At 48.2% G+C, this 67,895-nt stretch overlaps 5 protein-coding genes, 2 long non-coding RNA genes and 1 other non-coding gene across 9 annotated transcripts in view; 3 read left to right on the top strand and 5 right to left on the bottom strand.

Annotated features, from left to right (window-relative positions):
* Window positions 1-5,339, top strand: part of Vamp1 (vesicle associated membrane protein 1) — a 5,680-nt gene extending 341 nt beyond the window's left edge. Inside the window, exons 2-6 of the mRNA XM_075982724.1 lie at window positions 2,804-2,930; window positions 3,129-3,287; window positions 3,742-3,793; window positions 4,206-5,165; window positions 5,220-5,339. Coding sequence (XP_075838839.1) covers window positions 2,804-2,930; window positions 3,129-3,287; window positions 3,742-3,793; window positions 4,206-4,222 — 355 coding nt within the window. The 3' untranslated portion in view covers window positions 4,223-5,165; window positions 5,220-5,339. The remainder of the gene's footprint in view (window positions 1-2,803; window positions 2,931-3,128; window positions 3,288-3,741; window positions 3,794-4,205; window positions 5,166-5,219) is intronic.
* LOC142855307 (uncharacterized) lies at window positions 5,005-6,025 on the top strand. The gene is made up of 4 exons (XM_075981854.1): window positions 5,005-5,025; window positions 5,156-5,435; window positions 5,517-5,651; window positions 5,733-6,025. The coding sequence occupies exons 1-4, from the start codon at window positions 5,005-5,007 to the stop codon at window positions 6,023-6,025; spliced, it is 729 nt and encodes a 242-aa protein (XP_075837969.1).
* A 3,367-nt stretch (window positions 6,026-9,392) lies between these two features.
* On the bottom strand, window positions 9,393-17,770 carry Tapbpl (TAP binding protein like). Its single transcript, XM_075982720.1, has 7 exons — window positions 17,272-17,770; window positions 16,335-16,565; window positions 15,929-16,201; window positions 13,151-13,489; window positions 11,397-11,702; window positions 9,908-9,991; window positions 9,393-9,739 (listed from the first exon to the last, which is right to left on the bottom strand). The coding sequence occupies exons 1-7, from the start codon at window positions 17,333-17,335 to the stop codon at window positions 9,729-9,731; spliced, it is 1,308 nt and encodes a 435-aa protein (XP_075838835.1). The 5' UTR covers window positions 17,336-17,770; the 3' UTR covers window positions 9,393-9,728.
* Window positions 17,771-18,327: 557 nt separating this feature from the next.
* On the bottom strand, window positions 18,328-26,655 carry Cd27 (CD27 molecule). Of its 2 annotated transcripts, none has more exons than XM_075982722.1 (6): window positions 26,250-26,655; window positions 25,966-26,097; window positions 20,245-20,424; window positions 19,944-20,021; window positions 19,319-19,383; window positions 18,328-19,129 (listed from the first exon to the last, which is right to left on the bottom strand). In XM_075982722.1, the coding sequence occupies exons 1-6, from the start codon at window positions 26,383-26,385 to the stop codon at window positions 18,893-18,895; spliced, it is 828 nt and encodes a 275-aa protein (XP_075838837.1). In that variant the 5' UTR covers window positions 26,386-26,655; the 3' UTR covers window positions 18,328-18,892. The 2 variants fall into 2 exon arrangements, with proteins under 2 accessions (XP_075838837.1, XP_075838838.1); XM_075982723.1 differs by having other exon boundaries at window positions 19,319-19,438; window positions 26,250-26,654.
* Window positions 26,656-29,112: 2,457 nt separating this feature from the next.
* On the bottom strand, window positions 29,113-35,052 carry LOC142855467 (uncharacterized). Its single transcript, XR_012911517.1, has 3 exons — window positions 34,975-35,052; window positions 34,526-34,701; window positions 29,113-29,309 (listed from the first exon to the last, which is right to left on the bottom strand). It is a non-coding gene; the product is annotated as an uncharacterized LOC142855467 (long non-coding RNA).
* Window positions 35,053-46,396: 11,344 nt separating this feature from the next.
* On the bottom strand, window positions 46,397-46,533 carry LOC142856668 (small nucleolar RNA SNORA70). The gene has a single exon (XR_012911708.1). It is a non-coding gene; the product is annotated as a small nucleolar RNA SNORA70 (small nucleolar RNA).
* Window positions 46,534-47,847: 1,314 nt separating this feature from the next.
* On the top strand, window positions 47,848-53,784 carry LOC142855466 (uncharacterized). Its single transcript, XR_012911516.1, has 4 exons — window positions 47,848-48,040; window positions 48,452-48,698; window positions 51,730-51,887; window positions 53,743-53,784. It is a non-coding gene; the product is annotated as an uncharacterized LOC142855466 (long non-coding RNA).
* Window positions 53,785-63,154: 9,370 nt separating this feature from the next.
* LOC142855465 (tubulin alpha-3 chain) lies at window positions 63,155-67,656 on the bottom strand. The gene is made up of 4 exons (XM_075981964.1): window positions 67,497-67,656; window positions 67,093-67,241; window positions 65,524-66,204; window positions 63,155-63,537 (listed from the first exon to the last, which is right to left on the bottom strand). Exons 1-4 carry the CDS (start codon window positions 67,615-67,617, stop codon window positions 63,241-63,243), a joined length of 1,248 nt encoding a protein of 415 aa, XP_075838079.1. The 5' UTR covers window positions 67,618-67,656; the 3' UTR covers window positions 63,155-63,240.
* Window positions 67,657-67,895: the final 239 nt, after the last annotated feature.

The following is a 67,895-nucleotide window of genomic DNA, read 5'->3' as shown; positions in this document are numbered from 1 at the left end:
GCACCAACTGCAGTCGGCACTCCTCTGCAGGGCAGGGGCGCGGGGGTCCCACGTTCATTGCATCCTCTCCTCTCGTCTTTGTATCGTGGAAGCCCAAAGGGGAAGAATTGGGGGAGGTATAGATAATGGGCAGGGAACTGGGAGACCCTTCTTGTTTGACAGAATCTGCCTCTGAGAAGACTTATTGGTGCACCCATCCTTAGTAACTCGGGTTGCCTGCAGTCTCTGGGTTTCTGCATGCCCCTCACCCAAAAAAGTGTGATGTACCTGCTCCATGGCTGCGAGCAAAGCTGCAGAAACTTACTTGCTAGTTCTGTGGCGCCTTGTGAGCCGCTCAGAAAGTCTCAGGGGACAGTGGCAAGAGATGCAGCCGTTTATGCTAAGGTGCTTTCCAGTGATCAAGCCCTAGCCAAGTACTGGAGGAGAATTAGGGAGGCCAGTGAATTCTTCATTTCATCCAAAACACATAGTTCATCTCCAGTTGTGTTCAGCATCACCGTCTTCTGAAGATCTGTGGCTAGATAAATTAAGAACTCCCTTCATGATCACATACACATAATGAAGGATTTCCTTTCTATTCATTGCCTGGATCGCTTGCCTGGTGCTAGATGTATTTGTGTGTGTGTGTGTGTGTGTGTGTGTGTGTGCTTACATTTTCCCTCTCTCCCTCCCTCTCTCTCCCTCTCCCTTTCTCCATCCCTCCCTTGTTTGGCTTTTCCAGACCAGGTTTCTCTGTGTAACCCTGGCTGTCCCAGAACTCCCTCTATAGACCAGGCTAGCCTTGAACTCAGAGATCTGCCTGCCCCTGCCTCCCAAGTGCTGGGATTAAAGGTGTGCGCCACTCGGTTTGTGTTGCTTCTTTTGATGATAAAAAAAAAAAGGATTGACTTGTATTACATAAGGATTATAACTCCCTGGGTAGGTTAATGTGGAGTGTTTCCAGCTCCTAACAAGTAGTAAGTGAAGTGAGCCCTTTAAAAGCTCACAGTCATCCCATTCTTTCTTTTTGGGTTTTGTGGTTTTAACATTTTGTGCATTTTTGACAAGCTACTTTATTTGGGGAGGGGCCCTTTGTAGCCGACTTGCTCCAGGTGGTTTCGTGTGTGAGGCTGGAGGAGGAAGGGAAAACATGACGGCTACCAGGAATCACGAGGTCTCTGACCTTAGTCTTGTCATTGGTGCCACCATCCTGGACTCCTTCCAACACTAGCTGCTACCAACTCATTGGAATCCCTGCCCTCAGTCTAGAACTAGATTGCTTAGCTCGCTCAATAGCAGCGCAAGCCTTGTGGCTCCCGCGGCTCTGCATCTTCCTTTCCTTCCTCAGTGTCTAGGGAGGACATGGGAAAGTGACTCTTTAAGTGGAAGAAGCCAATGTAATCTGAATATGGCCTCTCTAGGGGTGAGAGCATCTTGTCTAGAAGAAAGTTACTTACTTATGGAAAAGGAGATTCAAGGTATTAATTCTATTGTGATTAATCAAGGAATTTACTTTTTTGGCAACTTCATGATGGCTTAACTTCTACCTTATTTATTCTTGGACTTCTCTGGCAAGGATGTTTTATGGAGTTTAGGAAATTTCTATTCTCCATCAAATTTTAGATATCTCTCTTTACCTTGCTTGTGAAGCCTCCACATGGCAGGGAAAAAAAATCTCCTTTTGTAGGTTTGATTTTGGGAACTTGTTAGCTGGTGAGTGTCAGAGACAAGCTTATCTTAAAGACCTCGCACTTACTACACATGTGGACGCACTCCTTTAACCCTGGCACTCGGGAGGCAGAGGCAGAGGCAGGTGGATCTCGGTTTTAGGCTAGGCTGGTCTACAGAGAGAGTTCTGGGACAGCTAGGGAACAGGAAATACCTGCCTCTAAATTTGTTTAAATAATAAATACATAAGAAAAGAAAAAAATCCAATCAACCAAAAACCAAAACCAAAGACAAGACCAAGCCCACTCAGAACCATTCCCTCCAAGGCCATGAGTGCTCTTGGCCGTCAGTGCGGGAAGAGGGGCTCGTCCTCACATGCTGCGCAGTAGTGCACTTCAAGCTTTCTCTCCAGACCCGGGCCCAAGGCAGCACCCTGAGACTCTGCTGAGTCTGAAGAAGGACGGGATGACAGTGCTGCATGTGCAGGGAAGAGTATTTCTAGCGTTTTTACTTTGGGTCTGTGCTCTTGGAACAATTAATGTAATTGCTTTAAACCCCAGATTCAATTTAAATGAAACCCCTGTCTTCTCTCTGCCAAAAATAACGCAAATATCCCTGACTCACTCCGTCTATGCAGACATTGCCTTTGGTGAGTCTCCAGATTGTTTTTACAGCAGCTGGCATGCACCAATTATAGTAGAAAACCTAACTGTGGCCGACCCCCCACAAGCTTGCCCCTGTCACACTCCAACCAGAGCACAGCTGTCCTCACAGTTTAGTCTTTTCTACAAATCTTTTCTCTTCTGGCTTGGGTTTTCCTGTTTTATTTCATGGGAAGAACTTCTAATGGCCAGGCAAATTCCATTTAGGTCAAGGCTGGCGTGTTTGTCCCTATGGCCATTTGCCAGAGGATGTGCCTGAGTTTACATCACAGGGTAGCCCCAATCAAGATCTCTTAATGGCACTGTGACCCTCATCCGAATGGCAGGAGATCTTTCGTCCTCTGCCCCGTGTCTCTAGGCTGTATCTCAGCTCTTGGGATTGCAGAGGAGCTAAACAGTTCTCTGTTTGCATTCACGCTTTGCTTGGCGGTACGTGCCGATGCCTGTGAGTCTCTCCTTGTCTCAGTCACTGTACTGTTTGCTTCTCTCCACAGGTCTGCTCCAGCTCAGCCACCCGCTGAAGGAACAGAAGGGGCTGCCCCAGGTGGAGGTCCTCCTGGTCCTCCTCCTAATTTGACCAGTAATAGACGACTACAGCAAACCCAGGCACAAGTGGAGGAGGTAGGTACCTGGCCAATCCTTGAGAGTTTCTAAACCGGGAATCTCGGGAACAGAAAGCATCGTCTCATCTGTTCTCTTCTATACAGGGCCAAACAGTCCTTGGACTCACAGGCCTTGGCTTGTGATCTCCCGGGCATTGCTCATTTCCTCTGTCTCTAGTAGGGAAATCTCAGAAGCTCTGTTCCTGCACCCCCTCAGGTGGTGGACATCATGCGTGTGAATGTGGACAAGGTCCTAGAGAGGGACCAGAAGCTGTCAGAGTTGGATGACCGAGCTGACGCCTTGCAGGCCGGAGCGTCACAGTTTGAGAGCAGTGCTGCCAAGCTGAAAAGGAAGTACTGGTGGAAAAACTGCAAGGTGCGCCTCCCTGCCCTCTCCTGCTTTTCCCTCTGAGGTCTGCACACCTCCTTGATATGCATTGCCTGTATTGGCCACCAGGGTAGGCTAGAGTATTCAGAACCACAGAGAAAGCCCTGTGTAGAGGAATTTAGAATTAGGCTAGTGAAGTAGCTTTTTTTCCAGAAATTCTCGCCTGGCTCTTCTTCAGACCCCCAACAGCAACACCCTGGCTCAGTACATGTATTACAATGTCTGTAGACGTAGCCAACACTTCACAAAATTTGCCTTTCCATTGGAATTCCAAGAAAGAATGAACAGGCATCGGGAGCTAAGCAGAAACAAGGCTGAGTGTCTGTGCTCTGTCTTTATGAGCCTGGGAGAAGCAGAAGCCTGTGGATGTCTTCTCGTCTCCAGTCCTGTTCCCTTCTTCCTTCCTGAGTCCAAGGGCTCATGCTCTGTCATGTCTCCTCAGATGATGATCATGCTGGGAGCTATCTGTGCCATCATCGTGGTCGTTATTGTAAGTAAGTATCCCTGAGGTTGCCATGGGGTGAAGAGGTGGGAAGGTCCTGGAGTCTTCTCCCAGCCCTGCCTGTGTCTGCCTGCCTGCCTGCTGGGGAGTGGGGCTGCTCTGACTGAGGTATGGAGACCGCTGCTGTGGGATCATCGCCTGGTTGGTGGGGGGAGGGAGGGCAAAGACAAGGAGATTCCTTGACGGACAAGCCTCCCCCTTCAAAGAATTGTGGGAAGATGGCCCCTTCTGCTGAGAAGTGTGGCTGTGCTGTTTGTCTCTGCCTGTGTCCCAGGGAGACCTTGGGACTGGGTTGCCTGTAACTGAGAGATCTGGTTGTCTAGTAACGTGATGTAACTTGCCCTCTTGTTTTCTCCTGTCTCTTTTTTCTTCTTCGTCTGGGACTTCCTGATTCCTGTGTCCAGTCTACTTTTTTACTTGAGAATGTGCCATCCCGTCCCTGTTCTCCATTGCCATCCAAGTTCATGTCTTTTTCTTCCTGTCTGCTCTCTCAGCCAACTCCTTCATCTGCCTGTCTCCATTCTAGCCCAGGCTTCTCCGTCACCCATGCCTCCTTTTCTGTTGCAACCGTTTGCACTCTTCCTTCACACCAGAAATGCTGCGCGTGGCCGGTCATGACGTCACTACCCAAAGAGCAACAGCTGGCACCCCCTCCTCACCCCAGAGCTTAAAAGTGCTGTGGCCAGGGTGTCTGAGAAGCTGGCATGGTTGAGGGAAGGAGAAGGGTGTTTGTCTCCAGCTAGGCTGGCCTTCAGCACGAGGGACCCAGACTACTTGGGAAGTAATGACTTGCTGCCTGTTTTATATAATAGTTGGTAACCACTACCCTGGAATCTTTCCTTCATACCAGGCCGGTCTCGGGTCCCAGAGGTCTGTGTAAAGACAGAAGTCAAACTGGAATTTTGTAGTTACTGCTTGTCTGTCAGTGTAAGATGTTCTGTGTCTTTGGGGAACTTTACAGCCTTAGACATTGTTCTCTGTGGGCTTAGAAAACAAGTACTCACTGATTATAAAAACAGCAGGAGACTCTTACATCTTCCTAGAAGCCATCCCACATGCTTCTGTCTAGGAGGAGCCGCTGTCTCTTCATCTTTTCTGAACTGTTCTGTGTTGCTCATGAGGGCACCAAATGATTCCAATCAGCTTTGAGAACATGCTTCTTGCCATCTCATTATTGAAGTTCAGCCTCCCTTGCTGTTGATAATGGGAACTGGGTGTGAAATGGTGAGACTCCCAGGCTCCCACAGAACCCCTTTCTCCACACCTTTCTCTCATTTTTGCCTGACATAGGGATGTGGCAGGAAGGCCTTTCCAGCAAAGCCCGCAGCTCAGTCTTGGATGGGAGGGGTGCTAGCCTGTGACAGGTGTGCTGTGCACTGAGCCCGTGACGGGTGTGCTGTGCACTGAGCCTGTGACAGGTGTGCTGTGCACTGTGCCCGTGACAGGTGTGCTGCGCACTGCGCCCGTGACAAGTGTGCTGTGCACTGAGCCTGTGACAGGTGTGCTGTGCACTGAGCCTGTGACAAGTGTGCTGTGCACTGAGCCTGTGACAGGCGTGCTGTGCACTGAGCCTGTGACAAGTGTGCTGTGCACTGAGCCTGTGACAGGTGTGCTGTGCACTGAGCCCGTGACAGGTGTGCTGCGCACTGTGCCTGTGACAGGTGTGCTGTGCACTGAGCCCGTGACAGGTGTGCTGCGCACTGTGCCCGTGACAGGTGTGCTGCGCACTGTGCCCGTGACGGGTGTGCTGTGCACTGAGCCCGTGACGGGTGTGCTGTGCACTGAGCCCGTGACAGGTGTGCTGTGCACTGAGCCTGTGACAGGTGTGCTGTGCACTGCGCCCGTGACAGGTGTGCTGTGCACTGAGCCTGTGACAGGTGTGCTGTGCACTGTGCCCGTGACAGGTGTGCTGTGCACTGCGCCTGTGACAGGTGTGCTGTGCACTGTGCCCGTGACAGGTGTGCTGTGCACTGCGCCTGTGACAGGTGTGCTGTGCACTGAGCCTGTGACAGGTGTGCTGTGCACTGAGCCTGTGACAGGTGTGCTGTGCACTGTGCCCGTGACAGGCGTGCTGTGCACTGCTGTGCCAGCATGGGGCCTCGCATCTGGAGCTGTCTGCTTCTCCTCCTTCAGTATCTTCTCTGGAACCATCCTCCCCCGTCTGAATTCTGCATTGCCTCCTCTCCTCCACTCCCCTTGCATGCCCTGTGCGAATAGAGGCTGAAACCTGAGGATGGGAGCTGCTGCTGAGCCTCACAGAGGATGCGCATGCCATAAACCCAGGTGCTAGGGGGGAGTGCAGGAGGGGGTGCTCTCAGGACTTTATTACTTCTGTCCTCTGGGCCACAAGCAGGAGGAGGCTGGGGCCGTGCCAGCCCGCGTGCCCCCTTTCCACGCAGCAGCATTTCACTCTGCAAAACCATCCTTCTTTCCCTTTGCCCATTTCCCACATTTCCTTCGTCCTGCCTCAGGGCGGGACTGAAGAGCTGAAGAAAGCAGTCAGTGTACTCTCCCAACGTCCCCCCGAAGCTCTCCACTATCCTCTGGGCTTCTCTTTGCCTAGTGCAGGGGGGGTCATCGCTGGAGAAGAACCGACACTGTCCTCGATGTACTCCGAGCCTGGAGCAAATTTACCCGGTTGGCCCACCCAGTCCTAGCACGGGAATTCATTCCTGGGTTTCTGTCCCGCTAAGGCTTACCAGGTGTAGCTGGTTTTGTTCTTTTGGGGTATTAGCCTTTTACTTTCTTTCTCACCCCACCCCGAGCCCTCTTCTGTGTCTTTGCAGTCTCTTTGCTCCCACCACCCGTGTGCATGAGCAATTATGCCTCTAACCCTGGGACTTTGCAGCCAGTGAAGCCAAGCTTCCCACATCCCCTTCTTTGGTTTGTCATGAGACGATGTGGGGTTTCTTTCCATTGTGTCTGTCATTGCCTCTGTCTTTTTCCTAACCCAGTCTCATAGTTTATGTATAGAGTAGTAAGAGTTGTATTTCCACCAAAGGCATGTGACATATCTACCAATTTCATGTATTCTCAATGACGGCGAAAAATACAAATTCCTTCCACAACATCATTTTGGTTGTTGTTTGGGTTGTTGTGCCTGGGAGGGGAGAAGAGGGTGTCATCCTAGGTTGGCTGTAGGCCAGAAGGGCTGCCTGGTGTGTGTTCTTCGGTCTTCCTGGAAATTAAAGTCTCTGTGTTGGCAGAGGAAGTGGTCTGTGTTCTTAGCCTTCGTACATGAAGCAGCCCAGCCTGTGCAGGTGCTGGTGAGAGGAAGTGATGACAGGAAGCGGAGTGGGCACTCACACTGGCAAACAACTGCAGGCTTTCTCAGGCCTCCCCCGGCTGCCTCCACCTGCTTATCGTCTTTTACGGGTTGTGCCTAGATGAGGCTTCCAGCCCTTACCTCCTTTTTCTCGTCCTCATGCATAGTTTGCTCCTCCCTTCTAATTAATTTTTATTTATTTATTTTTAGTGTTTCAGGACAGGGGTTTCCAGTGTGCACCACTGTGCTTGTCTCTTAAATGCATTCTCCAGACTAAGGTCTTCTGAAATAGCAAGCTCGCCTTAGGACCGATTCCTGTTTATTGTAAGCATGTGCGCGTTTGCCTGCATGCATCTATTTATTTACACCACGTGTGCCTGGCACCCAGAAGAGGGCATTGGATCCCATGGATTTACACATGATTGCGAGCCACCATGTAGGTGCTGGGAAGCAAACCTCTCCAAGAGCAGCCAGTGCTCTGTGAAGTAGTAGTCTCTCCAGCCCCTCCAGCACCTTAAGACATTGCTCTGTGGCTCTAAGCCCAGGAATTTTTTTTCTTTTTCTTTTTTCTCTTCTTTTCTCTTCGTTTTTTTCTTTTTGAAGCAGGGTTTCTCTGTATCACAACTCTGGCTATTCTGGAACTCACTCTGTAGAGCAAGCTGGTCTCAAACTCACAGAGCTCTGCCTACTTCTACCCCTCCAGTGCTGGGATTAAAGGCACATTGCCTGTCAGCCCAGGGAATTTTTATTGTTTTTTTCAAGACAAGATTTCTCTGTGTAGCCGTGGCTGTCTTGAAAAATCACTCTGTAGACCAGGCTGGCTTTAAACTCAGATCTGCCTGATGTGCTGGGATTAAATGCATATACTACCACCCCTGTTTTTTTTTTTTTTTTTTTTCCAAGACAGAGTTTCTCTGTGGTTTTGGAGCCTGTCCTGGAACTAGCTCTTGTAGACCAGGCTGGTCTCGAACTCATAGAGATCCGCCTGCCTCTGCCTCCCGAGTGCTGGGATTAAAGGCGTGCACCACCACCGCCCAGCCCTGTTTTGTTTTTTAAATTCTGTTTAGGGCAGGAGAGTTGGCTTGGGGTTAAGAACACTTGTTCCTCTTGCAGAGAACCCACGTTTGATTCTCAGCACCCGCACCCGCATGATGGTTTACAACCACCTGTAACTCCAGCCCCCGGTGAGCTGATGCTCTTCTGGTACCAGGCATGCAGGTGGTGCACACACATACATGCAGACAAAATGATTATACACATAAAACAATAAAGTAGATGCATCTGAAGAGGACTTCCAGAGGACCTGGCTTCTCTCTCCAGCATCCACATGGCAGCTGGCAACCGTGGATGACTCCAGCGACTCTTCTAACCTCTGCAGGCTTCTTCATGCATGTGGTGCACAGACACACACCCAGGCACGCACAAACACAGATTTTTTTTTTTTGATTTTCGAGACAGGGTTTCTCCATAGCTTTTTGGTTCCTGTCCTGGAACTAGCTCTTGTAGACCAGGCTGTCCTCGAACTCACAGAGATCCACCTGCCTCTGCCTCCCGAGTGCTGGGATTAAAGGCGTGCGCCACCACCGCCTGGCTCACAGATTTTTTTTAAAAGATATATTTGTTTTTATTTTGTGTGCATTCTTGCTTTTCTTGCATGTTTGTCTGTGTACCACATGCATGCGCCTGATGCCCAAGGAGGTCAGAAGAGGGTATTGGGATAAGCTATAGATGGTTATGAGCTGCCAAGTGGGTGCCAAGAGCCAAGTCCAGGTCCTTTGGAAGAGCAATCTTAGCTACTGAGCCATCTCTCCAGCATCCCTGTTTTGTATTTTTTTTTTTTTTTTTTTTTTTTTTTTGGTTTTTCGAGACAGGGTTTCTCTGTGGCTTTGGAGCCTGTCCTGGAACTAGCTCTTGTAGACCAGGCTGGTCTCGAACTCACAGAGATCCGCCTGCCTCTGCCTCCCGAGTGCTGGGATTAAAGGCGTGCGCCACCATCGCCTGGCCTGTATTTTTGATAGTAGACTTCATAATCCACAATTTTTATATGCTGAGTTGTGTGTATCCATAACATACCTCATAGAAACGAACACAGGAAACGTCTCCTACAGCTGAGGGAGTGTTACCTAAGAATCACAAACCCCTGGCAACTGTCTGAAGGGTCCAAACCTTAATTTCTGATTATACCACAGTGGGGTGTAGCCCTGGCAGGCCTCTGAGGGCCCCTGCTTCACACCTTGAAGTTGCAAGTTGGAGCAGTAAGAAATGAGGGTGCAGGGATCTGTTGGGACAATGGAGAAAGACAACAAAGTAGAAAAGCTTGGCTGTGTAGACACAAAGTGCATTTATTTGGACAGTGTCAGGAGTTTGTGAGCAGTGGCCGGCCCTGCCCTCTTCCCCTCTCCCTTCACTTGCTCCCTTTGACTGTGGTGTTAGCCTCCACTCAGACAAGTCTGCCCTCCTGTTGTTGCCTCCCTTTTGATCAGCCCAGGGTCTTCTCGACAGGGAAGGAAGGCAGAGACCAGCACCTCACTCCCACACATGGTGCCTCCTTCAGGCCTTTTTCAGTCCCACAGCTCAGCACAGAGTCCTCACAGTAGCTAGAACACTGGTACTCTGCTTTTTCCTTGGAAGCAAGAGAGCAGCTACCTGGAGTGCCTCATAGTCATGGCAGATCTTGACACAGAAACAGAGAAAACAGAAGAAGATTGGTTTCAAATGGGGTACTTCCAAAAGCAGGAATTGGGGACACAGTGGAAATACCTGGAACCCGGCACTTTGGGCTTCAACTCTGGTGCGGGGGGAGGGCAGGTACTTCGGAGTGGGGTTCATATACAGACTCACCTTGCTGTCTCCAGAGTTTCAGAAACAACAGCGCAAGAACGAAGAGAACGGTGGCAAAGAAGCCTCCAAAGACTGTTGTTGGCTCTGTGGGTGAGAAGGAGCACCCTCCCCTTAGGAAGCGAGCACTGCTGTGGGTGCTTGTGCATCTTCACGGGAGCCCTGGGCCCACGCACGCTGCAGGCCTGCATTGTTCAAGACTCAGATTTGTGTTGTTTTCTGCCTCTTTTCACATCAGGATTTGTTCTAAGACAGGGTCTCCCTGACATCCAAACTGGCTTTGAACTTAGGCTCCTGCTGCAGGCTTCTAGTCTGATTATGGGCACACACACACCACTAATCCCCCATTCCACCTCAGACATTTGAAAATGTTTTACAAAAGAGATTGAGTGACTAACAGCAAATAGCTGGGAATAATGTGAACTCTTAACAAAATCTGAGCTCTGGGAAAGCTCATAGTCTGGTGAGAAACCAAATGATGTCTTGGGCTCTCAAATACTTTCATTTTGAGGTTCATATCCTTTTCTGCTTAAAACTGCAACATTCTGTGGCTTTTGGGATGAAGTTCTAGCATGTGGTCCATTGAGATTATAGGGCGTAAGCTTGTAAGGGCATTCAGCTTGCCTGCTGGTCACATTTTCTCTTTCACTATTTACTGGTGGAGAACCTTGGGCAAACTGCTCAGTGTTGCAAATACCAGCTTATCATCTGTAAGTGTTGGATGTGGCGATGGTATCTGTAGTCCCAGTTATTTGGGAGGCTGAGTAGGAGGATTGCTTGGGCAGAGGAGTTTGAGGCCAGCCTGAATAACAGTAAGATCCATTTCCAAAACTAAATAGGTGTAATGTGTGATATCATACTTAAAAGTTGAGAATATTGGGAGTGGAGAGTTGGCTAAGCAGTTAAGAGCACTTGTTGCTCTTGCAGAGGACTGGGGGTTCCATTCCCAGCCCCACATGGTAGCTGACAACCATCTGTAGCTCCAGTCCGAGGGGATCTGATGCCCCCTTCTGGCCTCCATGAGCGTCACATGCACATGGTGCACTTCTATGCAGGAAAAACGCTCAAACTCATGGAATATTAAAAACAGTCTAGAGAGTTGAGTTTCCAATGTCTGGTCACGTAAATGTGCAGATGTAACTACCTTGAAGTATCATTGTCTCTTGCTCCTTTTCTCATATGCCCTCGGCTATAGCCATGCTCCCTAAGTTCTGTAGGCTATTGTACAATCTGGTGTTCACATGGGCTGTGCTCTGGTCATAAGGGCTCCCTTCTTGCTGAACTAGCTCCTAGTGGGAAGGAGCAGCACGCGCCCCTCCAGCCCAAGCTTATTATTTGGAGACTGGGGATTCGCAGCGATAGTGGCTGCCACTCTGGGAGAGGTAAGTCAAGAGTGTGAGGGTGGAAAGAGCATGGGCATCTGCACGAGACTGAAGATGACCCAGAAGTAGGGGAGTCTCAAGTGGAGGAAGAGATAGGACACTCCCAATACCTGTGTTGGGTAAAACCCTCATGCTGACTCTCAGCGGCTCCTCCAGGGAGATGTGGGTAACTTGGCAGATGTAAGTGGCGCCTGCCAGGCCGGGCTCAGCTGTCACGGTGGAAGAGATGCTGTAGGTCCCCATCATGCTTTGCCTGATGCTGGAGAAGGAGGCCCCAGAGACTTGGGCTGGAATTCCACCCTGCTCCTCCCGAATCCATGTCACCACCACATCCAGAGGGTAATAGCCAGCGGCACTGCAGATCAGGGAGGGGGGCAGATCCTTGTTTGCCAAGTTCAGTTGTACTTTGGGGGGAGCTGGAGAAAGATTGTAGAGGTGGCTGATCAGGGCCCACGGAGGAGCCTGCAGCCTCTGAGAGTGAAGGTAGGTTGTGGAGACAGAAACATCTCCATCTTCCAGGGGCTCAACCTGGATGTGGGTCATGAGTGAAATCGTTTCTGGAACTTTAAAGTCAATGACAGGCCAGCATGATTCCTTCCACCCCCACCTCCCAGACAGGGTTTCTCTAGCTTTAGAGCCTGTCCTGGAACTCATTCTGTAGACCAGGCTGGCCTCGAACTCAGAGAGATCACCTCACCTGTCTCTGCATCCCAAGCACTGGAATTAAAGGCATGCACCACCACTGCCCAGCACCCCCCCCTTTTTTAAATAGAGCTGGGAATTCCACCTAGGGTCTTGTACAAGCAAGTGCTGTACCACTGAGCCACAACAGGCAACCTCCTTGGTTTGCTCCTTATTACCCCTGCAAGCAGTGATTGCTCATTGTGATGAGAACTGTTCCCTCTGCCTGCCCTTGACTGACTACCGCCCCCTCAGGAAGTATTGGGAGCAAAGCATGGAGTTCCTTGAGCCCACAGATCTCCAGAGAAGCCAGGAATGTTAAGCACACAGGATTGTCTTTCCAATGGGAAAGATGGAAATCCTGTTCTGACATCCAGAAAGCTGAGAATTAGGAGTGACAGCCTGGTGATCTGTGTCAACTGTTGGTCCAGGCCATATCAAGTTCTTACAACCAAGACTAGTAGTCTAAATGACTCTTATGGCCAGAGGCTCCACCAAGCTCCCACAACCAGCTCCAGAGATACCTAATAGTCTAAATGGCCCTTACAGTTTCTGTATAGCCAGAGCTATACAACTCCAAGCTCCTGCAACCAGGTCGAGGTGGCTAATAGCCCAAATGACTTTTACATTTCCTGTACGACAGACCAGGCCAGAGCCTTCTCTAGGCCTTTAAGCTAGTACAGGTAGCCTATCTCTAGAACCCATCTTCTTGGGAGAAGTGACAGTTCTGATGTAATTACGGGGGATTGTATCACACCAGGAAACTCTTCCCAGATGACACCGTGTTTAAATTTGTTGATGTCACCCTCTGCAAGTCTGACCCAAATTGACAAAGTCAGTGTGAACTGAGTTTTCATTCTTACCTCTTCATGATTCGCTTCCCTGCCTAGACACCCGCAGGGTCCCCTCCAGAAGTGGTCTAGGGACTGAAATTACAGCCGGCCAGCCAGGGCTGCAAGATTCAGGACTAGTTATTTCTTGGGGGAGTTAGCTTGGCATTCAGTGGGGACTCCTTATCAGATGCCATCTGTACCTCCAGGATGAAGACTGTGTTTGAGCTGTGGGAATGGCATTCTTTTTCTCAGGAGATTCCCTCTGGGTTTGGATTTTAGTCTGGGAAAGACTCCCCATAGGCACCCCTCTTTCCCCTCTCCCCAGAATAACCCAGGCCAGCAGGCCTTACCTAGGATGTCAAGGGGGATGATTTGCTGAGCTTGGTACAGAGAGGTAGTGATCTGGCAGATGTAGGTCCCCTCATCCTTCAGAGTGAGGTTGGCTAAGGTGAGCGAGGCATCCCCAGCCGCATGCAGCTGCTCAGGCTCCAGCGTTGCGCCCTTGCGCATAGCCTGCACCTGCCCTGCCTTCCAGCTGTACACCAGCTGCCCGCTGCCTTTGTGCTGCAGCCGCCACTCCACCCCAGTGAGGTCCAGGCTGGGTGCCCTGGAGAAACTGCAGTGCAAGGTCACAGGGGACCCCAGCAGGCGATTCAGGGCTTGGGTCTCTGACGTCACCTGGAACTCCACTGTGGAGAGAATAAAAGGTGACTTGTGGACTGTTTCCTCCCCAGGTCACATGGCCTCTGAGCGGTGGGCAGACAGCTTCTCCAGCTCCCTGCCTCGAACAGTGGCACCTATTGAGTTCATTTCCTGTCCAATGGAGCTGCAAATAAATGGGGCTCTGACAGGGCAGCATGGCACCCGTGGGAGCCTGAACTCTGGGTCCTCCTGCTTAGGTCCCCAGTGCTAGGACTGCAGGTGTACACAGCCCCACCAGCTTTACTACTTAATTCTTCAGTGACTAAAATACGGTTAAGTTCTATGTGTACCGGATCCCTCGTTACTATGAGTAGCGCACTGCCCAGCCTTGATACGCTTCTGGGATCCTTGTTTGGTGGCTATGACTCTCAGCTCTAAGCTATAGCTGTGCATGGGAAGGAACATCTGGGGGTGAAGTGCTGTGGTCCCTATGGTCTAGTCAGTTCAAGGGGAGAATGTCTATTTTAGCAGAGGCAGAGAGGAAGTGGGACAAGATTAATATCTGGTGAGACTGGTCAAGGCCGTGTGGGTCTATGCTATTTCACTTATTGGTCGGTTTTGTTTTTTTTTTTGTTGTTGTTGTTTTTGTTTTTATTTTGGAGACAGAGTTTCTCTGTGTAACTCTAGTTGTCCTGGAACTCGCTCTGTAGACCAGGCTGACCTCAAAGATCCACCTGCCTCTGCCTCCTGAGTGCTGGGATTAGGGATTACAGTCACGCACCACCACAGTGTGGCTTTATTTTTAGGTTTAAATCATCTCAAAAAGGGAGAAGCACTGAGCCACACAAGACCTGTGGTCAATGCTGGACATCTTTTCTGATGTGTCAAGGTTCATTTAGATAGGGCTGTAGAGGCAGTGGAAATGGTAGTGCCTACTTGGACTGTCAGTGACTCAGGAGGCATAACAGGATCATAAGTTCAAGGCCTGCCTGGGCACTTTGGTGAGAGTTCCCATTTCACAATAAAACTGAAAAAGGAGTCGCAGCTGTAGGCCAGCGCAGAGTAGCTGTTTAGCATGCACAAGGCTCTAGGCTCAATCTTCAGCACAGACAAAGTAATTATAAAGGTTAATGTCTTATGGCTTTCCAGGGATCGGAGAGGAGCTCCCCCACATCTCCATCCTTTGTGGATTTGGATGTCTCCCTTTAGAGGCAAAATATTGAACTGGACTCTTCAGATACCTGCTACCATGTTCCTAACTTCTTTGCGCCTCGTAGGTGGCGCTAAATTGGAGAGGACAAGAACTGGTTATTATCATTATTAATTAAATTTTTTCAACTATTTTACATCCCGTCCAGCTTCTCCTCCCTCCTCTCCTTCCGCTCCCTCCCCCATCCCTTTACCCACCTCCATCCACTCCCCATCTGTCTAGTCTCCCTTGGGTGTCAACAAAGCATGGCCCAGCAAGTTGAAGCAGGACCAAGCTCCTCCCTTAGAGCTGGGCTTTGTTTTTTTTGATTTTTCGAGACAGGGTTTCTCTGTAGCTTTTGGTTCCTGTCCTGGAACTAGCTCTTGTAGACCAGGCTGGCCTCGAACTCACAGAGATCCGCCTGCCTCTGCCTCCCGAGTGCTGGGATTAAAGGCGTGTGCCACCACCGCCCGGCTGGGCTTTGTTAATAAGAGGTAGGGAACAAATTCTGTCTCCCTGTGCTCTGTTGAAAGTGCTGTGAGAAACCAGAGCAGTGTGGCTTTTCAGTGAGAGAAAACAGGTGTTTGGCTAAAGAAGAGAGCGGTGGCCACAGGTGTAGACAGAAGAACCTCATTTCCCCATGACAGCCCAGTGAGAGAAAAGTCATCTCCATTTTGGAGAAAATACCTGATGGTTTTTATATTTTGACCCTTAATCAAGTAGGAATCTCCCAGGGTCCCCTGTTTTGGGACTCAGGATATTTTTTTTTTTTTTTTTTTGGTTTTTCGAGATAGGGTTTCTCTGTGGCTTTGGAGCCTGTCCTGGAACTAGCTCTGTAGACCAGGCTGGTCTCGAACTCACAGAGATCCGCCTGCCTCTGCCTCCCAAGTGCTGGGATTAAAGGCGTGCGCCACCATCACCCGGCCTGACTCAGGATATTTTAGAAGGAAAAGATGAAAGTCTATATTGTGGTACCCCAAGAGGACCTATGTGATAGATTATAGACTTTGTTTCTTCCTTCTATCCCAGCTCTCACAACTAAAAGAAAGAAACTTGGGGCCACTGAGATGGCACAGTGGGTAAAGGGGCTTGCTGCCAAGGCTAGTGAACAGAGTTCAGTCCCTGAACCCGCACGGTGGAAGGGGAGAACCAACTCCCACAAGTTGTTCTCTGACCTCTACCTATGGGCTGTGGCATGTGCACGCATGCACGCACGCGCGCGCACACATACACACACACGCAAAGTGTAATAAAAACATAAAAGGAGATCTCGTGCCGCTGCTTTTGATTTTCTCACCTGCAACCTTGACCGTACCCTGGGGACTCAGGGGTAGGTTCTGTGTAGGGTGCCAGACAGCTCCAGTTTCAGCATCTTCTAGAGTCTTCATCACCATGGAGACACTGGGTCCCCCTCTAGATACCTGCACGTTGCTCATGAACCAAGCTGCTCTCTCTGAAGTGGCCTCTGGTCTAGCATGGAGGAAGTACTGGGAGATCTCACAGGTTACCACCTTCCCGCTGCAGTCTGCATGGAGCAAGGCCTCCGCCTGAGGGATCTGTACCAAGTCCACTGGGGAGAAGGGTGGTCACAGAAGTGATATTAGACAGACACCTCTAGGCGGGTGGGAAGCAGGGGTGGGTAGATATGACAGGGACCTGAGCTGTCCCCACGGAGGAATCCTAGGAAGGAAGAAGGCTTTTACCTGAAGCCTCGAAGATAACAGGCTGGTCGTCTTTGTCCACTGTGCTGGCTTGGAAATCAGTGATGTCGTCTAGGGAGCCATCATCCGGCACTGGCACCTGCTTCAGCACAAGCAGGGCCCTCTCCCTGTCCCCTTTGCTGGCAAAAGCCCCTCGATGCCTGTCTTCTGTCACCAAGAAGCAGTCCAAGACTATGTCAGTGGGCTGCCACGGTCTCTCTGCTGTGGGGGGCTCTGCAGGAACAGTGAGATGAACACCTTCTTCCTCCATATTTGCCGCCCACCCCTTTCCAAACCATGGGCTGATCCCCAGGTAAGGACCTCTGGGTCCTGCTGTCTTGGTGCCATTTCATCCAAAACCCAACTTCTAGGGAGGCACCTGCCACTCAGGCAGCTACTCAGGGAATTATTTAAGTTCGGGATCTGTCCTGCTCAGAGTCGGGGATTTATGCTTTTAAATTTTTACAGTCCAACTGTGGAATACAAGGAAAAATTTTTTGAAAGGTGTTCCCAGTAAAACAAAACAAAAACAAAAAGGAACAAATCCTGCCACGGGGGAGAGGAGCTGGCTGGGCTCTTGCTGTTCCTAGGGACGCTGACAGCCATTTTCCCAACCTGCCCAGAGTCCTCTGCATTCTGCCATTGCTGTGACCTCTAGCCTCCTGCTCCAGAGTCACCTCCCCAGTGATTCTTTAGTCTGGGAAGCCCCTTCTCCTTCTAGGGTGCAGTGCTGTCTCCGATGAAATGGTGGCACCCTGCCTTTTCCACAGAGAAAGCCCCTCTACTCCTTCTGGGAGTTCTCAGCTGTACCCCTCTCCAAATTGGCTCCTCATGTGGTCTTGTTAAGCCACACTCATCTGCTGGGCTAGGAAGCTGTTGTTCTGACTCCCTTAGCTCAAGGCTTCCTTCCCCCACCACGGAGCCAGACCTCCGCACTCACCAGTCCCAGCTGCCCCAGAGAGAGCCAGACAGAGCAGCAGACACCAGCTGGGCTCCGAGCCCATGGAGGCTGCTCTCAGGCTCTTCCTCGCTGGCTGCCTTCTCCACGGTTCCTTTGCTACAGATCCGGGGCTGAAGAGAGGATTCTTTGGAGCTCCCCTCTCTTGGCTAGCCGCTTGTGCTCTCTTCCCCTGCTAGATCTCAGTCCGCTTCTCTTTCGCTTTCACTTCGACTGTCTTTGTCGCCTGAAACCATTAGCAGCAGCGGCCAGAACCCTCCTCCCTGTCCTGTCCACCCTGCACCCAAGAAATCCCCAGGTGATTTCAAAACCTGTTTTGTTTCCCCGTCAACTCTAAGTCAAGGCAGGAGAGGGGGTGGAGTCAGAAGAGATCTGCAGGACTGGGACCCTTCATTCTTTTAGGTCCATGTGCAGTCCTGTTGGTCTGCCCAGGTGACAACTCGCTGTTCAGATCCTTGACTCCACGGGTGAGATGGGGTGTGGCCTGGCTGTGGGATTGCCGTCCCAGGAAGCTGGAGAGCTACAGTGTGTGGAGTTTCACTTTCAATTGTATTAGTGTGTGTGGTGTATTCATGTGTGGGGTGAGGGTGCGCAGTCACGCCTGTGTGTGGAGGGTCAGTGTGACCTGTGCACCTTCTCCACGACTCCTCCTTATTCTCTTGAGATAGGGTCTCTCTCTGAACCTGGAATTGTTTGGTGGCCAACAAGTGCCAGTGATGTCCTGTCTCCACTCCAACCCCTGCCCTGCCCTCCTGGCACCCCTTGAATTACAAGCACACAGGGCCACATAGAGTTTTTGTTTGTTTTCCCTTATTTTCTTATGTAAGGACTGGCTTTTTCTTTTTTTCTGGTGAAGGGTGCTAGAACTCTCCCTTCATACCTTCTTCCCCTGTCATCCCTTCCTCCTCTCCCCCCCCCCCTTTTTTGTAGGAAGGGAAATGACTTGTAGAACGTTCACAGTTGTTACTGGAGCCCCTGGCCATGAGGCCTGGCTCTGGGTTCCAATGCCTGTCTACACTGAGAGAAAAGGACAGTGGATACAGAAATAGAAAATGAATTTATTTACAGCTTGGGCTTAAACGGAGAGAACGTCTCAGTCTCTGCTTTGCCCACGACAGTGTCACAACTTCCCGAGAAGACGGAACCAAAGCAGGAAGTATGTGTGTCTGCAGATAGTGTCCTTTGTGGCAGGTGAGACCTTCCGGCCCCAGGGCTTCTGCGGGTCTTCTGCTGGTGGCCTAGTCAAAAAGTTTTTATTATTATTATTATTTTATTTTTAATCTTGTGTCTGTGTGTCTGAATGTTCTGTGCTTGTAGGTGGCAGAGGAGGTCGAAGGTGTCGGATTCCCTGAAGCTGGAGTTACAGGTGGTCTTGAGCCACCTGCTGGTTCTGGGAATCAAACTTTGGTCCTCGGGAAGGACAATATGTGCTCTTCACCGCTGAGCCATCTCTCCAGTCCTTCGTGGGCCATTTTCACCCTTAGCATGTAATTTTGCCAGCCAGAGGGCTTCATTTATATGAAGTGTGTTTTCCAGCTAGAGCCTGGGCCTCCCCAAGATTGCTGACCACACATTGGGGATCCTGTTCTCGTCACTCTCAGTCTCAGAAGGGCGGTGTGTCACGTGTACACAGGAAAGGGTTCTGATGACGATGGTAGATGGTAGGGGAGATCCCCCTGGATGGTGCCTCAGTGGAAAGGACCCCACCCCGTGCTGGCTCAGGGGTAGGAAGCAGGTTCAGGTTTCCGGTAGTCTTCTTGGATGGGGATGGCACTGCCCTCCTCCTCCCTGGGGCAGCTGTAAGGACAGGTCTCTTCAGGTTCCGCCTGGTCATCTCCATCTGTGGAAAGACAACGGGCCAAGGCATGGTCAGCAGTAGGGAGGGTGGGGATGAAGCTGAGAAGAGAAAAGCGGGGTGGAAGGTAGGGACCGTGAAGGGGAGAGTAGGGTGGAGTTGGGATGGGGCCTCAGGTGAGGCTAGCAGGGCTGAGATGGTGGGCTGGGGAAGGAGGGGCGGCTGATCTCTTACTTGATCCGTGATTCCTTCTTTGATGGAAGAACAAGATTCCTCCCAGGATGAAGACAAGAAACATGCTGGAGAAGGTCACGAAGATTCGGATACAGTCTGAACTGCACAGGGGTCTTCGGGCTGTGATAGGCATGGGTGCCCAGAGGCTTTGCGGGAGGGTCTAACCTCGGACTCCCTCAGTCCAATCTTTTTTTCCCTCCATTATCAGCCTTCTGCTCGACCAGTCCCCCATCTCCTAATCCCTGGCTAGATCACGCTTTCCCCTCCTTTCCTCCCACTCTGTCTTTCTGTCTGTCTGCCCCCCCCTTCTCCTTTGTGTGTAGTGAGTACTCGTGTGTGCATTCAGAGTCCAGCATGCTCCCTTGAGGCAGGGTTCCTCTCTGAACTGGAAATGTGGCTGTTTCAGCAAAGGTGGCTCGGTCTCTGCCTCTGAATGCTGAGGTTACACACATATTACTCTGGTCCTTAACTCATGCTCAGCAAGCACCCGTATCCACGGAACTTTCCTGCAGCTCTGTACCCCTATTCTTCACCCCATACTTAGGGGTTTCCCAGTCGCTGCTCCCTTGGCCTCTTTCATCTTCCCTTTCTCTGAGGAATGGGGATTAGCAGGGAGGAAACTCACATGGCCAGTGGGTGTAGAGAGCTGAGTCAGGAGGCTGACTGGTGTGTGCAGGCCAGATCGTCCTGGGCTCCGGCATCACTGGAAGAAACAGACAGAATCTATCACAGCAGAAAGCCTGCCCTCCTTCCCCTCCAACCCCCGGAGGATGCACTGGACCAAAAGCCTATGATTCTGCAGGAGGGAGACAGAAGGAAGACAAGCCGGCCCAGAGCCTAGTTCGGTGTAAGTGCCGATCGGGCAGTGCTAGGTGGGCTGCCCCACTGCCCCCAGCGAACTGGACAACAGGCAGCTTGCTACATACCTTGGGCATAAGGTAGGTGGGTAGGTGGAGGGTGTGAGCCTGAGGCCTCCGACGGCTGTGTGGTCAGCGCAGGCTTTAGAGGAGGGTCACACTCCATACATTCCTTGTCCCTGCACTCCAGGCCCTTGGAGCAGGCGCACTCGGCGTTGGCTGTGACTGTGCAGTTGCGAACGAGAGGACCTTGGGAGAGGGGAGGGCCAGGAGAAACAGGGTACAGCAGGCCTTCAGGGACCTGAACCTGTTCAAAGGATGTGAATGTTTCCCCATTTCCATCACCTCCTCCTTGCCCACCCCGCCCCTCCCTCACTGCCACCTGCTACCTTGCTATTGTTTTTGAAGAAGAATGGTTGACAGACAATTCACGGGCTCAGAAACAGGAACTGAAAGTCGGAGATTGTATGATTTCCTTTCCTACTCTCCTCTACTTTACAGCTTTTGATTGGCATGTCATATACTTCTGTAGAGGTATATGGAGCGTCCAAGAATAAGAACACAGAAATGGAGGTCCCAGAAATAAGAATGGAGAAATAACGAAATATAAAGTTGTAAGCCTAGGAGAATGAGAGCAGGCTGTCAGCAGCTGTCTCAGTAGCGTAAGGATCAACTATTAACTGTGGGTTACTTTGCTTTACACCGGCAGCTCTGTCTACAAGACTCAGGGTCCTCTGCAGCCCCCCCACTCCCCGGCTACTCATGACCAGCAACTGACTAGAGCTGAGTTAACTTTTTTTTTTTTTTGGATTTTTCGAGACAGGGTTTCTCTGTAGCTTTTTGGTTCCTGTCCTGGAACTAGCTCTTGTAGACCAGGCTGGCCTCGAACTCACAGAGATCCACCTGCCTCTGCCTCCCGAGTGCTGGGATTAAAGGCTTGCGCCACCACTGCCCGGCCTGAGTTAACTTTTAAATGACGGGACGTATGTGACTTTCTGGTTGTGCATTGTCCCGTACCCTTCCCGGCTATGTGAAACTGGCAATATCAGGGGAGTGTGGAGCTTTGGTAAACACCATCAGAAAGTGCCAGAAAGAAACAAATACAAACACTAGTTTAACTGAAAAACCCTGTTAACGGAATTTGTATCTGAGTTTTACCTTGAGATTGTAAAAATTCTTTTGTTCATGCCTAACGCTTGCTTCTTTTTTTTTTTTTTTTTTCGAGATAGGGTTTCTCTGTGGTTTTGGAGCCTGTCCTGGAACTAGCTCTTGTAGACCAGGCTGTTCTCGAACTCACAGAGATCTGCCTGCCTCTGCCTCCCAAGTGCTGGGATTAAAGGCGTGCGCCACCACCGCCCGGCATGCTTGCTTCTTATTATAAAAAGGGAATTTGAAAACTGCCCATGACCACAGCTACAGAAGCCCAGACTCTGGCTGTGCTCACAGGTATAGCTGAGAAGTTTTTAGTGCCCCATGGAGATATTTTCTTCTTTTTCTAGAATTTGCTTCTAGTTTAATAGATTTTGGTGGTCTGTCTCCTATCTTTGTGTGATGTGAGAACCCAACAATATTCACATCATAAGTGCAAAGCTTAATTAAGATTCAGGACAAGAGCAGAGCGATGGCTCAGCAGGTGCCCAGTGCCAAGCCTGACAACCTAGGTTCAGTCCTTGGGGCCCACGTGTTGGAAGAAGAGAACCGACTCCTGCAAGTTGTCCTCTGACTTCCACCAGAGAACCGTGGCTGGCATGCCCTCCTTCCACACAAGCAGACAAACAGATGTAATTTAAAAGTTAAAAACCCTGCCAGGCGTCGGGGAGCACACCTTTAATCCCAGCTCTCAGGAGGTAGGAGTAGGAGGAACTCTATGAGTTCGGGGCCAGCTGGGTGTGAGTTTTAGGACAGCCAGGGCTACATAGTGATCTCTTTAAAAAAAAATAATTCTAAAAGTACAAATTAGACGCACGGGTACAACCAGCAGCACGGTAAAGACAGCGACGCAGCCGGGCGATGGTGGTGCACGCCTTTAATCCCAGCACTCGGGAGGCAGAGGCAGGCGGATCTCTGTGAGTTCGAGACCAGCCTGGTCTACAGAGCTAGTTCCAGGACAGGAACCAAAAGCTATGGAGAAACCCTGTCTCGAAAAACCAAAAAAAAAAAAACCAAAAAAAAAAAATACAAGTAACAATTTTCCAAAAAAAAAAAAAAAAAGACAGCGACGCAGTCCTCTTTTGTCTTCTTACCACAAAGCCCTTACAAAGCAGCCATTACTATGACTTCTGCCACCACAGGACAACTGTGCTCGCCTCTGAGCCTTCTGTGTGGTATGAATGGAATCAGGCCATGTGACCTCATTTCTGTCTGGCTTCTTTTACTTAACCCTTTGTGAACTTCACCTATGCTCTTGGCTCTAACTACAGATCACTCTTTCTCGAGGCTGCGTAGTACTCCATTGTGTGGCTATACCACCATCCAATCTGCTGCCAGTGCACATTTGAGGAGTCGCTCGTTCTTAGCCATTAGGGACAGCGTCCCTATGATTCCCATTCGTTTTTTTTAGCTTTATCAGAGACTAGCTTGATTGTAGGCCTCCATTGCTCTTAAAATAGAAAGTTTAGTCTAATGTAGGACCAGTGCCGGTTAGACCTGGGGTGGGGGTGGGGTGACTCCCTGGAAGGCAGCAACATCTGGATGTGGGACAGCACTCTGGGAATTCCTGCAGGTAGAAGAGGGATGTAGAAGCAGTGGATGGCAAAGGCCTACATCAACTCTGACAATTTTCTTCTGCTTTTGGCTTATCAGGACAGAAAGAAGGACAATTCCTCTATGGTCCTATGGCCTCTCTTCTGAATTCTGATCAAGTTGCTATGAAACCTTAGTTCCTCTGTGGCCTGTTAGGAATTGTGAGTCAGCCTGGACCAGGATCTGCTTAGGGAGAGTGGGAGAAGCCTGGGAAGTGGTGGGGGACGAATGTGGAGGGGGATGGTTCGGGACACCGCTGGGTGGGCTGCTGACACTGGACGGAAGTGCTCTTGTCTTCAGTTGGGAGTACTGGAGACTTTGGAGTCCGGACTGTACCTGAACTGACCACAGACTTCCCCTAGGGAAGGCCAGACCCAGTGGACCTGCTCTCTGTTGCCTCCCCTGGCTGCCTGATCTCTTGGATTAGGTTGAGATGGGCAGACAAAGGTGCTGGAGCCAACCTGGGACACAGCGAGGGGTTGAGGGCAGACAGCAGAAGGCCTTTTGACTAGGCTACAGAGTGAGCCAGGAGCTTTGTTTGATTAAGGAATTCCCAACCCCGAGGAGGCTGCTGCCAGGGAGAGAGAGAATCTTATTTCTAAGTTTCTTTAGGAATATTTCTGTTGCTTTGCTGGGCATGGTGGCACATGCCTTTAATCCCAGAATTTAGAGACAGATGGATCCTGGAAGAGGCCAGTTTGGTCTGTGCAGTACTCCAGGCCAACCTAGGCTACATAGAGAAAACCTGTCGCAAAAACAAAAAACAAAACCAACCAACCAACCAACAACAACAAAACCATGTTGCTTTTATTATGATTTTGTTCTTGTTGGTGTATAAGAAGATGGAATGTTTCATGAATCTGTGGTGCACAGGGCCGTGTTAATCTTTGTATCTTTTCAGTTTTAGCAATATGCTGCTGAAGAGAACCCTTGACTATGACCTATGACTAACAAACACCCTTTAAGGCTGCGCTGGGGATCGAGCCCAACTGCTGAGTTGTGGAAAACAAAAAAATTTTTTGACAGGGTTTCTCTGGGTATCTCTGGCTATTCTGGAACTAGCTATGTAGACCATGTTACTCTATTTCACAAAGATCCACCTGCCTCTGGGTTTAAAGGTATACACTACCAAACCTGGCTCAAGGTTTTGCTTTTTTAAAAGAGTATAATATTAAGTCGGGAGGTATTGGAACACACCTTTAGTTCCAGCACTTGGAGGGCAGAGGCAGGTGGATCTTTGTGAGTTCCGGGTCAGCCTGGCCTACAGGGAAAGCTCCAGGACAGCTAGGGCTACTCAGAGACCTCTGTCTTGAAAAAAATAATTAAAAGACAATTTAGTGAAGTCACACGTTTAAGTCACAACTAAGACTTGCTGGGATATAGGACAAACTACTTATATAAAATGTTACCACTTGGACACATAACTCTCTTTGATTTAGACACAGTGTAATATATTTGTAGGAATTATCTGAAATCCCCACAGACAAGGTTTCGTTATTATATTTGCTGTAGTGTAGCCTTCTGGGATGCTCCTCTTAAATTGTTGTTAGAGCCACAGGGCAGTGGTGGCTCACGCCTTTAATCCCAGCACTTGGGAGGCAGAGGCAGGCAAATCTCTCTGAGTTCAAGGACAGCCTGGTCTACAGAGCGAGTTCCAGGACAGGCTCCAAAGCTACACAGAGAAACCTGTCTTGAAAAACAAAAAACAAAACAAAACAAACAAATTGCCGTTAGAATTTACTCTCTAGTTGCCTCCGCTTCCAGAACACATTGTCTTCTGACGTTACTAAAACCAATTTATACTTCCTACAGAGGTTTTTTTTCAATAGCAATTAAATTTTTTATGCATGTGAAAAAGTGTCTCGCTAGCAACCGTTATTTCAAAGGGGCCTCTTTAAAGTGCGCCCCGTCTAGTGTACGCTAACACAGACTTCCTGGATCCCCAGCAGAGGTGGGGAAATGACAGCGGAGTCTGAAAAGAGAGCTACAGATACCCTACCTCTTCATTTGTAGAGAGCAGACATTTATAAATCAAAAAGGACAGGTCTATCTGCCTTTTCCCCAAAATGCCTTTTGTGCAAAAAAGCCAGGGGGAACCTGGCTTCTGATGTTATTTCCTAACTGCAAGTTCTGAACAGCTGTCCTGCAAGTGTTGTGGGAATACAGGAACATGGGTGGTTCATTGGCTAGAAGTTGCTTTTTTGAGACCTTGGTTTCTGAAACTATCCCTCCTTACATTATGTATTTTCTTCTTCTTCTTCTTCTTCTTCTTCTTCTTCTTCTTCTTCTTCTTCTTCTTCTTCTTCTTCTCCTTCTCCTTCTCCTTCTCCTTCTCCTTCTCCTTCCTCCTCCTCCTCCTCCTCCTCTTCTTCCTCCTCCTCCTCTTCCTCCTCCTCCTTTTCCTCCTTTTCAAGACAGGGTTTCTCTGTGTAACAGTCATGACTGTCCTGAAACTCACAGAGATCTGCCCGCCTCTGCCTCCCAAGTGCTGGGATTAAAGGCGTGCGCCACCACACTGGGGAAAATTGTACTTTTTCATTTCTGTGTGTGCTCATGCATATATATGAACTCAGAGGACAGCTTACAAGTTGATTCTTTCCTTCTACCATATGGTCCAGGGAATGAAGTCAGGTCGCCATGTTTGGTGCCAAGTATCTTTGCCTACTGAGCCATCTCATTTGCCTTTTTGTTTGTTTGTTTTGTTTTTTGAGACAGGGTCAGGCTGGCCTTGAACTCCTGTGATCAAGTTATCCTCCCGCAACCATCAGCCTTGTAGTTGGGATTGTGGGCATGTGACACTACGCCATTTTATTGTCTCAGTCCTATCTACAGAGTCCTTCTCTCCAACCCTTCAAAACTGCACGTCTTCCATGAACCGCTGTCTCCCCACCCACCCTGCCCAAGGCACACACACCCTGTTTCAGCCTTAATTCCATTTCCCATGAGCCTCAAAGCAGCTGAAGCTCTCTGACTCCCGCACACTAGCTACACCAGCATCGCAGCCCCGATGTGCTCAGTGCCACCTTTTGCACTCCGCGCCCCTCTTACCAGAGTTACAATGCCTGCAGCTCTCGCAGTGGCGCCGGGCATGGTAGTCTGCAGAGAAGGAGACACCCGGTAGGCACGAGTCACACTGAGACGCTGTTCTGTTCTGGCTGCAGTCTTTCACAAGGAAAGTACCTGTGAGCAGAGGGGCCAGAATCAAGGTCCAGGCAAGGTGATTCCTCCAGGCTCCGCAGGCTGCCTGACTTTGCTTGAGCTCAGTCTTACCCTGTACACCCCCCTTCATCTTAAACAGCATCTCAACAGCCCTGCTGAGCCCCAACTCTTACCGGGCTTGCACATCTGGCAGCAGAGTCCTCCCGGAGTCCGGTAATGTCTGGCTGGGCAGCTCTTGGAAGCTGAGGTAGCCGAGAGCCCTACCAAGGTCCCCAACAGGCAGAGCCAGTAGGGAGGTGGCCAAGCCATGGCTACTGCCTAGAGAGACCTTTCCTGAGCCCCAGCCGCTGGTGCCTCCTGTGAGCTCTGGGCAGCAGCCACAGTACTTCCACTCAGGTGGTGGAAGTAATCTCTAATAGCAGTTGTGGCTGGGTTTTGTTTTTTCTTTTTTTTTTTCCCTTCTCACAGCAGCCTCCACCCCCTCTTCTTTTCCGCAATCTGGAGAGGCTGTGAAGGGGCAAACCCAACGCTGCTGTTCTTCACAGACACGTGCCCTCCTTGGCTTCCACCACCCGAGCTCAGTGGCTAGCCCATCTGCATACGCTGCTTTTACAGGAGAGGGTGCTGCACACACGTGCAGCCGCCTGTCCTGTACACAGGGCTGGACACTAGCTGCCCTCATCCGTCCCGGGCGTGTCTCCTCGCTCACACACGTCCCTTTCAGAGATGACCAGCTGAAAGGAGTAAAGGAGACTGCAGGCTATTTCTGAAGATTAGGGGGGGTCAGATCAGGTTTAGAATCATGACACTTTCGGATTCTGCTCTGCACAAAACTGGTGCCACAAAACACTCCATTAGAGGTGGGGCGACACAGTGGTCTTGTATGTCCCAAGGTAGCCTCAAATTTGTGTTATAGCTGAGGATGACTTTGAACTTCTGATCTTTCTGCCCCCATCTCCTGAGTGCTGCTGGTGTTACAGGGGTGCACACCATATCACTGCTGCTGGTGTTACAGGGGTGCATTATCATGTTACTGCTGCTGGTGTTACAGGGGTGCACACCATATCACTGCTGCTGGTGTTACAGGGGTACATTACCATGTCACCGCTGCTGATGTTACAGGGGTGCACCACGATGTCACTGCTGCTGGTGTTACAGGGGTGCACACCATATCACTGCTGCTGGTGTTACAGGGGTGTATTACCATGTCACTGCTGCTGATGTTACAGGGGTACATTACCATGTCACTGCTGCTGGTGTTACAGGGGTACATTACCATGTCACTGCTGCTGGTGTTACAGGGGTGCATTACCATGTCACTGCTGCTGATGTTACAGGGGTGCATTACCATGTCACTGCTGCTGGTGTTACAGGGGTGCATTACCATATCACTGCTGCTGGTGTTACAGGGGTGCACACCACACCAGGTTTATGTGGTGCTAAGGAGAGACCCAAAGACTTTTTCATCCTGGGCAAACATTACCATCTGAACTATATCCCCCTCCCTGAACACAACACACATGCAGCAAAGCTGTTGCATGTACAGAGGGGAGGAGTCATAATGACAACCAGCCTTGCATACCTTGCATCACTGAGGTTTGGTTTTATGACCACACAGGTTCTTCCAGCATTGCTTGTAATTAAAGGTCAAGGGTTAGCCCAGTGTCTCCCGTGTCCCCTTCTGTGCTGGAAGATCACCCTGTAGCCCTTGGGTGTATGCGTGTGTGTGTACAGGTGCTTGTGTCTATGTGGATGCACATACGTGTGCATGTGTGTGTACAGGTGCTTGTGTCTATGTGGATGCACATACGTGTGCGTGTGTGTACAGGTGCTTGTGTCTATGTGGATGTACATACGTGTGTGTGTGTGTAGAGGTCAGGAGACAGCCTTGTTTTCGTTCCTCAGGCACATCTATTATTATTATTATTATTATTTTGAGGTAGGATTTCTCACTGGCCCATAGAGGAGGCTGGCTGACCAGCAAACCATCAAACCTTGGCTTTTCATTTTTCCACTCCTCTCGCACTGAGACGAGATGAGTACATGCCACCGTACACAGTTGTCTTTAAAAACATGGGATTTGGGATCAAACTCAGGCCCTTATGCTTTCCTGCTGCCGCTCCACCCAGATTTCCTTTCCTTTTCATGCCAGCCCCTGACCCAGATGTGACCCACTGGCCGTGGGACCTTCGCCAACCATCCTCCTTGATCTAATCCCACTTTTATCCTTTTAGCCCGTGACATAGATACGACCCGCTGCCTGCCAAGACCCTTGCCAACTCTCCTGCTTGACTTAATCCCATTTTTATCCTTCCTTCCTGCTTCTGGCTGGGTTGGTCACTGGTGTTCTCAGGCACCCGAACCATATCCCCTCATGGCCTAGGGCACCTGGGGTTGAAGGTGGGCTCCTATGTGGGCCTCTGGGTAATCTTATTTGAGACTCTTGGAGTCTCTGCTCTTGAGTTGTTTGAACCTTTGAACTCCCCCACTCTTTCCTCAGTGACTTATCTCAAGCTTCTCATTTGGGGGCTTCACAGTTGTTTCCAAGCTGCTGGTGAAATGTCACTGTCATGTGGTCGCACCTGGGGGACGTTAGATCTGTTCTCTCTATCTTGCGCTTCAGTTTCCTGTCTCTTCATTTTTTCCACCCTCCTTCTTCCCCCTCCACCCCCCGCCAAGCCCTTCAAGGGTCCACTCAAGCCAGGAGCCACAGGGTGTTATGATTTATACAGTTGCTCCAGGGAAGCCACCCTCTACCACGTGCCCGTCATAGACCGTGACAGCTTTGGGACTGGAGGAATTCGGTTCCTGGTTCCCAGGCTCCGACATCATCCCCATTAACATAAACCTTAAGGCAGATGTGGTGGGGGTGGGTAGCTAATAGTTGGCCCTGCAGGAAGAGGTGCAACCCTGGCACTGAGGGACTTCAGAGAGAACGTTGCGGAAAGGGGGCTTGGAGCGCATGGAGAACAGCATCCTGACGGGACCGACAGTAAACTGCAAACTGTGTACTCACCTAAGGCTTCCATTCCTGGAGTCAAAGGCTGCCTTCCTCTTCCATGTCTTCCTCCACAAGGGTCAGGACAAGAACAGGGCCTGCCTGGTTCTCCTGCAGTATCTCGGGTGTTATGCTTTGATGTGAAGTGTCCCCCCAAGGGTCATTCATCGAAGACTTTAGCCCAAGCATGCTATTAGGAGTTTATCTATGGAGTTCTCCTTTGAAGAGTTCATGACTAAATAGGAAGTAGACCAAGTCAGAGTTAGTGGCTCACTGGGATCAAGCCTTTGAAGGCTGTGTCTTGTCCAAGGCTTCCTCCGTCCCTCCCACCCTAACTCCCTCCCTCCCTCCCTCCCTTCCTCCCCCTCCCCTCTCTCTCCTCTGTGTGTCTCTTTCTAGCTGCCGTGAAGTAAGTAGCTTTGGTCTGCCACACCCTTTCACCATAAAGTACCGCTTTACCACAGGTCCAGAAACAATGGCACTGGCAACCATAGTTGACATCTCTGAGACTGTGAGCCCAAAACAAGTAAGTCTTTTCTCCACTGAAGTCGTTTGCTCAAGTATTTTGCCATAACCCTGAGAACCAACATACCTTCATCTCCATATTCTTTTTATCATAAAACTGGAACTCTGAAGCTGGACATGATCATGCATATCCATGTAGAGCCCTAGGTCCTCAGAAGACTGAGTCGGAGGACCATTTGAGTCCGGGAGTTCTAGACCATCCTGACCAAAATAGTGAGACCCTGTCTCCCTCTCTCCTATACCCATATGTAAACCAAAACTCCATACCTATTAAACGATAACATTCTAATTTTCCCTCTCCTTAGCTCTTCATATACTTACTGATATTTGTGTTTCTTCTTTGGAGAAATGTTTATTAAGTTTTTTGTTTGTGGTTTAATCATTTTTATTTTAGTTATTATTTTAGATACCAATATTTTATTGGAAAATGTTTTTGAAAATTTTTTAATAATTAAAAATTTTAATTAGTAATTTATTTAATGTGTATGGATGCCTTTTTCCTTCCCCTGGCAGGAATGAAGATATTCTTTGTTTACACAAATAATTGCAAGACTGGTCCTCAAGAAACTGGAATTTCCCCAGGAATCGCATGCTGGAAGAAGGAAAAGCCTGAAGCTTGTGTCAGCCAGAGGAGGGTCTAGCTTCCCAGTGTTACTCACATCTAGAGAACTAAATGTGTCAGATGGAAAAGGTCAGTTAAAATCACTGTGGAGTCTGGGTTGCTAATCACGTGTCCCTGAGATGCGATGTTTATCTCGAATCATCAGGTGAACCCAATGTCATCGTGTGGGTTTCTCTCTCCTCCCTCATTTATTTTGAGACAGTTTCTCTGTGTAGTAGCCTTGGTTGTCCTTGAACTCACTTTGTCAGCCAGGCTGACCTCAACCAGAGCAAAAGAGGTGGTCGCCTGAGGACTCAGCCCAACATTGCTGATTTGGAAGATGAAAGATGAGATCTGTGAGCCTCAGGATGTCCAGGAAAAAGAAGCAGTTGCCACCCAGTGACCCCAGCTGGAACGAACCAAGAGAAACCCATCTTGTCCTGTTTTGCCACGCTGGGTACTGAAGTCAGGGGCTCACATATGCTAGGCAAGTATTCTATCTCTGAGCTGCATCCCTGCCTGATGCCTAGTTTCGACTTCTGTCTTATAAAACCTAAAGGCAGCCGGGTGGTGGTGGAGCACGGCTTTAATCCCAGCACTTGGGAGGCAGAGGCAGGCGGATCTCTGTGAGTTCGAGACCAGTCTGGTCTACTACAAGAGCTAGTTCCAGGACAGGCTCCAAAACCACGGAGAAACCCTGTCTCGAAAAAACCAAAAAAAAAAAAAAAAAAAAAAAAAAACCAAAACAAAAACCCAACCCCCCCAAAAAAACCAACAAAAAACCTGAAGGCAGGAACTGAAGCCGAGGTCATAGAGGAACACTGCGCACTGGCTTGCTCCTCAGGGCTTGCTCAGCCTGCTTATTTATACAACCTAGAACTGCCTTCCTAGGGGTGGCACTGCCCACAGTAGGTTGGAGCCTTCTACATCAATTAGCTATCAAGAAAATGCCCCGCAAACATGGCCACAGACCAATATAATCTGACGGAGGTGTCCTCTTCTCAGGTAAGTCGAATTGAAAACCAACGTTAGCCCTCACAATGGCAGAGTTCTTATCTAACATGTTCGAAACACTGGGCTCCATTCAGAGCTCTGACCCCAGAAATTAGGAAGCAGGCAAGCAGTTTGGCGAGGGTGCTTTTCTCATCTGAGCTGGTCATTAAAACCAATACCTACACTCAGAGCCAAATCTTCTAATCACAGTATAAAAAGTATTGTGGTAAGAGTTTTAAAATATAACGAAACCCACTGAAACTCATTGCTCTTGCTAAATATATTAGTATGAATGTTTTCTCAAGTTGTAGAAAAGGTTGTTATATATTAATATTTTAGTGACAACAAATAGATCTTTTATATTGCAAACAAGCAAATGTTTTATTGTTACTGTTTTTCTTACAGTTACCTCATCTTTATGTTTTTGAATTGTGAACATGTAATTTTGTCTCACTTTTTAAGATCTCTATGTATTTATATAGAATCTGTACTTGAATATGTAAATTTGTGAGTATAGTTTAATAAAATGTATAATAAAAATGTATAATTGGAGCTATGTGTGAAAATTATTTTATAAATGCTACATAAGACCAAAAATGTTCAAAAAAATCAAGCTGGAACTAACTGAAGACTCCCCCGGCTGGTTCCCACAGTGTTGGAAGGTCTTTGCAGTCCCCCGGGGAGAGACACCGTCGATGGCATTGTCCAGAGATGACTACTGAATGCCACGATACTGACCTGCCTGACAGGGTACTGTCTGCTGCTCTAACAGCAGCGTGAAGGTTATGGGGCCAACCAACCAGTTTCTGATTTGATTTGAGGCCTATTCCACAAGAGGCAATTCATGCCTGGTGTGACAAATGGATCGGGAGGTCACAGGCCTGACAGGACAGCCTGCCACTGTTTCGCTGAATAGACATGTTGTCAAGCTGCCCTCTGATCTACAAATTTATACCCATTAATCAGTGCTTGCCTTAGTTTGCTTTCTATTGCTGTGATGGGACAATGACCAAAAGCGACTTGGGAATAAGCAGCAAACCTTTATTTTCCATAGTACTCGACATTTCTTTCTGATTTTAGTTGCAATTTTTTTTAAAAGATAGGATGATAGGCATCTACCCCCACGCTCAGTTTATAAAGTGCTGGATATCAAACCTAGCACTGAGGGCTTTCTAGGGAGCAATCTGTTATGTAGTGATACTTCATTTGTATTTTAATAAATAAAGCTTGCCTGGAGGTCAGAGAGTAAAACAGGCCCACTGGTCAGCCTTACAGACCAGGCAGTGGTGACAAACACATTTAATCCTAGTAGCCACAATAGTTTGCCACAGAAACTGGGTGGTGCATGCCTTTAATCCCAGTGGTGCATACCTTTAATCCCAGCCCTAGAGAGGACTACAGAATGGGAGGAGGCAGCTCCCAGGCTCAGGCTCATTCTGAGATTCCTGGAGGCAGGATCGTCCTTTCAGACTGAGGTCGAAGTAAGAGTCAGTGGCTGGCTAGTTTGCTTTTCTGTCCTTCAAGTTGAAGCCCAATTTCTCTCTCTCTTTGAGTTTTTGTTAATTGTGCTTCACCATTAACTGGGCTACATATGTCCCCTGTGCCCCTTTCTTTTTGGAGAGCTGAACCCTGATGTGCAAGAATGCGGTGCAACATTTCAGGATGTTTCTTGTGGGAGTTAAAGTCACATCTTCTGGGGGCTGTCTTTGTGGTTTTCTCTCTCGTTTTCTGTCTTAGGGCCTGTTGACACTTGGGATTGCATGCAATGCATGGTTTAGAAAGTTAATGCTGATGTGAAGTGAAGCTAATTTATGAAATCAGACATCACGTGAATTAAAGTTTTTAGTCTGTCTGGGAAGAGTAAGAGCAGGAAAGCAAATCCTCAAAGATGCCAGGCAAGGGAAGAGAGAAAGATGTGGCTGTCAAGGGAGCAGTCTTGAGCTGGATCTGAGGAGTGTTCCTGGAGCCCTGAAGCCTCTGTGTTGGGAGATCCTGGGGTTGGCAGTGAGGTTAACTTTCAGAACCGGATAGGTGAGTATTGCAAATGCTTCTACACTTTCCATGACCTGAATCATCTCTGCATGTCCAAGAGCCCCCGAATTGAGTTTCATCTGCCTGGGAATATCTGCATCATGTCGATTATTAGACCAACAGAGGGTAATAGCATAAGTGAACTACCTTCCCTTGTTTGGGTACTCGATAGATACTTCTGCCTTTTTCCCCTTCATTGGTGCCTGAGATCGCAAGTCCCAAGCATGGGGTTGAAGGAACAGCAATTAACCTGGAAACTGGCCAATGGCGTATGACGAGACAGAGGTGGCTCACCAAGGTGAACACACTACAGTATGCAGCACTGTTGTGGAATATTGTTTTAACTATGTGGAGCTGTGTTACATTTGTTTATGCTCCATTTGTTTGATTATGTAGAGATGTGTTGCTGCTTCACCTTGCCCGCCTAAGGCACCTGATTGGTCTAATAAAGAGCGAAATGGCCAATAGCTAGGCAGAGAAGGGACAGGCAGGGCTGGCAGGCAGAGAGGAGGAGGAGAAATCAAGGCTCAAGAGGAAAACAGGAGAGAAGAAGGAGGAGAGAATGAGGGAGAAAGAGAGGAACACGCCAGGGGCCAGAAGCCAGGCAGTCAGACATGGATACAGCAGGAAAGTAAGATAGAAAAGAAGGAGGAGAGGGAGAGAGGAGGAAAGGAAGAAGGGAGGGAGAGAGGGAGGGAGGAGGGAAGGAAGGAAGAAAAGAGGAAGGAAGGTAAAAATCCCCAAGGCAAAACATCCAAGAAGAGAAACAGATAATGGGACAAGCATAAGATAAGGCCAAGCTTTCAGAACTAAGCCTCTGGGTCTTGATTTGGAAGCTGGTTGTTGGCCCCACCCCGAGAAGAAGCCTGGCTCTCAGCACTCAGGGCCCATGTATTGCTCTCTTCATTCCTCACAATGTGGAAAGGGGTTTGAAGGAGGGGTACCGCTCCCCTTCACAGGGCTTTAGGGGTTCCCGACTTGCTCCTGTGTCTGAGTGACGCCTCTTGCTGACAGGCAACGTATGGCAGATCTAACCAGCCTCCACACGCACACACCCTACGCTCTCTGAGAGCGAAGGCTGGGAGACCTACCACACGCCTACATTCCCCCTCTGGCCTCTGAGTGTCCTCTGAATGAGTTCACTTCCTGGGGTGGAACTGCAAAGAGCCGGCTGCGCAGCCAAAGCCAGGTGGGTAGGTTTTCAGGAATGTTATAAACGAGAGGCTGTGCTGGCAGTGTAAACCAGCAAATGCGACGCATGAGATGCTACCCACAGCGGGAGCCAGCTGTTAAACACTGACCCTTCTGCTCCAGCTCCCGGCTGGCATGGATGAGAACTGATGGCTGCTCCTCTTCAATGTTTGGATCCTAGAGAGACAGAATTCCTTCCTGTCTAGACAGCAGGCCTCCCCCGGATGATATGCGCATGCGTGCGAAACTCCGGGGTTGAGCAACCGAGGATCCTCGATTGGCAGAACTGGACGAGATAAGGCCAAACATTCATAACTAATAAGAAATCTCTGTGTCATGATTTGGGAGCTGGTTGGTAGCCCAAAAGGTGCTTCACCCTCTTCTTTACAGTATCTGAACCACAGGTTATGTTTAAAATATACATAATGGTCATCATTTTAGCTATTTCTAAATGTATATTTACTATAGTTACTTTTTGGCTTATTTATTTATTTATTTATTTATTTATTTATATTTAGACAGGGTCTCACTGTGTAGCCCTGGATGGCCTGGAACTCACCATGTAGACCAGGGCTGGCCTTGAACTAACAGAGATCCTCTTGCTTCTGCATGCCAAGTGCTGGGACTAAAGGTACGGGTCGCCACTCCAGAGAGCACATTGTGTACTTCAATCAAGACAGTGTGTGGAGACTGGGTTCCTGTCCAGTCCTCCTCCAAGAATGGAGTGGGCAGACAGCAATAAGAGTTACTGTATTGTCTGTTCCTATAGACAGTGCGGGGTGGACAACTTTAAATGGGGTAAAACAAGTTAAAGCCGATCGCAACATGGGATACTTTACTGATGCTAGGTTCCAGGCTACATACAAAGGTTTTGAAGGTGCCGGGTGCCCATCAAGAGCCACCCTCGTGGAGTAAGTCTGTAGTTCTGAGGAGTGTGTAGTCTGATGTCTGTGGTCTGGAAACTGCTGCAGGAATTCCTATCATCTGCCAAAGCCTGGAGTTTAGGAGGCAGAGCAGGAATGAGGTCCGGAGGCTGGCTTTCTCAAGCTAAGAGCTTTCTCCTCTGAACTCTGACTCATTCTGTGTTCTGAAGCTTAGATTTATAGAGGGCCCTGATAGGCTGAATGTGGGCATGAAAATAGGGTGAAAAATAGAACCAATCATGGAAGATGTGGTCAAATCTGATATAGGAGGGAGAATCTGAGCCCCCCCAAAGTTGCTAACAGTTCACGATTAGGCGTGAGAGTCTGTCTCTGCTGACATTGTCCCCATCAGTTCTGGTGGTCCCCGCAGAACTGCTACCTTTTGCCTGCTTTCTTTAGCAGGGCGTGCTTTGTGACCCCTCCTGTGCTATGGGTTACTAGCTGTGAGCTTCCTGGGATGTCAGGAAGCTCTGTACTCAGGTCCCCACGAGTCCTAAGAAAACCACAGATCAGTAAATAGACATGTAAGAAAAGCAGAAAGCTTAGAGACATCAAGGGAAAGAACATGCCAGGACTGTGAGATGGTTTCGCTGGTAAGGGCACTTGTAGAACACTCATGATGATCTGAGTTTGAGCCCCAGGATCCATGGTAGAAGACGAGAGTCCACTTTCAAACATTGTGCTCTTGTATGACTGTGTTCACACATACACATCACACACACACACACACATACAAACTAAATAATAAAACTGTAATAAAATTTAAAAGATCAAAAGCCCGTGGCTTGAGAGGCCATAAACTCTAGGGCAGCCTGTTTCATGTTGTCAAACTGCTGAATAGTTATGATTATACCCATGGAATGGGTTGCCACTGCTGTCCACCTTGACCCTAGAAAGCTTCTTTGGGCAGTGGGCAGCAGTTAATGCAGAGATTTGGTAGTGGTCAGAGTGTAGAGAATGAGTGAGCGTGTAGAGTTCAGCCCTACATGAGACAGTTAAATCGCCTCTCCCCCAGAGGCTCGGGGAGCATCGCGGAGGAGGAGACAGAAGAACGTAGGAGCTGGAGGATAGGGTGGAGGCTATGAAACAGTGTCCTCTGGACATGGTGAGGTGTCTTAGTAACTGTTCTGCTGTGAAGAGACACCGTGGCCAAGGCAGCAGTGGGCGTTTGAATGTCCTTGGCTCTCATAATCTCATAAGGAGCAGCACTATTAGGAGGTGTGGCTTTGCTGGAGAGGGTGCGGTCTTGTTGGAGGAAGCGTGTCACTGTTGGGGTGGGCTTTGAGGTCTCCTTTGCTCAGACATTGTTCACTTCCTGTTGTCTGTGGATCAAGATGTAGGACTCTTGGCTCCTTCTCCAGCACCATGTCTGTCTGCACGCTACCACGTAGCACCATGATGATAATGGACTGAACCTCTAAAAATGTAAGCCACCCTTACATTAAATATTTTTCCTGGGCTTGGTGTGGGCTTTTGAAACCCAAAAGCCCACATCTACTGACACACTTCCTTCAACAAGGCCACAAGTACTTAAACAAGGCCATAATCTTTCTAATCCTTCTTAAACAGTTCCACTCCCTAGTGACTAAGCACTCTATGGGGCCATTCTCAATCAAACCACCACATATGGTCTTTACACACATATGTTCTCTGCATGAGGTCACACTTATAAACCTAGTCACCATTCCAGTAGACAGTACTAACTGGACTCAGTGGGTTTTCTAAAAAAGGGGGGAAAAGAAAGGACATGAAAGTGTGTGTGTGTGTGTCTCGGAAAGTATAGGAGTAGAAAGATGTAGTTGGAGTGGATATGATCAAATACGTTGTAAATGTTATTAAACTTTCAAAGAATTAAAAAAGATGTCCTTTAAAAGATTCAAAGAGTTATTTATTTTATTTGTACGAATGTTTGGCCTGCATCTGTGTTTGTGTACTACATGCATGCCTGAAGTGCTTGGATCCAGAAGAGAGTGTTTCTCCCCTGGAATTGAGTTATAGATGGTTGCAAGCTGCCATAGAAATGCTGAGAACCAGCTGGGCAGGAGTGGCTGCGCACACCTTTAATCCCAGCATTGGGAAGGCAGAGGAAGGCAGACCTCCGAGTTTGAGGCCAGCCTGATCTATAGAGAGAGTTCCATAACAGTCAGGGCTACAAAGAGAATCCCTGTCTTGAAAAACCAAGAACCAAAAACCAAAACTAACCAACCAAACAAAAACAAAACAACAAAAAACAAGACAAACAAGCAAAACCAATAACAGAAAAGTCTTCTCTTTTATTGGTCTTGTGTCTTAGCCTGCCAGGAGGAGTTTCTGCCAGGTGGGGTTCAAGGGCCCAGCACACCTGCGCTCTTTTTATCATGACTGATACACAGTATATGCTCCTCTAGGTTCCTTTTTAAATCCAATTCTATGTCCCACACTTCAATTCACTTTATACCCACAACTATTATTTTGTCAGAGGAGACTGGTCTCTGTAGAACTCTCTTTCTCTTTCCCTCTTTCCCTCTTTCCCTCTTTCCATCTTTCTTCCTTCCTTCCTTCCTTTCTTTCTTTCTTTCTTTCTTTCTTTCTTTCTTTCTTTCTTTTTCTTTCTTCCTTTCTCCCCCTCTATTCCCCCTCTTCTCTCTCTCTCTATCTCTTTTTTTGAGATAGGGTCCTGACTGGCTTCAAACCTGCTATGAACCTAGCTTTGAAATCCTAATCCTTGACCTCCACTTCCCAAGTGCTGGATATTGTTGAGTGTCACCTGACCAGCTATGTGTAGAGGTTCTGTAGGTGTTCGCATATTCGGCAACACTGAGGCTTCTCAACCTTTCACCACTGCACACGGTGTTCCATAAACACACTGTTTCCCTGTACACTTGGGGGCATGTCTGCAATGAAAACCAGGAACAGGACTTGCTGAATCATAGGCTGCGCATCTCTCTGGACAGATACTGGCAAGTTGCCTCCCAAAGTGGCTGTACCAGTTCCCGTTCCTACCATCTGGACAATGACAGAACTCAGTGTCCCCCAACTTTGCATACTAAAAATGGTTTCTGGCAGCTTCATTGGAGGAAAATGCTGTCTTGTTTTGGTGCCCGTTCTTATGATGGGGAGACTGTTTGTGGCTCCTTTGTCGTGACTGATATCTTTCTATCCTTGGGTCACTGTAAGTATCCTGAGGACCACTCTGGGTCTTCCTCCACAAAAGTCCTGTCCTGATGCAGGGAGCAGGGCCTCTATCAGTCATATGGATGGATGCCTTCTGGTGTCTGCCATCTGCCCCGAGTCTGAAACAAGCCTCTGCTGGGCAATGGACTTTTCCTTTCTCTCATAGCAAGCACAAAGACTTCAGCCCTGCCTGGTAGGTGCATTCCTTACCTCACTTGTTAGGTGACAGTTGGGACTTGAATGGCTCCCAGCCTCATACTTCAATCTTGATACCTTCCTTAAGATTGTACCAGCTTCCAGTTCAGGTGGAAGGGCTCCTTTGTGCGTTCTGACTTTCTTATTGAGATTAAATGAGTGTGTGTGTGTGGTGTATATATGTGTATTGTAGAGTATGTATGTGTGTGTGGTGTGCATGCATTTATGTATGTGGTGTGTGTATGTGTGTGTGGTGTATATGAGTGAGGTGTATATGTATATGTGTTTGTGTGCATGTGTGTATGGTATGTGTATGTGTGTGGTATGTATGTGTGTACATGTGTTTGTGTGTGTATGTGTGGTGTACGTGTATGATATATGTATGTGTGTGCTACGTGTATGTATGTTTTTGTGTGTGTATATGTGTGTGGGGTGTGTGTGTGTATGTGGTGTGTATGTGGTGTGTATGCATGTGTGTGTATGTGTGTAGGAAGGGAGCCTAGGGCCTTACATTTGCTAGGCAAATGGTCCGAGGATATAGCTTACAAACAGAGACTTACCTTACATGCTTTGGGCCCCCGGTTCAGTCTCAGAATGTTACTTCTTTTTATGCATGGATACTATTCCATTGTGTGGATACTTAACTTTGTTTACCCATAATACTACCAAAGGGCTGGGGCTATAGGCCAGCTGCAGAACCTTTCTTCATGTCCTGGTTTGCTTTCTGTTGCTGGGATAAACACCATGACCAAAAGCGACTTGAGGTAGACAGGGAAGCCAAGGGAGGAACGCCAGGCAGGCACAGCAACAAAGACCCGGAACAATGCTGCTTATTGGCTTGCTTCCCATGGCTAGTTCAACTACCTTTCTAGTCCCGCCCAGCCCCACCTGCACAGGCCTGCCACCTCCTACAGAGGGCTGGGCCCTTCTACATCAGTTAGCAGGTAAGAAAATGTCCCGAGCTCACCAACTCCAGACTGACAGCTGGGGAACCCGCATAAGACTGAACTAGGCCCTCTGAATGAGGGTGACAGTTGTGTGGCTTGGGCAGTTTTTGGGGCCACTAGCGGTGGAACCAGAGTTTATCCCTAGTGCATGAACTGTCTCTTTGGAACCCATTCCCTTTGGAGGGATACCTTGCTCAGCCTAAATACAGGGGAATGGGCTGTGGTCCTGCCTCAAGTGATGCTACAGACTTTGTCGACTCCCTATAGGAGGCCTCGCCCTGAGGAGTGGATGGGGTGGGGTGGGGAGAAGATGGGGGGAGTGGGAGGATGGAAGGGAGAGAGAACTGGGATTGGTGTGTAAAATAAGATTGTTTTAGAAATAAAATAAAATATTATAAGTGGAAGAAGAAAAGAAAGAAAAAAGGAAAATGTCCCATAGGCAGGCCCACAGGCCAAACGGATGGACACAATTCTCAATCGAGATTCCTTTCCCTACATACGTCCAGGTTCGTGAAAGCTGTCAAAACAAACCATGATAGCTAGCGTACATGGGGTCCCATGTTCAAACCCTGTACTGCCATGCAGAAACCTTTAAAGAAGGAAACCATGATGCTGTGAACATTCATTCATGCACAGGTTTTTGTGTGAGCTTGTTTCTCACTCTCTTGTTAGTCTATACCCACTAACGGAATCGCTGACTCATAAGGTATATGAGTCACTTTTTCTATTGCCAAGATCAAACACTTATCAAAAGCAAATTAAGGGAGGAAGGTGGCCAGCCACTCTGTGCTGTCAGGAGGTGGGTTCTGTGCCCTTTCATCAAGTCCAGGACCCCGGCCCATGGGGTGGTGCCACCCACATTCAGGGAAGGTCTCCCTACCTGTATTAACTACTTTTCTATTGCTGTGATAAAATACCATAACTAAGGCAACTTACAGACAGAAGGATAAATTGGGGCCTATGGTTCCAAAGGGTTGGGGTCCATAAGGGCAGAGACAGTATGGCAGCAGGCAGCAGACACGGCAGCCAGAGGTAGAAGCTGAGAACCAAGGACTCACATCATGAAATACAGTCAGGAAGTAGGGGAAAAGTACTGGAAATGGTTAAACCTCAAAGCCTGCCCCCGAACCTTGACATACTTCCTTTAGCAAGGCCACACCTCTTAGTCCTCTGCAAATAGCACCACCTACTGGAGATCAGGTATTCCAACACCTAAGCCTATGGGGGACATTCCCATTTAAACCACCACACTGCCTCAGTTAATCCGATCTAAAGTCCTCTCAAGAACATGCTCAGAGAGTTTTCTCTTAAGGGAATTCTAGATCTTATCGGGTTCTGTTACAAGTCCACCCCTTGAAGAAATGACACCAAGACATCGCTTTTAAGCCAGAACCTTCCATCTTCATCCACATAATCACAAAGCCATTTTACAAGATAAATTCAATGAATCAATAAATGTCCCCATAGTCTGTAAGAATCCCAACACTTTTCAAAAGTCCAAAGTCTGTTCTCTGAACTGCGAGTGCCTATACAATAAAAAGGTTACAAGCTTCCAGTATACATGGCACAGAACAAACAGTCCTCTTCAAAAGGAGGAATGGGGACATAGTGGGGACTAATCAGACCAAGGCAAGACTGAAGTGTAACATGGCAGACACCAAGGGTTCATGGGGCTCCAGATAGCTTGGGTCGCCTCCCCTCTCTCTCCAGTGCTGTCTGTAGCACTCACTGCTTCTTGATCCAGCCCCTCCTCATGTCTATGTTCCTGATATGAACAAAGATATTCTAAAGAGACTGACACTTTCCCCTCTCTTTGGCTATCGAACTATAAATAATGGCTCCCCAAGAAACTGGAATTTCCCATAAATCTCATGCCTGAGAAGGAAGGCTGGTACCAGCCAGAGGAGGAATGTGTTTCTGGGAAAGAGATTTCACACAGTTCTGACAACTTGTTAGATGGCCTTGCAGGGGAGATTAGAGACCATGATTTGTTAGTGATAGATGGGACGTCTTGAGCAGGACCTCGCTTCTCTACTTCAACCCGGACCTCACATCAGGACCACAGAAATAGACTTGACTGTACTTGGAACTCTTTGTTCTTCTTCCTAATGTGGCCACACCTGATTGGGATGTCCCTCTGTATGCTGTGAATATATTTTTACTATCATTGGTTAATAAAGTGGCCGGGCAGAATAGAGCCAGGTGGGAAATCCAAGGAAAGATAAAGGGAAAAGGAAGATGGAGTCAGGAAGATGCCAGCTGCTGCCAGAGAAGCAAGCAAGATGTAAGAGGTAGTTAATAATAAGCCTGAGCTAATAGGCCAAACAGTTTGTAATTAATATTAAGCCTCGGGGTGGTTATTCAGAAACTGGCGGGCAGGAAAGAAACCTCCAGTTACACACACAGAATCAATCACCATTTCCTGCATTTCACTATGACTTTGCCCATTGAGGATGAGTGGCCAGCTTGGGTTGTTAGGGCTGTTATGACTCAGGCTCTCATTAGCCACGGCAGGAGAAAAGACATTTTGGGTACTGTCACGTGTAACTGGTCACTGGTGTGTGGGTTCATGCGGGTCCGAGAAATGAAGACTCGGAGACACAAGAGAATAAACTTCACCTCTGTGGCTGCAGGGGACTCAGTCTCGGTGAACTGAAGCGCTGTCCCTTCGCCTCAAGGCAGCTTTATTTTTCATCATTTACACTTGAGCTAGTAGATTTCCATATCTCTAAACAAACTGATTGAGGCTCCCAACAGTACAATGCCAGGTGCAAATACCTGATTTCGTGAGGTCCCACGGTTTTCTGGGTTTCCTCTGACCCGAGTTTTGCTCAGGCTTTGTATCCTTGGGAAACTCACTTAGGACAGCGAAGGGTTTTTATAACACAAAGGAAGGCTCAGGGGCTGTGTGGAAACTCTGAGCCAGGCCAGGTATAACCCTGCGGGGTATCATGGCTACTGGAGGTTTTGCTTGCTATCCCTCTGGTGCCAGATCAGGGGGACATTATACCACAGGGTAGCAGCCACTTGACCCCAGACAGAGAAGAAACGTGAACTAGTCCCACACAGTTTCTGGAACCATCACATTTCAGGGATTTTCCATACCTTCCCACATTGTTCACTATTAGTTTCTCTTCCCTCTGTTTGGTAAAGCGCAGACACGGGCGCTCGGATTTTCTTTGGGATTCTTGAGTAACTTTGACCTTTGGTGAGCCTCTTCCTGGTAGTGTCTTCTTGTAGTTTTGGGTCTCCTTTGAACTGTTTTGGTTTTGTGCCATTTCAGCAACGCGCTGGTGACTGGCTTTGCCTTCGGCAGTTCTCTATTGCTGAGGTTTTGCTGAGGTATTTGGGCTACTGTGCTCTATGTATGACTGTCCTTGTTATTTTGACAGCTCTTTTGAGCAAATTAGGAGTCCTCTTGAACTATCTGGGCACTTACCATGTTACAGGGAATTGAAGTCTGTTGGTCTTTTGGGGCTCTGCTCTGTTGAGCCCTTGGAGGGCTGTTGAACCATTTGAAACATAGAATAAGGGTGTTGCCATCTCTATTGTGATTTGTGTAGCTATGGAAACAATGACTCTGTAGCATCCTTATTCTCCCTAGGGAGGAGAATTCAAGTTGAATTACTTTTTGTAAACTTAGGATAGTTAAATTAATTTGTAAGGAGAAAACTTAATTTTCTCCTAAAATTTCTGAAAACAGTTGAGCTGAAAAACTCTGGTCACTTCAGTTTTAAGTTTTTAAAAAGAATTTTTATTCGTGTGTGTGTGTGTGTATGTGTGTGTGTGTGTGTGTGTGTGTGATGGGGGTGTGGGTGCCCATGGAGTTCAGAAGACAGCATTAGATCCCCTGGAACTGAAGACAGAGGTGTTGTGGTGCCCTGTATGGATGCTGGGCACAGACCTTGGGTCCTCTGAAAGAGCAGCAAGTACTGTTAATCAGTAAGCCACTTCTCCAGCCTCTTGGATATTTTTAAACTCATTGAACTCTAAAATAATATTTTTGGCATACTTAATTTGACCCAAGGTCATGAATGCAAAAGTTTAAGAATGATTTGAGGGCTCTATTAACACATATAGTGAAAAGTCTTGTGTAGGCGAACTTTTCTGTCTCACCAGCTTCTCTCCAAATAACCACACAGAGTCTTATTATTAATTATAAATTCTTGGCTGCTAGCTTAGACTTATTACTAACTAGCTCTTACAACCTAAATTAACCCATATTTCTTATCTGCCCTCTGCCACATGGTGGTACCTTCTTTCAGCACAGCATGCTCATCTTCCTTCTCTCCATGTCTCCATGTGACCCCTGAAATTCTTTCCTCTCTTCTTCCCAGCATCCTCTTGTTATGCTCAAAGTCTTGAACCCCAAAATACCACCAAGAGACAGAATCCATATCCCTGATTGGTCTCTCTTGGTAGGGTAAGGTATTATCCATTTCTGATTGGCCCCTCCCTGTGGGGCATAGAGTTCTTGGTTCCGGTGGTCAAGGGAAGGTCAGGGGCTGCCACTTTGCTGACTGGGCGGGACTGCTCAGGTCTTTGTGCTATAGCTGCAGTTCTGCTGAGGCCTGGGTCTCTCGCTCTTAGTCTGGTTCTCTGCCTAACCTTATCCTGCCTAGCTGTGGGCCCGTCAGCTTCTTTATTAAGCCAGTCACAGTGACATATGTTCACACCGTGTAAAGGAATATTCCACAGTCTTGGGTTTGGGATCTAAGGGGACACTGAGACAGGGGCTCAAGAGCACCCTGAGACAGACTGTCTTATGGGTAAGAGGTTTATGAGAAGACCTGTGACTGCCACAGGGAGACAACAGGACAAGAGTTCTGAGGAGAATTCAGGCCCCAGTGCCAGACAGATGGCATGGAGGGGGTGAGGTGGGGCACTCTGAGGAGCACGCAGGCCCAGGTGGAAGGAATGGAGGCTTCTTTTAGTTTTCTCAGGAAGGGAGGAGGTTCCATGTCATGTGCTTGGTGAGTCCTCCATGGCCTGTTCCTGCAAACAGGCTGTCTCTCTGCTTCCTGGACAGCTGGGGGTAGAGAGGGAGTTTGCATTTGAGAAAGGAATGGAAGACTTTGAAGGTGTGGAGAAAGTAGGAAGGAGGAGGCCCCGTTAGTTAATGTGTTACCACCACATGGGTGTCACAGGCAGCCGCCGACAGCTCGGAGTCTGTCAGCCTGAGGTGAGGGTGCAGAATCAGCTCTGTGTGAGCCGTAAACAGTGGTGGCCTGAGGAGTGTCTGCTCTGAGTGCTAACACAGAAGGACCGCGCTTCTGTCTCTTCTTTCACTCTTCCTTTGCAAATAATAATAATAATTAAATATAGAAATTTAATAGTGAACTGTAATATTTGGGACTAAGAGCAAAGAACCAAAACCCAAACCTGGTTAGCTGAAGTCGTCAGTGTTGGGAAAGAGTAAGCGGCACGTGAACAAACCAAAGTCACTCGGCAAGGCAGTTTTCTCAGTTTTGCAAAAGGTGTGCAGCAACCTAAACCAGGCAAGCAAGCACACCAGGGTGAGAGCCGGTGGCAACTGTGTCTCTTTCATTGGTGGGGAAGGGTGTGACAATCTGACACTCTCAAGTGTTAGCTCTAAAAACTGAGGCTGAGAAAATTGTTACAGAATGTATAAGATGTATAACTAACGTCTTGCTTAAAAAATGTTGTGTTTTTTTTTTTTGAGGCTCAAGGAGAATTTTATTAATAGTTTAAAAGGAAAAACTCCAGAGCAAGCCAAGTGCAAATCTTGGTCAGAGCCTAGAGGAGGGAGATAGGAAAGCAAAGAACACACCGTGTGGTCTGAGGTAAGCGGCGTGGAGGTTGGCCGCACGGCAGACAGGCAGACAGCCACGTGGCAGACAAGTGGCTAAATGACCACATGGCAGGGAGGGGACTTTAGAGGAGGAGTAAGGAGCCCACGTACCAGAAAAAGCTACAGAGGCTCTGGCAGCATCTTAAAGAAAGAGACAGGAGAAAGGAAACACCGCAGAACGGTAGTCAGATCCGCCAGCGCCTGGTGCGGCTGGAGGAACGCTGTCGTTCAGACGCAGAGATGACCGTATTGTCCAAGAGTCCTGAGATCTTCTGAAACACTTCCTGCCAGGTAAGCTTAAGACAAACACTCAAAAGATAATTGACCTGTATGTCTAGATACTTTTAAATGATTTCTGGGCCTTGTCCATATGAAATATCCATATGTTTTGTCAATATTCAATGAACTAACTTTGCTACTGGGATAATTAATAATGATTTTTGGCCTTTTTTTGGGAAATAGTATTATGAGACGGTGCATTTTAACATCAACTTTTTGTGTATGTACATTTTATTTTTCAGACTGCATGTGAGATTTATTTCTGAAGAGGGGATAGGAGAGCACCGTGGAAGCCCCATAACGTGGAACCTGCCGCTTGTCCTGGAGACCACGATTGGGGATCAATTTGACCCCACAGCTATCAGGAATAAGCCGCTTCTTAGCGGCTATGTCTTCAAAGTCACCCATATAGAGCCTAGTGAAGTCCCACTTCTTTCAGATGTGGATCATCTGGCAGCCAGGGAACAGGAACTTGGCTTACACAGAGCCTCAATCACTCGTCCTTACTCTACGCCCTGATGTAGATGGACGTGATGACCTGGCCAGTGTGAACCATGGCCAGTGTGAACCATAGCCACTGTGCCCTGTGGCTTCCCAAAGGCCCCATGCATACCTGTCCGGAGCCTAGACTGGGGACAACATTGAGATCAGAGACTTGAATAATTGCCAGAAAGTTGTTCCCAAGATCCCTTTGGGCAACCCATACAGTCAACAGGCTGCATACACCACCAATGAGGTTGCTATTGGCAACCACTGAGTACCAGGCTCCCGTGGGAAAGTGTATATACAAGTTTCTGTATTTTCCTAAGATAATTGCTTATGCTTTTTGCTATTTTTCAGGACTTTGACTACTTGGAAAACGAGGTCAGGGTTGGTTTATGTATCTGTGTGTGTTAAAGGTTTTTAAACTACCACTTTAGGACTGGGGAGATGGCTCAGTGATTAAGAGCACTTACTGCTTCTGCTCTCCATTTAAGCTAAACCTCAAAAAAAAAAAAATTAAAAAGAGGGCTGGCAAGATTGCTCAGTGGGTAAAGGTGCTTGTTCCCAAGCTGACAATTTGAGATGGATACTGGGGACCCACGAGGTAGAAGGAGAAAACCAGTTTCTACAAGATGTCCTCTGCCCTCCACATGCATTCTTGCATGCATGCATGCTGTGTGTGTGTGTGTGTGTGTGTGTGTGTGAGAGAGAGAGAGAGAGAGAGAGAGAGAGAGAGAGAGAGAGAGAGACTAATAAACAAATACAATTTAAAAAGCAACAAGCCAACACCTCCTGTCAGGACTGTGAAGATGGACATGAGTCACTAAATTTCTTTGATCTTCAAGTGGCCCCGTTGACTAAACCTGATATTCTACTTACCTGTTTAATTGTCCCGCTGAACAGGCGGCCAGTCCAGATCGTTAAGGTTAGCAGAGCTCAGGCTCTGACCCTCAAAACTCCGGTAACGTCACAGCCCTCGTCAGCAGGTGTCTTCTAGCGCGGGCACACTCAACATCCTGTGGTCTCAGGCAGCATAGGCTCTGCCTTTACAGTTTCTCCTGACGTCCTCTCAGAGCCTGCTAGCTGGGACTCTAACTCTGAAACAGATTACTTGTCCATAGTGGCTCTCTGGAGCCTTGGTGCAAGCCTCTACCATTCCTTTATTCTGGCAGGTGCCACGGCTGCCAGGCAGTACTGTGCCAAGTTCTGCTGCCAGCTCAAGGTGTAGCCGGCCTGGTCGGACCACTGTGTCCACCGGCTTCTGTGTAGCCCCGGGAAGACAGTTCCCTACGGGGTCGTTCTGGGACAGGGAACTTCCGCTGCATAGGTTAGGCTTTCACTACTCAGATGAGTTTTCACAAGGTGGAGACTTCAATGGGTAGCACCTGTTCTCCTGTGCTCCATAGTACAGGGTCCTCTCTCTTTCCCTTTCCCCCAGCTGCTTACTGGGTAAGGGCAGAAAGCAGTAACCATGACACGGTCTGAATGTTATCCTGTTTTGAAATTTCATTTATTTATTTATTTATTTATTATACAATATTCTGTCTGTGTGTATCTCTGCAGGCCAGAAGAGGGCACCAGACCTCATTACAGATGGTTGTGAGCCACCATGTGGTTGCCGGGAATTGAACTCAGGCAATGCTCTTAACCATCTCTCCAGCCCCTGTTTTGAAATTTCTATTTCTTTTGAATTCTGCTTCATTCACATTCTCAAGTCAGAGGAAGATTAGAGACGGATTTAGAGATTAGAGATTTGCCACAGCCACAATGCAGCATCAACAGACTCCAGCTGAGCTTCTGACAAAGTCCCTCTTCTCTTCCAAAAGCTCACAAGTGAGTTCCCAGTGTCTGGATTGATTTTGGCACTCTGGTCTCCTAAACGCCCACCAGGATGGCACATTAAAGTCTGTTTCCAATATTCTAGAGGTTTCTAGTTTGAAGCTTCAAATACTTCCATGTTCTTCTGGCAAATTTGTTCCAAAGGCTAAGAACCAGGTAGTCGGGTTTATCACAGCGATGGTCCACCTCCCCCCGCCCCACCCTGAGACAGGGCTTCTCTGTGTAACAGCCCTAGCTGTCCTGGAACTCCCTCTGTAGACCAGGCTGGCCTCAAACTCACAGAGATCCACCTGCCTCTGCCTCCCGACTGCTGGGATCAAAGGCGTGCGCCACCACCGCCCGGTGTTATTTTGTCCTTTATATTACTGAGTAATAAGGAGTTTTTTTCTCCTTAATGTATGCCAGGTACTAAATCCTTATTGGGTATTCAACTTAGAAGTGCCTTCTGGACTGGTGAGATGGCTCAGCACAAACCTAATAAGCAGATGTCAGTCACTGGCCCATGTGAAAATGTCTGATTTATGTGCACATCTGGAACCCCAGCACTCCTGTGGGTGAGACAGCAGGACACACGGAAGAATTGCCTGTAGACTCACAGCCAGCTACCGGGAGCACACAGAGTAACAGAAATGAAAGATATGACTGTGACAAGGTGAAAAGAGGGAATCAACTCTCAAATGTTGTTCTCTGGAGGTGGAGGTTTGGATGGCTCAGCAGCAAGAGTGCCGGCTGCTTTTGCAGAGGACCTCGGTTCAGTTCTCAGCACCTGCAAGAGGTAGCTCACAATCACCTGTGACTCCAGTGCCAAGGGATCCGATGCCCTCTTACCACCTCTATGGGCACTGTATGCATGTGGGGGCACATACTATAAGTAGACTCACACTAATGCACACAAATAAAAATAAATTTTAAAGCCAGGAGGTGGTGGCGCATGCCTGTAATCCCAGCACTTGGGAAGCAGAGACAGGCGAATCTCCCTGAGTTTGAGGACACCCTGGTCTACAGAGTGAGTTCTGGGATAGTCAGGGATATACAGAGAAACCTTGTCTCAGAGGAAAAAAAAAATTAAAAGTGTAAAAGTTGTTCTCTGATGTTCGCATGCATGTTTTGACATCCAAATGCACACTAAAAATAATGATAATAATAAAACATAGGCCTGGAGAGATGGCTCAGCAGTCAAGAGCACTGGCTGCTCTTCCAGAGGCTCTGGGTTCCAATTCCCAGCACCCACATGGCAGCTCACAACTGTCTCTAACTCCAGTTCCAGGGATTCTACACCTTCACACAGACATACATGCAGGGAAAATACAAATACACATTGAATAAAAACAAATTTATTTTTTTAAAAAAACACCCCAAAATAGTATTTCTTACCTTTCAGTTCTCTGTCATCTTCCTTTCCTCTTTGTTTGTTATCTTTTGATGTGTGAACGCTTTCAGTCTTGAATTTCTATTTTTTCTTCTGTTCCTTACGCTTTTGATGATGCACTTAGAAACTGCCACCTAAGCCGAGGCCACAGAGGTTTTCACCTGCCTCCTTCTAACGGTTCTATAGTTTTAATTCTTGTATTTCGTTCTTGGATCAATATGAGTTAATTTCCTTTTTACCTAAATGCTGGGGTTGAACCCGTGGCTTCGTACATGCTAGGCAAGTGCTCTCTTCCGTGTTACACCCGCAAGCAGAGTTTTTAAGTTTTTAAAAACAGAATCTCAGGTAGAAGTCAATATACATTCCATTGCTGGTGGATATGCAGTTGTCTCAGCACCTCAAGTCAGAAAAAAACTATTATTTTCTCGCAGGACCGTCTTGATACCCTCATAGGAATCAGTTGATATTGTTGGATTTCTGGGCTCTAAGTTTTATTCCGTTCATCTATGTCTGTCTTTATGTCAGTCCTAAGTTTTGGGTACTGTAGTTTAATAGAAGTTGGGGTTGGTAGTGCATGCCTATATAATCCCAGCTGTTAGGAGGCTGAGGCAGGAGGATTACTGTAAACCAAAGTTCTGCCTGGGCTATGGCGAGACCAATCTCAAAAGAAAACGGAAATTAGAAAGTCTGAGTCATCTGCCTTTGTTCTTTTCTGAAATCATATTTTTACGTTAATTTGTTGATTCATTTTGGGTGTGGGTGTGAGTGTATCCACGTGCGCAGGTCGGAGGACAGCTTGGAGAAGCTGACGCTCTCCTTCCATCATCGTAGGTCCCAGGGGTCACACTCGGGTTGTCAGGCTGGTGGCACATGCCTGTATTTGCTGAGCCACCTTTGTGGCCTCCCCAAAATAATTCCGTGCCTTTTGAATTGCCGTATAAATTTTAGGATTAGTTTAACTTATGCATAAAGGGAAAACTGGAATTTTCATAGGCATCATATTGGATACACAGGTAGAACTTGGCAGTCTTGGCGTCTGAACCCTTTCAGGTCTTTACTCCGTGGACTCCCAAGTCTTCGGATCTGGTTAGTTCTTATTAGTGCCTTTAAAGATTTTGTGGTTTTCATTGTATAAGTCTTACAATTTATTTGCTAAATTTCTTAGTAAGGTTTTAATCTTTCCAATGCTATCGTAACTGGAATTATTGAGATAGAGTTTCTCTGTATAACAGAGCTCTGGCTGTCCTTTGTAGACCTGGCTGGCCTCAAACTCACAGAAATCCCCCTGTCTCTGCCTCCTGAGTGCTAGGATTAAAGTGGCACCACCAGGCCTGGCTCCCTGGTTTTATTTCATTCATTTATTCATTTGTTTTAAAGAAGGAAGTGTCTCATGTAGTCCAGGATGGCCTCAGATTGATTTTGTAGCTAAGAACGACCTTGAACAGCTGATTCTCCTGTCTCCATGTCCTAAGTATTAAGACTATAGATGTGGCCGGTTGGTGGTGGCACACTTGGGAGGCAGAGGCAGGCAGATATCTCTGTGAGTTCAAGGCCAGCCTGGTCTACAGAATGAGCTCCAGGACAGGCTCCATAGCTACACAGAGAAACCCCGTTTCAAAAAAAAAAAAAATCAAAAAAGAAAAAAGACTACGACGTGACACTACATCCAACTAATTTTGTTTTCAATTATCCATTGTGTAAACTGCTTCTTCATTTATTTAAGAGGGTCTCCTGGAGCTCCAGCTAGCCCCAGTGAGTGCTGCTGGGCCGGGCTGCATGGCGCCTTTGGAAGAAGGGCAAATGTTTTCTCCATAGCACAGGATGATAGCGAGGGCTGTAGGTGTGTTGCTATGGCAGCCTGGGTGCTGTTGCTGGGGTTCTGCATGTAACTTATCTGAAGTCAGAGATGGAGCGTTAGATTCTGTGACATGAAGGGAACGTGGCTGACTAATTTTTCCCACGCTCCCGTCACGTCGGGTGGCTTCCTGGGCCAGGAAAGTTTGAGAAGTATGAGCTTGTGTCTAGAGAATCCTTGTTTCTTCTAGATGCCTCTCCTCCTAGAGGGGGCAAGGGTTGTGGTGATTTTTCTTTTCTTTCTGAGATAGGGCCTTATGTAGCCTAGACTAACCTCCAACTCAGTATGTAGAGCTGAGGACGGCCAAGAGCCGACATACAGGTGCGGCCGCCATACCCGGCCACTGTTGTGTTTTGTGTTTCTCAGCCTTTTGTATGTACTGTCTGTAGGTATGTTTAGTCACGGACTTTGCTCATGTCAACACTGATGCCTAACTCTTCTCTTTTATGTAAAAGTTAGGTCAGAATTGGCATTTCCACGAACATATGGCCTACAGAGATGTTGAGAATGACAGGCACGGGCAAGGGAAGGCCAGAGGAGGCTGAAGACGGAGTCCTAGGGCAAACCCAAGGACCAGGGAGATGGCAAAGCTCTGAAGGAGTATTGGACCCTCTGAGGTAAATGTCTGTTTGCCCTTCCCGAGACCATCCCTTGAATCCATCCCTTGTGGTGGGCTTGCTGTTCAAGGTCTGTGAATGAGTCTGTCTCTGCTGTAGCAGGGAGGGTGTAGGCGAGGAGAATGAGTGGATGGGTAGATGGGAACTGATGCTTGCCTCAGAGGGAGAACGTGAGCAAGTGTCGGGTAGAGCTAGCCGTCCAGCGAGCAGTACTGGTGAATGCGCACTGGAACAGTGAGTCACCAGCTGCTTCTCTGCCAGGCCTGAGCTCAGTGTAAGAACTCGGGGTGCCTGAGGCAGAGCAGGACTCAGAATGGAAGGGAAATAATCAAGAGCTCAGGAGGACAAGGTAGAGAGTAGGCAGACGGGAGAGGATATCACCTTTCTTAGAGTTTGGAGTAGTAAAATGGGAATGTCAGGATTGGCAGCGTGGGTCGGCAGTGCGGAGACCCCAGGGTGGTCGGTGTGGAGACCCCAGGAGACCTGGACTAGGCAGGCAGTTCGGAGACTGAGAAGCCACAAGCACATATCCATGCTAAAGAATGTGACAGACTGGCAAAGGGCTAGAATAAGAGGTAGGATGGTGTGAGTGTGTTGATTTCTTTTCTTATAATTTATTTAATTTTATTCTTTGTGCAATGGTGTGAGGGTGTCAGATCCCCTGGAACTGTGAGCTGCATTGTGGGTGCTGGGAATTGAACCCAGGTCCTCTGGAAGAGCGGTCAGTGCTCTTAACTGCTGAGCCAGCATCTCTCCAGCTCCTCATTATTTTAAGACAAGGTTTCTCTGTGTAGTCTAGTGACATAGGACTTACTGTACAGTCACAACTGGCCTCACGTTCTTTATTTTCCTGCCTCCACCTCCCAAGCACTGATTCATATGACCATGCCCAGCTGTTTGTGTATTTTTGTATTAGAGGTTACAGAAAAATGGTCTGTGAACAATTACTGACATTGTAATCCATTTAAAGGTCTAGTATTCCTTATGCCTTTTAAGTTCAAATTACACGTCTTGCTATTATGAAGCTCTCCGCATGTGTGTGCTGGGGACTGAGTTTGCTTAGTAACCCACCTACCCACTGAGCCATCTCTCCAGACCCATCATCCTTTTCTTTCTTTCCTTTTTAGAAGCAGGGTCTCACCAGGTAGTCCTGATGGGCCCTGTAACTTGCCACTGTGCTTAGCTCCCATTTATCCTTTTTGAAATTAAAATTTTATTAAGTCAACTTGAACAGTCTAAACTCCATTATAAATATAGCCCATTGGATCCTCTAAATATTTTAAAGTGCTTGTCTAAATTTAACACCAAATATATTTGGTTTTCTTTTTAAGCATTTAGATGCATGATGGGGCAGATATCTTTTTAGAAAGAGTCTTGCAACATAGCCAAGGTTAGCCTCAATGCTCTGTAGCCTAGGATATCCTCGAACTCTTGATCTTTCTGTCTCAGCCTCCTCTGTGCTGGCATTATAAGTGTATATTACCATTGGTCCAGACAACCAACTCCAATGAGAAAAAAAAAATCCCTAACCACTTAGATGCTTCTTGTTAGCCCAACATGTTTACATTTAGCAATCACAATTCCTTGAAATACTATAATTGTTTACAGTCAGCATGTAAACCCTTCCAACTTAGAATCACAGTCCTCGCCAACGTTTCTATCGCTGTGATGAACACCATGAAGGAAAGCTAGCTGGGGAGGAAAGGGTGTATTTGACTTTCACTTCCACACTGTATTCCATCGCTGAAGAAAGCCAGGATGGGAACTCAAACAGGGCAGGAACCAGGAGGCAGGAGCTGATGCAGGGGCCATGGAGGGGAGCTGCTTACTGGCTTGCTTATCGTGACTTACTCAGCTTGCTCTCTTACAGAATGCAGGACTAGCAGGTGGCACCTCCCACATCAATTACTAATTAAGAAAATGCCCTCCAGATGGATCTTACGGAGGCATTTTCTCAACTGAGGATCCTTCCTTTCAGCTGACTCTAGTTTGTGTCAAGGTGACATAAAACTAGACAGCACCATCACTAATATTGAAATGATGACATCTTTAAATTACACGTTTCCAAAGCACAATGAGGCAAATCTATAGCTCTCCAGGTGAAATCCTTTGTAAAAACCTTTGCAGAAACTTTAGCAAACATCGCGGTAGTTCTCCTTTGCTTCGCTTCAGACGCGGATTTTAGTGCTTAGATCTTACATAACCCTGAGAGGGGCCGAGGAAGGCTGGGACCTCTGCCTGCCTCTGTGGTGAGCCTGAAGACCGCTGTAGGGGTCGCTGTTGGGGTTTCTTCTCAGGGGAGGAGAAACGCTGAGGGTGAAGTGGAGACAATCAAGAAGCAGCTGTGACCCGTGCCGCACCTCCTCCAACTGTTATAAGGGGAGTTGTCCACCGCAGGTCCCAGCCCTGGTTGCTGGGTAACTGAGCGCCATCCAGGCGCTAGAGAGGGAAGGAGATCCCGACTGGGCCTGGGAGGGACAGAAGTCTGGCAGCCGCTGTGTTTCTGCAGCCAAGGGTCAGCCAGTCGTGGGTGACGAAGTGAGCGCAGCAAGACCTGCGCCGCAGACTCGCAGAGCCCTGTGGCCACCGATTCGGTCCTATATCTGCCTCTCAGGGCTTCTACACATTTCTCGTGCAGCCAGCCATAACCCGTAAGAGGAGGAATTTCCAGGAAATGTGGTCTTATCTTCACTAAGATGGTATGAAGCTAGCGAGAGGACTCCAAATCTTCCTAATGTTAAAGGATCCATGCCCAATAACAGAGCCCTTCCACTGGGGCATCTGCAGTTACCACCTCAGGTAACTGAGTGCTTTCCTTGGCAGAGTTGCCAGGCTTGGGCTCTGTGCACCTAAGTGAACATCTTAGTTAGGGTTTCTATTGCTGGGATCAAACACCACAGCCAAAATCAACTTGTGGAGGAAAGGGTTTATCTCATTTTACAGCTTATGAATCTGTCATCGAGGGAAGTCAAGGCAGGCACTCAAAGCAGGAACCTGGAGGCAGGAACTGAAGCAGAGACCATGGTTACTGACCAGCTCCCACATCAGTCATTAGTTAAGACAATACTCCACAGACTTGGCTACAGACCAATCTTATGGAGATTTATTTATTTATTTACTTATTTATTTATTTATTTATTTATTTATTTATTTATTTATTTATTTCAGGTAAGAGTCCCTCTTCCCATATATGCCTGGACTTGTGACATTTTAGCAAAAAGCAACCAACACAGTGAGTCTTGTAAATTTAGTACTAGAGTTCCTTAAAGCTTTAAACTGAGCTCAACATCAGACAACTGATGTTGTTGAAGTCCCCACTCTCGATGAGCTCAGGTCTGTGATGCCCCCTGGGTGCCTGCAAACCTCTGAAAGAGGCTCTCAACGCTGGAATTATGCCAATGACCCCAAGCACTAGACAGAACTTTCCAGGCTATGAAGACGAAATAAACTGCATTTACCCAGGATTAGGAGCTTTGACACTTGGGGTGGAGATGCCCCCAGGAAGGAGGACGGTCAGTGGTGAGTGGCAAAATCCGTTCAAGAGGAGCAGATGAGGTGAGGCCCCTAAAGGACGGTCACAGGGGCCTTGAGGGCTGGTTTTATAACCTGGACCTTCACGTTCCGCCTGGCTCTCTGAGGAGCCCTGGTTTACCCTAAGCTTCACTTCCATATAATTTGAATGGAAGCCTGGGGGGGGGGGGGGGGGGGACGGGACACGGAGACAGACCAAGTCTCTATTGTCTGGGCTTTGGGTGCCCTCTGGTGGTGGAATATTGTTTTGGGGTTTTCACTGTGTCCTGTGCCCTCCTGAATCCTTCTCTGCCTTCAAGGTCACTGCTATTAAGGGGGAAGGCACAAGGGTAGAGAGTGTGTTTAGCCCATGTGGGCTCTGGTTCGATTCCTAGAATCAGACTGGCAGAGACGCTGGGAGCCCACTGTCCTCTCAAGGCTTAGCTTTGTCTACAGAACAGACTAATCAAAGTCTGAGGGCTATGGGGACATCCCCAACACGGGGACATTCCCAACAGGTAGGGAAGGCCACTCATTGGTGCAGAGTGATTGGTCTCAAAGACATCTGCCTATGGCTGACTGTAATACACCCAGAAGAGTCCACCAGAGCCTTATTTGATCTTCTCGTTTTTTCTCACCTAGACTCTAGGCCAGTGGTTCTTAGGGTAGTTTTCTCCGGGTGGTAGGGAAGAGGTGGGTATCAGGTATCCCTTTGGCAGCTTAAGAGAGGTGTTGGGGCTTTTGTTTAAAAAATGACTTAATTGGAATTCTGCAACTAGGATTTGGGGGATCTAGTGGTCTCCGGGGAACCAGAACTCATAGGGGTTTACATCTCCCCGTTCAAGTCTCTGCTCCTGTCAGTCTCTCAGGTGTGATGCTCATGGATAGATCTGCTACCCTCTGAGGAGGTGGGCAAGGCATGTTTCAGCACTGGTTTCCTAGAGGAGGGCGAAGGACCCGGGTGAATTTCGTCTCGTGAGATAAGTGGTATCAACCAGAAGGGTGTAAAGAGGACTCTGTATTGGGGAAGAGATGTTTCTTTTACGAAAATGCCTAAGAAAAACAAAGACAGGTGCTATGTAATCCTAAGTCAGAGTTTGTCTCCATGTTGCTGGATTTGAGGGACTCTGACTGAGACAAAAGGCAGGCCACACCCTGGAGGGATCTCCTGAGGCCTTGGCTCTTAAACTCCATTTTGGATGGATCTCAGGTGGCTTGAAATGTCTGTGACAGTTTAGAGGCAAAGCATCTAAGACGCTCTCACCACCAGGCTGACATCCATCTAGAAGGAAGCAAACCACAGTTGATCTGGGTCCCTTGAACCCACTTTTGAAGGGATTTCCTTTTGGTCAGGTACTCTTCAAGTAAATGCTGGAAAGGGAGTGGTAGAGTTGGGAGCCCTTTCTCTGTCTCCTTTGTTTTCAGGAGAGCAACAGGAGGGCCAGAGAGCTAAACTGCCTTCAGTCAGCCAGCAGTCACTCCTTTATAAAGTCCAGTCAGTACCTCCTTTATGTGAGGAACTGGGCTTGGTAAGTGAAATTGAAGAAGGAGGAGAAAAAAAGAGGAGGAGGAGGAAGAGGAGGACCACTGTGAATGAGGTAGACGTAGTGGCCTTTCATTTGTATTTTAATAAATAAAGCTTGCCTGGGGATCAGAGAGTGAAACAACAGCACTGGTCAACCTTACAGACCAGGCAGCGGTGACACACACCTTTAATCCCAGTCCTAGAGAGGAATAATAAAATGGGAGGAGACAGGTTTCAGGCTCAATCTAATTCTGAGATTCCTGGAGGCAGGATCACCATTTTTGGACTGAGGTAGAGGTAAGAGCCAGTAACTGGCTGCTTTGTTTTTCTGGTTCTCAAGTTGAACCCCAATATCTGTCTCTGGGTTTTTATTAATCATGCTACAGGTAGAGAAAAAATAACCAGAACGCAGTAGAGACAATGGTTTGAGTACAACCTCTTCAGAAAGCAGAGGTTGGTTAGTCAAAACAAAGTGAAACAACAAAACCCTCAAAACAAACAAACAGACAAACAAACACACAAGGTTCTCTATGTAGGCCAGGCTGGTCTTGAACTTACTATGTAGCCCAGGCTGGCCTCAAACTTAAGGCAATCCTCCTCCCTCATCTTCCATAGTGCTGAGTTCACAAGTGTGTGCCGCCATACTGTTGTATTTGAAGGTGACATCCCGCAGGTGGTGACAGTGAGCTGTGCCTTGGTCAAAGAGTCTGGGTTTACTAGGTCTGCCAGCGATTGTTTCAGGCTATGTACGTGGTATTCATGCTGGGCAGCGCAAATGGTGCTGGGGAGGCAGAGACGGGAAGATTCCTACAAGGCTGAGATCAGCCTGGGCTCTGTAAGGAGTTCCAGGACAGCCTGGGCTCTGTAAGGAGTTCCAGGACAGCCTGGGCTCTGTAAGGAGTTCCAGGACAGCCTGGGCTCTGTAAGGAGTTCCAGGACAGCCTGGGCTCTGTAAGGAGTTCCAGGACAGCCTGGGCTGCAGAATGAGACCAAAACAATGAGGGGAGGGGGAGGGGAGGGAGAGGGGAGGACACCTGTCTAGCAGATGTAGCATCTTTTCCTGGCTTGCCAGTTCTGCGATGTTTGGAAGGAACTGGAATAAATATGAAAAGCGCTCTAAGAACCCTGAGGTCTACAGACAGGTTGGGAAGTGACGAGTTTGGAACAGGTAGGTGGGTCCTGGTCCTTCAGGGATTTTTTTTTTTTTAAAAACTGTAGCAGCGTGAAGAATTAAACCTGGGCACGTCTCTCCAGGCTGTTACTGCTTCAGCAGCACCAGCTGCCTCTAGCCTAGGTGCTCCGTGCTGGAAGGACACAGCGGTGCATACGCACCGTCCTCCCACTGGGTTTACAGGGGTACAATAAGGCTGCAGGTAAACAGAGTGGAGTGGAATGGGGGAGCGAGCAAACAGGGGAACAGCTCATAGAGCACACACCCTGGACTAGATGGGATTTGCTTAAGCCATATGCCATAAACCAGGATTTAAGGTCGGGTCTGTGTGGCTTCTGGTGTACCCATAGATTCAAATGCCTTAAGAATGTTCACACTCTTTAACTCAACAATCTCACTTACATCCCCTAGAAAGGTGGATTACGATTTTCCCCAAGGGCCATTTTGAATGCTGATTGGCTCTTCCAGGGGAGCCTACCTCTTTTCAGCTCCGTGTCACCCCAGGCAACGACAGAGCAAAGGAACACGCCATCCATCTAGCTTGGTGCACTAATGGTTTATTGAGGTCTCTTACAGGAGCATAACTAAGGGGCCACCCATAAGAGTGTGGGTGAGGAGTTACAGGAGCGTGGTTGAGGGGTTACCTACAGGAGTAAGCTTGGTGAGGGGGACGTTCAGACTGGTGATTGCTCCTCTAGATATCCAAGAAAATATCCATAGTCCCCTCTTTCTTCTTTAGTCTTTCTTCTTGTATCACTCTGGAAGGAAGCCGACTTCCCCGGTCTCAGCAGCTATCCACAGCTAGGACTGAGACTTCTAGTCCCGATCTCCTCTCCATGAAGTGATTTGATGTGGCTTAGGCCTGCATGGGATTATAACGCAGTCGTAGCCAGTGTAAGTCCTTATGCGAGCTGTCCTGTTGCATTTAGAGGACACATTCCTTGTTTTATTCACTGCTTCAGGCTGTTGTTAGTCTTTCCACCCCTTCTGTAACCGCCCCTGAGCTTTTGGAGATGGGTACAGTATAGATGTTTTATTGCAGGCTGGGCATTCCACAGTCTCTGATTCTTCGCACTTTGGCCAGTTGTGGGTCTGTCTTAATCACCATCCACAGCAAATAGAAGCCTCTCAATGAGAGCTGGGCACCAGCTCACAAATAATGACATGGAGACTTGATTATGAAAGCTTGGCCTCAGTTTAGGGTTTTCCCGCCAGCTAGCGCTTACAGCTTAAATGAACCTGTTTCTGTTCATCTCTGTTCTGCCACACGGCTCAGTCAGCTCTCCTCTGTACTGTATGTCTGACTTCTTCAAGTGTTTTGCTGGTGTCTCGCACACCTAGATTTTTTTCTCTTCGCCTGGAAGTCCCGCCTATTCTCTCCTGCCTCGCTATTGGCCCCACAGCTCTTTATTGAACCAATCACAGCGACACATCTTCACATAGTGTAAACAAGTATTCAGTAACATACAGGTACATGATAAGTCATTAGGAGTCAGTTTAATAGTCTGTCCATTTAGCAGTAGGAAGTTCTCTCCTAGTGCCTGTGATCTGTCTAGCCATAGATTCTTAGCCCAGCAAATGATACCAGGTATGGGTTTTATCTTATGTAGCAGGACTTAAATCCAATAAAAAAAAGTGATTGGTTCCTTCTGTATTCATGCCACTATTACAGGGGCATGTCTTGTCAGGCCAGTAATTATTGTAGCTTGCAAGGTTCACAGATGGAAAAGATTAATGGTTGTTCTTCTCCTCTGGTAGCATGTATAGTTCCTCCAACACCACAAAAGCTACCAGCAGGGAAGAAACTTTCAAGCCAGTACCAGCTTATTAACTTCATGTTCTATGGCTCAGATACACAGTATCTTCAGCAATAGGGTCTTACTGTCAAGTTCTGGACAGCAAGCTGCAGTATAACCTGTGATGATGGGGGTCTGTTGGTCTATAGGAGTACAGCATCTCCTTTTTCATTCTTATGTTTACCTTATTCCTTTAAATCATTCCACATAGAGTCAATTTTTTAAAAGATTTATTTATTTATTACAACATTCTACCTCCACGTATGCCCGCAAGCTAGAGGAGGGCGCCAGATCTCATTACAGATGGTTGTGAGCCACCATGTGGTTGCTGGGAATTGAACTCAGGACCTCTGGAAGAGCAGCCTGTGCTCTTAACCACTGAGCCATCTCTCCAGCCCTAGAGTCAATTATTTTGATAGGGTCTCTAGTCCAGGCTGGCTTCATGCTCCCTTTGAAGCTGAGGATGACTTGAACTGGGTCTTTCTGCTCTACCTCCTGAGTTCTGGGATCACAGGTGAGCAGCACCACACTGGGCTTGTGTGGTGCTGGGGATCATATCCAGGGCCTTCTTTATGTCAGACAAGCACAATACCAACTGAACCACATCCCACTCCTTCCAGATATTCTTTATTAGCCTATGAAATAACACGTACCTAGGATGGACGTATATGCTAAATTTCCTCACCAGTATTCAGGAGGGAGAGAAGACTCAGTGGTTAAGAGTACTGGCTGTTCTTTCAGAGGTCCTGAGTTCAATTCCCAGCAACCACATGGTGGCTCAGTCATCTACAGTGAGATTTGGTGCCCTCTTTTGGCATGCAGGTATACATGCAGATAGAGTGCTCATATGTATAATATAAATAAATCTTAAGAAACTACAAGTATTCATGAATTAAAGAACCCTGTTTTTTCTTTATATTAAAATCATTTTTTTAAAAGATTTACTTAGCCAGGCGGTGGTGGCACACACCTTTAATCCCAGCATTTGGGAGTCAGAGGCAGGCAGATCTCTGTGGGTTCGAGACCAGCCTGGTCTACAAGAGCTAGTTCCAGGACAGGCTCCAAAGCTACAAAGAAACCCTGTCTCTAAAAACAAAACAAAACAAAACAAAAACTAACAACAACAAAGAAGATTTACTTAACATTGCCAGGTTTGGCAGCACACACTTCCAATCCCAGTACTTGGAAGTCAGAGGCAGGCAGATCTCTGGGAATTTGAGGACAGCCTAGTCTACATAGTGAATTCCAGAACAGCTAGGGATACATAGTGAGACCCTGTCTCAAAAAATTATTTAATGCTTCTGTGTGTGTATTTTTGCTTTCATATATGGATTGCTTCATGTGCCTGAGGAGGTCAGAAGGTGGCGCTGGATCCCCTGGAACTGGAGCTACTGGTGCCTTTGAGCCACCATGTAGGCGCTGGGGATTGCATCTGGGTCCTCTGTAAGAGCAACAAGTGCTTTCGACTGCCTAGGCAACTCCCCAGCTCTCTAGAATGTATTCTTAATGAGATTGGCCTAATTAAGATTGGCAGCTAAATTAATGATGATAACAATAAGTTTATTCTGTGACGTTCTTTCTGCACATCCTCTGAATGTCTGGGCTTGTGCTTTTGTTGATGTTACAATCACGGTCACGCTAGGAAAGAATCACATTGATTTAAACCTAAAGAAAGAGGGGAGTAAGCACCGAGTGTAGAGATTTTCGAGGGTACCTAGAGGTAGAACATCTGAGCAGAGAGGCAGGCAGAGCTGAACCTTCGCTGGGAGCTGCAAAACCAGAGGAGGAAAACAACGTGTGTGTGTGAGTGTGTGTGTGAGTGTGTGTGTGTGAGTGTGTGTGTGTGTGTGTGTGTGTGAGTGTGTGTGTGAGTGTGTGTGTGTGTGTGACTACACGTGCAGAAGAACTGGGGACCTAGAAAATGGTGGCAAAGCCACATCATGTGAAGAGTCAGGTTTAGAATGGGCAGGGTGGTTCACGCCTATAATCCCAGCACATGGAAGAAGCAGGAAGTAGAGTTTAAGGCCAGGCTGGGCAGATCACCCAGCTCCCTTCCACGCTCTCTTCCTCCTCTTACTGCCTCAGATCTGGGCCACTTTGTGCCTGCAGCCAGTCTTACATAGTGCTGACTGGAGAACTGGCGGCTGGATGTCCTGTCTGCCCCTCGCTAAGAGGCTTCCTCTTGTGACACAGGGAGTGAGCTTTACAACTGGAAAGCAGAATTAGTGCCCTGGGCTCCTAGGGCATCTGTGCTCACCCTGGGTGCTCGAGGCCTTCCTCATCAGGACACAGTGCTCCATTCCTGTTGCATGCCCACCTAGTTAAGGCAATTCTCAAGGTGCTGAGCAGAGGTACTTAGAAGCCAGGCCTGAGTCCTGATCTCTGACAGAAAGGCAGCCAAGAGCACACCTCAGCTTGTTTGTCTTTGGAAGTCTGTAGAGGCGCGAACCTGTGCTGGTAAAGAGAGAAGGCAGACTTCCTGCAGTTCCTTCAAAGAGGCACCACCTGCTTGAGAAAGGAGAAACTGAGGCCTGGAGAAAGAAAAGCCGTTTGCTCAGCTTCAGCCCCACCTGGAGACACTGGTCTTCTGCTGGGCCCAAGATCACGTGGACCCTCTCACAGAAGCTTCATTTTGACCCAGAGGAGGGAACAGTCGTTCTGGAAGATTCAGGCCATCGTCTGTGTGGTTCATTTGTGCATCTAAGCATAACTACCAGCTGCATGTGGGTCTATGTGGGCCGGTACCAGAATCTTCTACACAGTTACGTTTTTGGGAAGCCCTTGGCTGAAAAAGGGCCTTCACCAAGAAAAGTCTTGGTACTTGCATAAAAGAACCTACCAGACCAGTGCTCACTCAACACTCAGTCCACACCAGAGACAAGGGTTTGGCAGTGACCGGAGCACAATACAGCCATGCGATGGTGGGTGGTTCTGGTTCCCTCCAACAGCAAAGCGACAAAGGGGAGGAGAGCTAAAGATTCAGTGGAAATGAAGTCTCAGGCACTGAGCCCCCACAGCCCCAGGACCCACACCTGAGGCCCAGGGGCCCCTTCCCCAGCAGCCCAAAAGAAGGTCCATTCCTAAGCCGCTTGAGCAGCACTGGAAAACACCTTATCCTGATGTCCTCAGAACTTATGACTGGACAGACATGTTTGCCATTTCTTAGGGAAAACGGCTATGTTTTCCCCAGAGAATTTGACTTGGGAAAGGCCGGTATCTAGAATGTTGTTAGGAAGTACAGCACACAGGGAAGGTAATGCCTCATTACAGAAATTTTATTAAGTAAATAAACCCTTCAGTTTCAATGGTGGGGAAGAGATAAATGCCCGGCTGCCAGCCAGACCCATACACTCAGTATTCTTCCCCTTCCTCTGCCTCTGCTTCCACGGAATCCACGCCCACCTCTTCATAATCCTTCTCCAGCGCTGCCAGGTCCTCCCGGGCCTCTGAGAACTCCCCTTCCTCCATGCCTTCTCCCACGTACCAGTGCACGAAGGCCCGCTTGGCGTACATGAGGTCAAACTTGTGGTCCAGGCGGGCCCAGGCCTCTGCGATGGCGGTGGTGTTGCTCAGCATGCACACGGCCCTCTGCACCTTGGCCAGGTCTCCCCCAGGCACCACGGTGGGAGGCTGGTAGTTGATACCCACCTGCCAGAGAAGGAGAACACATAGCCAGGTTTATAATAGCCTCAGAAATACAAGAGTTCACTAGCCCGGGAGCTGTGGGCCCAGGTCAAGCTGCAGATACTCACGCCGTACTTCGGGGAATAATCAACTACGGCAACACATATAAGATCTTAAAGTCCTTACTTAAACACCAATGAACAAACTGGAACAACAAGGGCAAAGAACGAGAACCCTACCCACGGTATACTGTGTGCTTAGTTAAAACGAAGCCGACTGGAATCCTTGTATTGGCTATAGGAAACCCTGTGTAGCAGTGACCTCTAGCAAGGAGAACTCTTGGAGCTGAAGGAGGATAAATTTAGGAAGGCAGATTCTTTGCTGCTCTCTGCTGGCCTGTCACCCAACATCACTCGTGTTAGAGGCAGAATATATCTGTAATATGCAGAGACTGCCTCCTGTTTTGTAGGAACAAAAAGCTTTGGGGGCAGAGAATTCAGCTTTTAGATTTCCACAGTTAATATTTTAATACTATTTAAATTATAGTATTTAGATATTATTAAATACTATTATTTAAAATGTAAGTTAATGTTTCGTGGAAGGTATATTTTTTATAATTTAAAGGCTCTAAAAATTATTTGAAAATCCCAAGCTGGCCACAAACTCTGCGGCCAAGGCTGATCTTGAACTTACTTTGGTGCTGGGATCAGAGGCCTGTGCCCCATGAATGTCCAGATAAAACACTGTTTCTAAACATGGAAACTAGTGTGGCCCAGCCATGGTTGTGAAGAATGTGCCAGAAACCAAACCCATGCTGACACAAAGGGACCCATAGCACAGAGACTAAGCGGGTGCACCTGGAGTTGGCAGACTCTGTAGAGCCAGAGCTGCCCCTAACTTAGGCCTCCGCACAGGCCTGCTCTTTACCGCAGACCTACAGGTGCAGCAGGGGACATTTGGGAGAGGCACAGCGTTCCCAGCCCCTTTCCACAGAGGCCCCTCCCTTGGAAGTCTTTGTCTTTTTAGTGTCTCACTGATGCTTGAGGCCAGGTGGTGGTGGCGCACACCTTTAACCCCAGCCCTTGGGAGACAGATCTCTGTGAGTTTGAGAATAGCCTGGTCTACAGAGTGAGTTTCAGGACAGCCAGGGCTACAAAGAGAAACCCTGTTTCTCAAAACCAACCAAACAACCCAAATCAAAAACAAGCAAGCAAGCAAGCAAACAAACAAAAAATAAAGTTTGGCCGGGTGGTGGTGGTGCACACCTTTAATCCCAGCACTCGGGAGGCAGAGGCAGGTGGATCTCTGTGAGTTTGAGGCCAGCCAGGTCTAGATGAACTAGTTCCAGGACAGAAACCAAAAAGCTACAGAGAAACCCTGTCTCGAAAATAAATTTAAAAAAAAAAAAGAAAAGAAAGAAAGAAAGAAGGTTTGGTACTTGGTGATTGTAAGAATAGAGTTCCCACACCAAGGCGAGCTGGACTGGGTCTGAAAAAGCATGGGATAAAACCAGACTCGCTGAACATAGCGGACAATGAGGACTGCTGAGAAGTCAAGAACAATGGCACTGGGTTTTGATCCTACTGCACATACTGGCTTTGTGGGAGCCTAGGCTGTTTGGATGCTCACCTTACTAGACCTGGAAGGAGGTGGGAGGTCCTTGGACTCCCCACAGGGCAGGGAACCCTGACTCCTCTTTAGGCTGAGGAGGGAGGAGGAGTTGATTGGGGGAGGGGGAGGGAAATGGGAGGTGGTGGCAGGGAGGAGACAGAAATCTTTAATAAATAAATAAATAAAAAATTTTTCAAGAAAGATTGGAAAAAAAAAAGAATAGAGTTCCCAGTATCATTTGGATACTAGGAAGCATTAAGTCACTTAGCAATTTAACTCCTTACTGTACATGCATTTTTGGAACCTGACATGGAAAGGGGGATTCTTCCCAAAGCTACGGCCCTGAGACAGGAGCTGTTGCTTGCTGGCAGATACGACTGTCCCAGCACCCAATCCTACCTTAAATCCAGTCGGACACCAATCCACAAACTGGATGGTGCGCTTGGTCTTGATGGTAGCAATAGCTGCATTGACATCTTTGGGAACCACATCCCCCCTGTACAACATGCAGCAGGCCATGTATTTGCCGTGGCGAGGGTCACACTTGACCATCTGATTGGCTGGCTCGAAGCAAGCATTGGTGATCTCTGCCACGGACAGCTGCTCATGGTACGCCTTCTCAGCTGAGATGACGGGGGCGTAGGTGGCCAGCGGGAAGTGGATGCGAGGGTATGGCACCAGGTTGGTCTGGAATTCCGTTAGATCCACATTCAGAGCCCCGTCAAACCTCAGGGAGGCTGTGATGGAGGACACGATCTGCCCGATCAGACGGTTCAGGTTGGTGTATGTGGGGCGTTCAATATCCAGGTTGCGCCGACAGATGTCATAGATGGCTTCGTTATCCACCATGAAGGCGCAGTCAGAATGCTCCAGTGTCGTGTGTGTGGTCAGGATGGAGTTGTAGGGCTCCACCACGGCTGTGGAAACCTGGGGGGCTGGGTAAATGGCGAATTCCAGTTTGGACTTCTTGCCATAGTCCACTGAAAGCCGTTCCATGAGCAGAGATGCGAACCCGGATCCTGTGCCCCCTCCAAAGCTGTGGAAGATGAGGAAGCCCTGCAGTCCTGTGCACAGATCTGCCTGTGGGAAGCCAGAGTACGTAAGCCAGTGCCTACAGCGTCACGCCCCAGCCTCCAAGCCCCACACTCACCACTTCCACTTCTGCAAACTGAGACAAATCAGACCGTCTATAACACACACTCTGCACTTTGACCTTAATGACCCATGGCTGCATCTCAGCAGCGGCCGCATAGTAAGGGATTTTGGTAAACTCACATTGATTCCTGATTCTAAGAATTGTCAAAAATGACTGGGCTTGAAATTTTATGTCAACTTGACACAAGATAAAGTCTTTCATCTGGGAGAAGGAACCTCAATTAAGAAAAGACCTTCTCAGGTGGTGGTGGCTCATGCCTTTCATCCCAGCACTTGGAAGCCAAGGCAGGCAGATCTCTATGAGTTTGAGGCCACCCTGTTCTACAAGAGCTTGATCCAGGGCAGCTAGGACAGTTACACAGAGAAACCCTGTCTTGAAAAACAAACAAACAAATAAATAAATAAATAACCTTCATAAGATCAGGTTGCAGGCAAGCCTTCAGGGAGTTTTCTTAATTACTGATTGATTGGGCCCAGACTGTTGTGGGTAAGGCCATCCCTGAGCTGGTGGTTCTGGGATTTGTAAGAAAGAAAACTGAGCAAGCCAGTAAGTAGCACCCTCCAATGGCCTCTGCACCAGGTCCTGCCTCCAGGTTCCTGTCCTGTTTGAGTTTCTGTCCTGATGTCCTTTGATGAACAGTGATGTGGCAATGTAAGCCAAATCAATCCTTTCTTTCCCAAGATGCATTGCTCATGGTGTTTTAGCACAGCAACAGTAACCCTAACTAAGACGATGATATCACCATCACCACCAGTGCCGAGTCTCTGGACCAGGACAACCACCACAAGAAGCCTCCTCTGCAATCCTCTTACCAGCTTTCGGATCCGGTCCAGGACCAGGTCGACAATCTCCTTGCCAATGGTATAATGACCTCTGGCATAATTATTGGCCGCATCTTCCTTCCCAGTGATCAGCTGCTCTGGGTGGAAGAGTTGCCTGTAGGTTCCAGTGCGCACTTCATCTGGAGAGAGAGCATTCACACCGTGAGTCTTTAGGGCAGGGACATTCAAGTCCACTGAGCGTGTTGGTCGAGATCATCTTCTAAACATTGTCCGTGCACACACAAACCACCCACACACAACCCTTTCAGTCTCTCCCCCAACAGAGTCACAAGCACACATTTAGACATCGGGTCTACTCTGCAGAGATGTCAGCAGGTTTTCCTGAGACGCTCCCGCTCTCCCAGGAAAGCCGCCACCCTGACCCAGGCACCTACCGACCACAGTGGGCTCCAGGTCCACAAACACTGCTCTGGGCACATGCTTGCCAGCTCCGGTTTCACTGAAGAATGTGTTGAAGGAGTCGTCCCCGCCACCGATGGTTTTGTCGCTTGGCATCTGACCGTCAGGTTGAATGCCATGTTCAAGGCAGTACAGTTCCCAGCAGGCATTGCCAATCTGGACACCTGCCTGCCCCACGTGGATAGAGATACACTCACGCTGGAACCCAGAACAGAAACATCACAATCATTCAACTGAAACTGCATAGAATACCAATGTATCTTTGTGTCGTGCCAAGTGTCTATTTTCAAACTTCACCCACAATCGCAAGAGAGGGTGGCAGATTGGTTTGCAGAGAGGAATTTTGTTTCCTTTCTGACACCAGTGAGGAAAGT

This window comes from Microtus pennsylvanicus, chromosome 8 (assembly GCF_037038515.1).
Source record: "Microtus pennsylvanicus isolate mMicPen1 chromosome 8, mMicPen1.hap1, whole genome shotgun sequence".
NCBI lineage: Eukaryota > Metazoa > Chordata > Mammalia > Rodentia > Cricetidae > Microtus > Microtus pennsylvanicus.
The sequence above is the reverse complement of the archived record's forward strand: the minus strand, read 5'-3'. Positions and strand labels throughout refer to the sequence as shown.

What these genes read in the sequence shown, in the direction of transcription:
- LOC142855307 (XM_075981854.1), top strand. Translation starts at nt 5,005, where the DNA reads ATGGGAACTGGGTGTGAAATG. An exon ending in GTGCACTGAGCCCGTGACAG is followed by an intron (nt 5,436 to 5,516) that starts GTGTGCTGCGCA and finishes TGCCCGTGACAG; the next exon opens with GTGTGCTGCGCACTGTGCCC. An exon ending in GTGCACTGCGCCCGTGACAG is followed by an intron (nt 5,652 to 5,732) that starts GTGTGCTGTGCA and finishes CGCCTGTGACAG; the next exon opens with GTGTGCTGTGCACTGTGCCC.
- Tapbpl (XM_075982720.1), bottom strand. Translation starts at nt 17,335, where the DNA reads ATGGGCTCGGAGCCCAGCTGGTGTCTGCTGCTCTGTCTGGCTCTCTCT. An exon ending in GGGTACGGTCAAGGTTGCAG is followed by an intron (nt 13,490 to 15,928) that starts GTGAGAAAATCA and finishes TTCTCTCCACAG; the next exon opens with TGGAGTTCCAGGTGACGTCA. An exon ending in GAGGGTTTTACCCAACACAG is followed by an intron (nt 9,992 to 11,396) that starts GTATTGGGAGTG and finishes TCTCACCCACAG; the next exon opens with AGCCAACAACAGTCTTTGGA.
- Cd27 (XM_075982722.1), bottom strand. Translation starts at nt 26,385, where the DNA reads ATGGCTTGGCCACCTCCCTACTGGCTCTGCCTGTTGGGGACCTTGGTA. An exon ending in CTGCCAGATGTGCAAGCCCG is followed by an intron (nt 26,098 to 26,249) that starts GTAAGAGTTGGG and finishes CTCTGCTCACAG; the next exon opens with GTACTTTCCTTGTGAAAGAC. An exon ending in CCACCTACCTTATGCCCAAG is followed by an intron (nt 20,022 to 20,244) that starts GTATGTAGCAAG and finishes TGTTTCTTCCAG; the next exon opens with TGATGCCGGAGCCCAGGACG.
- LOC142855465 (XM_075981964.1), bottom strand. Translation starts at nt 67,617, where the DNA reads ATGCCAAGCGACAAAACCATCGGTGGCGGGGACGACTCCTTCAACACA. An exon ending in CCTGGAGCCCACTGTGGTCG is followed by an intron (nt 67,242 to 67,496) that starts GTAGGTGCCTGG and finishes CTCTCTCTCCAG; the next exon opens with ATGAAGTGCGCACTGGAACC. An exon ending in GGTGTCCGACTGGATTTAAG is followed by an intron (nt 63,538 to 65,523) that starts GTAGGATTGGGT and finishes CTTCTCTGGCAG; the next exon opens with GTGGGTATCAACTACCAGCC.